Below are 65,178 nucleotides of genomic sequence, written 5' to 3' on the forward strand. Positions count from 1 at the left end.
ACTTAAAATTCAAGGTGGTAAAAAATAACCTGTCATTTGACCTTCCTAAGTTACAACTGAATGAACAAAGAAAAAATATGGAGAGAATCTAGACATCAAAGGCAAATCCTTGTAAGTTTGGATCAATTTTAACGTATTTATTCTTTTATGTTCAAAATTTTTTCCCTTCCAAAGGCATTATGGAACTAAAAAAAGATATATGTATTATATATAAGATAAATGAGTATACAGCTAAAATGGATGAAAATTTTGAGGGCATCATGGATGCATACTTTGAGAAATTTAAGTAAATAATGTAGAGCAAATTCATAATTCCCAAATAACTAGTTGATGATTATGATCACGATATATGTTTCCTTTTAGATTGTGATAAGGTGCACCTATAGGCAGTTAGGCCAACGGTGGCATGGGTGAAACCTCTTGTATATGACATGAATATTGATTATATAAGAGACATAATTGAGGATCTTGTAAATGAGCTAGTATAACCTAAGACACCATACTTTAGTACCTATGAAGAAGCTCAAGCTAGGATTTCTTTGGAAATTAAAGATTCTTTAAGCCTTGAAGAGAACAAGAAAGAAGGTGGAGAAGATTCTAAAGGAGAGCAAGAAATCTAACTTCCCTATTCTGCTATTAGAAGGCAAGGAGATGACTTAGAAGAAGAACAAGGAGAGGATGAACGTGTAAAAGAAGAAGAACTAGAAGAAAAAGAGCCTCTTAAGAAAAAGGGTAAAGTTACAATCTCAAGGGATACAAGGTCCTCTTGTGTAGTATTCACAAGAAGACCTACAAAATATAGAAATAAGTTAAAATTTTAGGATGATGAAGAAGAAGATGAAGAACAACAAGTTACATTCAAAAGGTCTATGCCCACCTTCAAAGAAAGATTGAAAAGACTACAAGATGGTGGAGGTATGTCTAGTTTCATGTTTTTAAAGTATGAATCAAGAACAAAGGAAGAAAAAAGGGAAATTGAAGAAGCCTTAGAGCCTAAAATGGCCAAGTGGAAGTACTCTCTAGAGGAACTAAAAAAGAAAGTTCTTGATATGTCACTAAAGGTTGTTACACATCAATAGGAAAATTCACTAAATGTTGCTAGAGATATCAAAGAAAAGACCTTAAGAAAGACAATGCTGAATCTTTCTAACAAGGAAGTGAAGGAAGCATTGAAAAAGAATGAACATAAACTAATTCCTAAGTTCAATGCATTCCTAATTCTATCAAAAGATATTGGATCAATTTTGAAATCAAATACAACTGCATGGAAAAGAATATATGGATTGCACAATCCTACTAAGTATGTTGTATAAATTGATGATGAGAAAGAGAATGTGGAGAAAGATGGTGAGGAAATAGATAATGTAGAAGGAAATTATGAAAACGATAAGAAGGATCAAGCAGCAAGTGGAGATCTTCCTAAAATATAGAGCACTCAAGACTAAAATCTTGAGAAGATAGAAATGGAGCTAATGGCCTCCCTCCCTCCCTTTCTAAGCAAAGCCTTAGTGCCATCTATCTCAGAGAAGGCTGATACTAAATCAATTGAGGTAAACATTGTTCCACTAAGCATTCAATTGACTATTGGAGATATTCTATTGGGTACAATGATGACTATTGATTCCACAACTTCATCTACCAAGAAGTAGGCTCTTGTCATCTTAGTAACATGCAAGACTGAGTCTCAACAAGGAATTGTAAGTTATCCTTCTATTACAACTATTTCTCCATTTAGATTTTTTTTTCTACTACCATTGTTTCATGTTGGATATAATTGTTCAATTGTGTGTTGTCTTTGATGTTACACAAATGTCATATCAGTTATTAGATAGAGTCTACCGAGCTCAGTTGGTCAGCAAAGAAAATTACAGAGTCTACCAAGCTCAATTGGTTAGCAAAGAAAATTATAGAGTCTACCAAGCATTCCTTAATATACTCTATGGAAATAGTTTCTATTGAGCTCACTTAGGCATTGAAGGATTCTATGGAAAAAGTTAATTTCTACTAAGCTCACAAGGTCAATGAAGGAAAGTTAGTATTTACCGAGTTCACTTAGTCTCTAAAGGATTTTGCAAAGTTTGCAGTGTTTACTGAGCTTCAGTTGGTTAACACTAGAAATCATTTTTGGAGTAGTGTCTACCAAGTAGGGTCGACCAATGAAAGATTTCATTGTTTTGGGAAATAAAGTTTAATTATTTTATGTAATGATTGTAGCCAACTAATGTAGTGATTATTGATAATTGTAACTTGTAAATGAGCTGACTTGACAATTTGTAAGGTATAAATAAAAGGTCAAGTTGTGAATTCTTAATTGTAATGAACGAGCATGCAAATGTGTTGATTATGTGAAGAGGAGAGTGTGAGAAAATTTTGAAGAAGGATCAGATATCCTTGAGGAGAACCAAAGTTGTATTTGATTAGAGAGGATCTAGTAAAGTAGAACAAAGATTTGTATCAGTAATTCAGTTCATCTCATTCAGGTCAAATCATTGTTATTCTCTCACAATTGTAGCAGTGATTTCAAAATCTCTTAACAGAGTTGGTTTAATAGCCATTTTGTAAATCCTCTAACAAGGTGACAGTTCTATTAAATTTTTCTAAAGTCCTCTAGCAAGGCCACTCCTACCAGGGTGATTAAATCTTCTAACAAGGTCACACCTAATAATGTGTTTTGTAACCTTTAACAGGGTTGGCTCCTAATAGGGCTCACTTCAAAAGAGTGAAAGTTAGTAGCTAGTTACTTGGTGCTTTTTCCCATATTGGGTTTCCACGTTAAATTTGGTGTCTCTTGTGTTCATGTTATTTATTTTATGCATGTATGTTAAATCTTTGTGAATTCTTAAAGAATGGTAATAAGTTAACATATAGTACATCTACTAAGTTGCAACATTTTTTTTTGTGTGTCTATTGAGTGATAGCAATAACTAGCTTTACACTATCAATCAATGACATTGCGGAGAAGAAGACTCATAACACAATGATGATAGATATTGCATTTTCCCTAAGCTATGAAGAATTTGATGATATCAAGGACTACAAGACTACCTTTGAAATGTGGAAAAAGTTGAAAGATATATATGGAGGTGATAAAAATGTGAGAAGAGCCAAAGAAGAAAGTCTAAGAGCACAATTTGATCAGATGAGGATGAGAGAGGATGAAAACGTTGCCAAATATGTTGAAAGAGTCAAAGCAAGTGTCAGTGCAATCAAATCTTCTAGAGGAGACATCAAGAGTTCTTGGAACATTGCTTCCCTTTTATGCAATTAAAGTTTCTACAATTCAAGAAAGAAGATCATGTAAAGAAAATCATAACACAAATTTAGAGGCCATAGTAGGAAGATTGACTACATTTGAGCTAGATAACTATGACAACTATGTTCCAGCTTCCAAGAACATTGAATTAGCATTTGAAGCCAAGGTTTCACTCAAAGAAAAGGGAAAGAAGATAAAGGATTATTGGTCAAAAAGTGAAGAAGAATCAAAACATAGTTCTGACAGTGATCTTGAGGTGGTTGAAGCTTTGCTTGCAAGGAAATATTCTAGAGGCAAAGGAAAATACAAAGGTAAAGTTCCTTTAATCTGTTTCTCATATGAGGAAATTAGTCATATTACTACTAGGTTCCCAAACAATAAAAACAAGGATGAGAAGAAAGGTTACAACTGCAATAAAGACTTCAAATCATTCAAGGACAAAGGTAGGAAAACATGTTTCATGGCTAAGGATTCTAAGGATTCTGACAATAGTGAAGATGATATTATTTACATTGTTGTAAAGGATAAATCTAATAATAATGAGGAAGGTAAGATGGAACTTATCTATCATGTGAGAAAAAATGATACATGGATCATAGATAGTGGTTATTCACATCATATGACTAGTGATAAAACAAAATTTGAACATTTTGAAGACTATGATGGTGGTAGTGTGAGGTTTGGTAATAATGAACCTTGTTGCATAAAAGGAAGAGGAAGAATCTCACTAACCAAAGAGCTTGTATGTGATAATGAATATTGGGTTGAAGGACTAAAGCATAATCTATTGAGTGTGGCATAGCTAATCAATATTGGATTCAAGGTGGAATTCATGCATGTAAAAGCAAGATTGCTAGATGAAAAAAGAAAGCTAGTTGGATCAGGCATACAAACACAAGGTAACTTGTTCTATCTTGAACTTGGTGAATGCTCATGTTTTATTGCTCAAGTTGAAGAAAGTTGGCTATGGAATAGAAGGTTATGTCATGTGGATTTTGATAACCTGGTGAAAATAAGAAAATTTAGGAAAGTAAGAGGCATTCCTAGTATAAAGAAACTTAATGTTGGTCTATGCAAGAATTGTCATATTGGTAAGATGGAAAAGACTAGCTTTAAAAGTAAAAACTATCAATCTAAAAAAGTTTTAGAAATTTTGCATACTAATTTGTGTGGACCTATTGGAATTGAGAGCTATACTAGAGAAAATTTCTTCATTCTTTTTGTTGATGATTACTCTAGAATGATGACTGTCATGTATCTAAGAGAGAAATCAGAAGTATTTGAGAAGTTCAAATGGTATCTGGCCAAAGTAGAGAAGGAAATAGGGAAAATACTAAAATTTTTGAGGTCAAATAGAGGTGGTGAATTCATCTCCCATGAATTCAATAACTTTTTCATTGAAAGGGGAATCAAAAGAAAAGTACCAGCCTCTAAAAATCTCAAGAAAAATGGAATAGCTAAAAGGAGGAATAGATCTATCATGGACTTTGCAAGAAATCTAATGATTGAAAAGAACATTGCTATCAAATACGAGAAGGAAGCTATCAACACTACAGTTCATACCTTGAATTGAGTATAGTTGAACGACTCATTCAAAACCCCCTATGAGTTATGGTATGGCTATAAACCCAATGTAAATTACCTAAAAGTATTTGGAAGTAAATGTTATATTTTGAAAGATTCAAGAAAAGACAAATTTGAAGTGAACGATGATGAAGGCATATTTTTGGGATATTCTTGCAAGAGTAAGGCATATAGATGTTTGAATTTATCTACTCACAAAGTCATAGAAAGTGCACATGTGAAAGTTGATGAGTTTGCAGAAGGGACTGAAGAAGAAAGGAAAAAGGAACCAGAAGATTATAGTAGATTTGCTTTCATTGAACCTAATACACTACCAAATACATTTTTCAATTAGGAAACTTCTACTCCTGAGTCTTCAGTCACCAAGTTGCAAGAAGCTCAAACCAAGTTGCAGGAACTTGAGTCACATTCAGATGTCATTGAGCCAATGCCTACCGAGTTTGAAGGACTTGAGCAATAGTCAAATCAACCAGAGCTAGAAGTTGAAACTCAAAACAAAGATAGTAGAACTCAGTAAAAAGGTAAGGAACCTATGTTGGCCAAGTATGTCAGGAGACATCACGCACTAGATCAAATTATTGGAGACAACTATAAAGGTACTATGAAAATAAGTAAGCTAAAAGGTACTTGTTTACTTGCTGATTTTGAACCTAGAAATGTCAAAGATGCATTAGAGAATGAAAGTTGGATTGAGGTTATGAATAAAAAGATGGAGAAAATTGAGAAGAAAAAAATGTGGACTCTTGTACCTAGGCCTAAAGATAAAAATGTGATTGGAACTAAGTGGGTATTCAGAAATAAGTTGAATGAAGATGGTAAGGTATCAAGAAAAAAAGCTAGACTGGTATGTAAAGGCTACTCTCAAGAAGAAGGAATAGACTATGGAGAGACTTTTTCTCCTATTGCAAGACTAGAAGGTGTTAGGACCTTACTTGCATATGCTGCATATAAAGGATTTAAGGTATATCAGATGGATGCCAAATCTACATTTCTCAATGGTGTTCTAGATGAAGAAGTCTACATTGAGAAACTTTAAGGTTTTATTTATCTAGACAAGAAGGAAATGGTCTAAAAATTACACAAAGCATTGAATGGTCTAAAACAAGCCCCTAGAGCATGGTATGAAAGATTGGATAACTATCTTATTCATATTAGTTTTCATAGAACTAATGATAATAGTAGCTTGTATATCAAGGATGGACTAGATAAAAAAATTGTTTTGGTAGAAATATTTGTGGATGATACTTTGTTTATACTAAATGATGATGTATGCAAAGAATTTTCAGAACAAATGAACAAGGAATTTGAGATGTCAATGTTTGGTGAGATTAAATTCTTTGTTGATCTTCAAATTTAGCAAAGAAAGAATGGTATCTACATCACTTAGTCTAAATACATTAAGGAGATACTCAAAAATTTTGAGATAATCATAGTCTAATTGAGTTCATGCTACTCCTAAGTGATCAATGTAGACCATGCACTAGTATCAACCAAATGCGAGAGCTTTTCAAGTTGATAGTGTTACTGAGAGTCAGAATATCACCCGAGTGGTCTTCAAAATTTGAGTTATAGTAGTAAGCCAACTTAGGGAAGATTATTTGAATTTGGTGTTGTAGCCAACTCTAGAAGGTAATTAATTGGATTGGTATATATCTAATACATCTTATCATATCCAAGAATGAGTGAGTAACAAGTAAAAAGAAGAATAAATGTAAATTAGAAGACAGAGGCTACAAGAAAGATAAGGGAAATCAGAGTCTCATCTATCAAGGCAAGGTGATCATTTTACATCAAAGGAATCTCATACAACAAATCAAGTTGCAAATTAGAGATCAACTACTGGTTCATCCTAATAGGTGCATCAATCAAATCCTCTAACAAGGTGGACTTAATAGTTTTATCCTAAATCTCCTAACTGAGTGCATACTTCATTATATTGTATAAATCCTTTCATATGGTGGATCCAACAATCCTTATTGCTCCTAACATGGTACATCACTAGAAGTGATCATTGTAAGTCTTAACATGCCAACTTTATCCTATAGTCATAAAACTTGTGGGTATCATCCCCACCCCAGTTTTACTTTCTATTTAGAAGGCTTCTAGTTTACCAAATATTGTGTCAAGTGTTATGAATGTTTTATTTCTTTCAATTTTTCATGCATGCAATTTGATTAGAATAACTTATGAAGGATTAATTGTTGAATAGAAGTGAAAGTTTTATTAGTTCTTGATTCACCTCCCCCCACCCCTCTTAGTCACCTAGGCCCACATACATTTCAAATAGTTAATTAGTCGTCACTATGACTAAGTCATCCTATATAGACCAATCAATGCAATAAAGGACATGTATATATATTTTAGTTCATATTGAGCAATAGGTGCAGTCAAGTAAGTCTATGGTCGCCAAGTACTTTAGTACTAGCCTAGTTATCAAAGACTAGTATACAAACTGAGTTCATTCTTGTGTCAAGAATAGTAGAGACTGAGTGAAAAATAGTATGCCAAGTTGACTTGAAGACAAGTGAAAACATGTAGATCTAGACATGGTCAAGCGTCAAAAAGTTCAAGTGTCAAGTAAGCCAATTTTGATATGATCATTTGCAATGACACAAACATTGACGTAAACCATTTATGTCATGCTAGAGTTATTTTTATATGACTGAGGAGTTAGTTATGGAGGTGATTATGCATTCTAGTAAGGATTATTAATCCATATGTGAGTAGACTGATTAATTAGAAACTTGCAAGGACTAAGTAGGAAAAAGAATGAATCTAGAGATTCTTGATCTTTATCTAGAAGCTTCACCTAAAAGCTATATAAGAAAGATTTGTGACCTAGTTCACATGTGTAGAGGACATGCGATTAATTTAGGGTCATATATGAAGTATGAAGGAAAATCAGAGAGAGTGGCTGGGCATTACAAAGAAGTAGTGAAGTGTAGAATTAGTAAAAAATCATATCATAGAAGTGACTAGTAACTCTACAGAGGTTATCTTTCATAAACATTATAGTGCAAACTGAAGAATCAAGAGTTGATATATTCTAACAAGTGTTTCAAGGTGTAAATTTCTTAACAAAATGTTTTTAATAGACCATTGTAATTCTCCTAATAGAGTACTCACTTAATTATGAGGTAAAATCCTTTAATCAAGGTAGATTAAATAAGTCTTGTAAGATCTTAATAGGGTAGACTCCTCATAGGGTAGATCATCAAAAGTGATCAAAATTGTAGCCCTAACATAAAAAATTTGTTGATGCAATAAAAAATATGTTGTGGGTGTTATCTCCATTGTAGTTTTACCTTCACCTTGGAGGATTTTTGTGTAACCAAATCTTTATGTCATGTATTATGAGTTTTTTTATGTGTTTTGAGTGTTATTCATGTAATTAGATATTGGATATGATGATATATTGTAGTGAATGTTTGATTTAGCTTATGGCAATCATGAGATAAGGGTTACTGGTGAACTTATTAGATATGGTTAAAGTTTGAAGTGTTAAAGTTTTATTAGATTTAGATTCACCCCCCACCCCTCAGTATCTTACTTTCTCATTAGATTTCCAACAATTGGTATCAGAGTTTTGGTTCTCTTATCATAATCATAAGAACTTGAGAAACAAGATCTTGAAGATGGAAGGCTATACACTAGGAAATATGATTGAGAATAAGAAGATTAACTTAAAGATTGTCTTGGAGAAAGTCAAAGTTCCTAAAGAGGATCTAGGGAAGATCTTATAACAAAGGAATGAGTTGGAAAAAAAATGACATATAATATAAGGAAGAAAATGTTAAGGACATATGCAATGAAGGAACATCAAGTGACATAGATGCATCAATAAAAACTCCACTAGAAAGGAACAACAACGTGAATGAAGAAATAAAAGCATTTAAAGAGAACATAAAATGATGTTAGTAAGATTATGTGAAGTCATTGAACATAAGAAAAAGGTTTGAGAAGACAAAGAAAGGATTGAAGAAGACAAGGGGCAGATGAGTGCAAGGTTGGATAAAAATATTATTGAGGTACAAACTTTGGCACATAATCAATTTGACATGGTCAATCAGTTTTTGGGAGCTACTCAAGAGAACACTAAAAAGGAACTTGAGAACATAAATTTGAAATATGAGAATGATAGATTGAAGAATGAGTTGAAGGATGAGAAGGAGTTCATTGAAATGATGAACAAACCTATATAAGTAATACAAATGCTTGATGAGCAGATGAGAGAATGGAGAAGACCTCATGATACTTTTGGACTAGGCTATACTAAGCAAGTAGAGTCATCTATGCAAAAAGAACAAAGGAATTCAAAGAAAAATAACAAGAAGCCCACATTTTATTACTATGAAAAACTAGGTCACATAGAAAATGTCTACAAGAGAAAATTATCTAAGCTAAATCCCAAGCCCAAATTCAATTGTTATTATTACAATTGTAATAAAAAAGGACATCAAGCACATGAGTGTAGAGAAAAGGCCAGTAAAACACCAACTACTTTTAGATTTGAATGATATTGTTATTGATGTTAGAAATATGGTAATAGAGAACAATATTATAGATCTAATTCTAAGAAAAAATGGAAACTTAAGAATCAAGGAAATGAACATAGGAAAGGTAGCACAATCCATTGGATTAATATTACATGGTACAATTGTTAGTTTTGTAGGGAGCATGGTCATATTGCATAAGTAAACATTTCAAAGGAAAATCCAAAAGCTGGATGAATGGTGTCATAGTATGTCACCATTGTCATAAGGTTAGCCACTTAAGAATAAATTGCATGAACCAATTATAGTAGTATTCAACCATTAACAAGAAAAGGGAAAAGTAAAATTGGAGTTGAACAAGTAAGAAGCTAGATGAATCAAACCTAGAGGAAGAAGGAATTAGAAAGTAGTAGTGAAAATGATGTTGAGATCACCCAATCTAGTGGATCAATTAATCACTCTACTAAAAAAAAAGTAAAGAAGTATGTATGGAAATATGTTACAAATTACTAAATCTTACATTAGTTGCTAAGATTGAACGCATTGAGGTCCATATTTTCATTTTAAAGGATGTAGAAGGACAATTTGATGTTTGAAAAAAGTGATGTATGATGATACCAAGTTGAACTATTAGTATTGAGTGTTAGTACTAAAAGTTGTGTAAGTTCTAGGAGGACAAGATGGAATTGTAGTTCTGATTGACTTATGGCATTGACCAAATTGATAGAGTGTGGAAGTATTTTAACTGACTTATCTTGTGTTGACTGAGATACTTGTATGTCACTCACTACATGTACAAAATATTAATCAAGTCCTAAAATTAGAATTTTGAGCTATATAGAATTTTCTTGGAGTCATTTCAAGCACCAAGAATTTAAGTTTTTATAGAGTAGAGTAAATTCAAGCATTTGGAGATCATTTAGCCAAGATTGCAAGGAGCTTCAAAGTGTGTCATCGACAGTTGCTATGAATTGTGAAGAAATTGTAGTTGTTGAGTTACACAAAAGTTCATGATCAAAACCCTAAGTTGAAGAAATAGAAACCAATTCATCAATAAGTGTGAAGAAGCAAGGACTAGAGGTTAGTAATGATCAATTAGTTATTATGATGCATGTCTCCCACCTCAATATAAGGAAGTCCCTAAAATTGCAATGAAGGGTGATTCCTTAGGTGTCACATTATTGATTCCACCAAGAGTGATTATGATTCATGAAATAAGGTCATGCTATATGTGTAAGGCTAGAGAAGTAGGAGATTATGAGGTAAGATTGGCATATGAGAAGTTGTGTAAGGGAGTGCTAAAGGAACAATGTAAGAATATTGCTGAGAAAGGGTTGACTCATGCCCTAAATTTCCCCAAAATCTTCAAGGTTGAACATGGATTAAAATAGTGCCAAGAAGAATTCATGACATGAAACTATGGATGGAGAATGAACCCACGAAGATTACTAGGTAAATCATTCGTAATGTGACTAGTTACCCTATGATTGATAGGAAGAAGACCATGAAATGCCAAAGTTGAGATGTGATTGAAGTGAATACTCTATTAGTCTGGAATAAGAGGTGATTGAAAATTTCTACAATTATTGATCCAAAAATTGAATTTTGAGTAAGAGTTATTGCACACAAATCTTATCAGTCAAGTTGACCTATTAGTGTCCCATGCATTGCATTTGATCAATCATGAAAGATTGTGAAGAAAGATCATACTTATGATCATGCCAAGCTTCAATGGACCCAATTAGAAGAGAATCTATCAACCATTAGGAAAGCAAAAAGAACAATGTGTAAGCTTGGACTATTAAATGTTTGTATATTTTTCTATTTTTAGAATTCTTTTTCTATAGTTAGAAATGTTGTTTCGAAACAAGGTAAACCCATTGCACAATAGACAAATGATTTTATTTATCAATTAGGATAAAATTTTGATAATGTGATGGATGGATATTTTGAAGAGTTCAAATAGAAGATGAAGAAAAAGACTAGAATTCCTAAATCTTTGGTTGATAAGTATTATGATGATGTTTGGTTTTTGGTAGACACTAAATATGCATATATGTTTAAGCTATGGTTCCTAGGGTAGCTTGGTTAATAACATTACTCTATCAAGTCAACATAGATGAAGTATCTATAATAATTATTGGATTACTAGAGAAGAAGGTTGAAAAGGATGTTGAACCTTTTGGAAAATATGAGGTTGCAAAGTCCAAAATTAAAATTCAGTTGAAAACTACCAAAATGAATAAAAAGAGGAAGATGATGATTTAAAAATTGGAAAAGACACAAGATGAAGAACTTGAACAAGAAATGATTTTACAGATCACACAAGGAAAATAAGAAGATAGGCCTGGTAGTGAAGATGATGATAAGGAAGGAAGTGAAGAGGAGGAGAATGCTAATATAGAAAAGAAAAGTGAAGATATAGTCATGCTCCTAGTCAAACAAGACCAAGAACAAGGGAAGTTACCACTACAGCTAAGACCCAACCACAAAAAAAGGGAGTAACAAGGATTTTTAAACTAGGTGAAGGTTTTAGTTCTATAAAGAGAAAGCCTATTATAACCAAAGAAAAGATGAGTAAACAAGGGAAGAAACCAAGAAGAAGGCACGTAGTTGAAAATGAAGAAGACGATGATGACAAGAATGAGTCTAATGATGTTAGTCATTATAAAGTTGTTGTGCAAAAGCCTCCTAAAAGCATTGACGAGGTATGTGAAAACATAAGAAATAGTGTTTGATTATGAGGTATTCAATTTATTAAGTATGAGAAGTTAAATAAAGCTAATAAAGTTAAGGTAGAAGAAGCCCTAATTGAAATGATGGAAAACTTCAAGACCACACAATTATATAGAGGAAATAATGTCCCAAATGAATTGTATAAAAAATTTGATGCAAAGTGGCAATATGCCATAATGACAGAAAGGCAACTTAGGGAAGCTACATTAGCTCAAATCAAGCCTGAATTTATAAAGAAACAAATCACACAATTTATGGTCAAGTATAGAAATATATTTGTACCTAAATCAAGGGTATTATTAGTTTTGAAGAATAAAATTGAAGAAATTGTCTAGAAAAGTAAGTTAGTATGGAATAGGATTTTTGGATTGATACATGAAGAGGACAAGAAAGATGAAGCTAAGGAGAATGGACCTGAACAAGTTGAGCTAGATAATCACAAGGATTCCTATGATGAGGCTGAGGATCTAGAGGAGGCCATATGAAGAAAGGTTCAAGAAAGTAAATAATAGGAAACTATCAAAATTGAAGATGAACCTGTAGAAAATCCAAAGAATGAGGATGTATTGGTTGAGGGAGAACTAAAGGATGAGAGCCTTGTTCAAATGCCTACCACAAAGTTATTACTCAATCCAAATCTTGTGTTTAAATAAAATAATATCCAAAGAAAAATAAATAGGTATGTGCACAAATTTAAGACATAGCACCAGATACCTCTACACTTCCTACATTTTCATTGGAACAGAAGGATAGTCATGATAATTCACAAGGTGAAAATATTGATAAATAGGCTAAGCTAACCAATACTGTAGAAAATGAGCCACTTGAGCAAGAAAATAAATATGGGGTCACAAAGGGAATTGATAATGTAGAATAAGAGAAAGGAGAGAATATCTCTAAAGATCAAGCATATTAGTCTACTTTAGTTACTAATACAATAGGCTCAAGACCTCATCCAGAGGGAGAAAAAGAGGATGGTAAACAAAGTTCCACAGGTGAACTTCAAATTACTATGAAAGATCAATCAGGTGTATCAACACCATATCCAATTCAAGAGGGAACAACAAAGAAGAAGAAAATAGGAGAAGAGGTGAAGAAAGGTGATGTGACCCAAGAGTCACACAAGTTGAATTTGGTAGTTTAGACCCATGGTATGCAAATGGTTGTGTCAAGCTCAAGAACACTAGATTCTAAGGATAAGAAGTTGAAGAAGAAGCATAGTTACCCACCCAAGGTCATGAAAGGTAATCTAGTTACCTTCGAAGAAGACATTTTCATACCTGACTGGGATAAATCTAATTTGAGTGAAGAGAAAATGAAAATATTGAGTGAATTATATACTAGAAAGGCTAAGAAAGTAGATCTTAGAAGTGAGCACCAACAAAAGAAAGCTTTGTTAGATATTGATGTAGGGAGGGATGAGATAGAAAGGGCCAAAGGAAAACCCAACTATTCCAAACCACCTACGAGAGTAATCATAGTGGAAAAAAACACAATAACAACAAACCTAAGAGATAGAGAAACAAATTCTTTCATAGATTCATCAAAATAGTAGATACATGCCCATTTGTAAGGCCTTTTGGGTTATGACCAACATTACAATTCATATTCAATCCACAATGATCAAACTTCATAATTCATCTTTGCTTCTTCTCTTCCTATACTACATCCTCCTTCCTTGCTAAAACTCTACTCAAGACTCCTTTAAATACATGCATGACTAGAAGTCATCCTATTGAAAATACCAACTGATTAAAACATTAAATTAAATGCTAAAACAAGCCACAAGTTGGCTTTCAACAATTAGCTTTCACAAAATTAAATGTAAAGGTTAGCTCCAACTAGAAACCACACACAGACAACTCGATACATGAAGGACCAAACAAAATGCTACAACTCAGCAAACTTGGCAACCAAAGGAACTCAACAACCACTTCAAAAACTTAAAAACCAAAGAGAAATCAATAACCAAAGGAAATGAACAACCAAAGGAAATTAGAAACCACTATAAACTTGTAAACCAAAGAGAACTTGGTAACCAAAGGAGTTCAACAACTACTTTGACTTGGAAACCAAAGGATAACTTGACAACAACTATGAACTCAACAAACACAGAGAACTTGAGAATGCAAGATATTTCAACTTGGAAGCATTTAAGAAACTCAAAAAACATGCATGATAGAAATGCAACCTAGGATGCTCCTGCATCAGACAATCATGGTTGAAAGAAATGATTCTCTTGAATTATTGAGATGTCACAACTTGAGCTGAATCCAACTCAAATTGGGAAATATGTGTTGCATCTTCAACTGGTCTATTTTTCCACTTTACTGAATACTCATAGTAATATTTTCCTCTTGTGCTCTTACCAAATTGTTGGTCTAGTATCTATTCAACCTCTTCAATCTACTTCTTAGGATAATTATCTAACACAACAACTTCATCATCTAAATCATGATATTTATACAAATAAAAAATATTGAATATAGGAGATATATCCATGTCATTAGGTAACTCAACTTCATAAGCATTTCCATTGTCAAACTGCTTCAAGATTTTACAAGGTCCAATATTATTCATCTTCAACTTACTATATGTTCCAAAAAGAAATCTCCCTATCTTCAAATTAATCATCACCTCATAACCAACCTCAAAAATATGATGTCTTGTAGACTTATCAGCATTCTCCTTATACTTTAGATTACTTTTTTCCAATCTTGACTTTACTTCCTCATGTAAAGACTTCATAAAATCAACAAACTCTTCTCCTACATCACTTCTCTTCTCTTCGCTAGAAACATCCCTTAACTCTAATATCCCTTTAGGTTGTATTCCAATGACAATCTCAAAAGATGTTTTCCTTGTAGTTCTATTCACATTACTATTATATGAAAACTCATCTTGTACTAATACCATCTCCGAATTATGTGGTTTGTCTCCAACTAGAAACATCTCAACAAATTTCCCCAAGCTTTTATTAATAACCTCTATCTGTGGATGGAATGTAGAACTAAAATTTAGCTCATTATTCATTTTCTTCCACAAAGTCTTCCAAAAATAACCAACGAACTTACTATCTCTAGCAGAAATAATACTCTTTGGTAATCCATGTAATCTAACAATCTCTTTAAAAAAAATCTTAGAAACATTCTCAATATCTGATGTCTTCTTACAAGGTATGAAATGAACCATCCTGGAAACTCTATCCACAATAAGAAATATAAAATCATACCCCTTCACTATTTTATGCAATCTAAGAACAAAATCCATACTGACGTCACTCGAAGGTTTCTCAGGAAGAGAAATAGGTGTATACAATCCACTATTTTGACTTACACATTCTACAACTTGACAAACTCCACAACTCTTTACAGACTTCTGAATGACCTTGTATATTTGAGGCCAATAATACTTCTCTTTCAACAAACTTGGTGTCTTATCAATTCCAAAATGTCCAACCAATCCAACACTATGCTTTTCCTTAGTCAAATTCAGTCTCATAGAACTCTTAGGTATATACAACTGAATACCCTTAAACAAAATACCTTCTTGTATTAAATATTCACCAAACTTACTTGGTTGTTCTATCAAACTAGGTGCTTTACACTCTCTCCACATCTCAAAAAAATTAGGATCAGTATCATACAATTCGTTCATCCCATCAAATCCAAGAACTTCAATCTTCATCTCAATTAGCAAAGAAGGTCTTCTACTCAATGCATTAGAAACTCAATTAGTGACTCCTCTCTTATGCTTAATCATAAATGTGAAACTCTACAAGTACTCAACCCACTTCATATGTCTTTGATTCAACTTATGTTGACTCCCTAAGTACTATAAATCTTTATGATCAATACACAACACAAACTCCTTAGGAATCAAATAATGTCACCACTTCTTCAAGGCTTAAACAATAGCATAAAACTCTTGATCATGTATAAAATACTTCTTTTTAGCATCATTCAAGTTTTCACTAAAGAAAGCAATAGGTGTACCTTCTTTGCTTAATACAAATCCTATTGTACTACCACTTGCATCACGTTCAACTTGAAATACCTTATTGAAATCAGGTAATTCTAATATAGGTAACTCAAGAGCCTTTTGTTTCAAAGTCTCAAAATTGTTATCAGCTCCATGTGTCCACTTTAATTCTTTTTTATCTCCTCTCATTGTCTCAGTCATAGCAATGCAAACATAATTGAAATTACTTATAAAAGTCTTGTAAAAACTAGCCAAACCCTAAAATGATCTTACCTCACCCACATTCTTAGGTGTAGGCCATTCAAAATTTCTTTAACCTTCTCAAGATCCATCTTCAAACCATTAACTGAAATAAGAAATCCCAAATACACAATCTCCTCTTGCATAAAAGAACACTTCTGCAGATTAATCATCATCTCCTCTTTTAATCTCTATAATACTTGTCTAACATGATCAAGAAATTCTTCCTTAGTCTTACTAAATATCATTTAATATCATCCAAATAAACAATCAAAAACTTACCCAAGAATCTCTTCAAAACTTCATTCATCAACCTCATGAAAGTAGTAGGTGCATTAGTTAAACCAAAAGGCATAACCAACTATTCATCCAAACCATATTTTGTCTTAAAGAAGTCTTCCATTCATCAGCTTCTTTGATTATGATCTGATGATAACCACTCTTCAAATCAATCTTGGTAAAATAGTTTTCTCTACTCAAATAATCCATTATGTCATCCATCCTCGACATATGAAACCTCTATTTCACTGTGATCTTGTTAATAGCTTTGGAATTGGTACACATTCTCCATTCTCCATTCTTCATAAGTACTAATAGGGCAAGTGCAACACATGGACTCAAAATTTCTCTAATCAAACCTTTTTGCAATAGCTCATGCACTTATCTATTAAGCTCTTCATTTTCAGTAGGTGTCAATCTATATTTTTCTTTATTTGGAAAACTATCTCTAGGAATTAGATCCATGCATTGACTTATAATTCTCATTAGAGGTAAACCATCAAGTATATCCTTTGCAACAATATCTTTATACTCATTTAGCAATTTTGTAATTTCCACTTCAATTCAGTTAGTACTAGTAGCCATTAGCTTCTATTGCTTGGTCACTATTGATTAGCACTTAGTTAACACTAGTTTCTAACACTCAGATGCTACTAGAACAACTAGGTCCCCTTTAAATTATGGCAAAACAGATTTGAGTCTTGTTCATTTCCTTTTCAAATTGCTTTTCATTAACCATTCAAATTTTCACAGTAATACAATTAACCTCATCTAGACTTTCAATCAAAGGCAGCAATATTTTTTTTTCCCATTCACCTAAAGTGTATATTGGGGTAAAAGCACAAAACTATGTCACATTTTATAAAGAAATGAGATATAAAATGTGACAATTCAATATTAATGACAAAAAAGTTGTATGTGTTTAGAATTTGGAGATGATGTAAACTAATGAAATGTGTAGAATTGGATGAATTTTATGCCTATAATTTTAATAATTTTTTTGAATAATAATTTATTTATTTTCTTTTATTTTGAAGCCCCTTTTCTAACTATAAAAAATATAGAGTGTACTTCCCATAAACAAGTATATGCAAGTCATCTTTTTTTGTTCTGATTTGAAAATATCTTATAGATGACATGTATAGCTAGGGAAAAAAAAAAGAAATAATTATTTTTTATGTATATTTTCTTTATTATAAGTACTCAAGCTTGACCTTATTAGAATTCAACAATTTTTTCCTCCTTTTAAAACTTCCCTATAAAATCTACATGTCTTCTAGAAAAAAAACTACATATTCATGAAGAGGACTCTCTCTTCTAGAGATAAATATATTTTAAATTTTTTTTTGAAGGAGCATCTTCTAAAAATTTGAAATATCAACTTATAATATTTTGAAATTACAACATATTATAACTAATCAAAGCACACAAAAATTTATATAATGATGATATTGAATCTGAGATATATAAATGGGTATTTTTAGTTTTTGTAAAAAATTGACTTTTGATAGAGAAATGAGATTTGACTAAATAGGTTTTGGTATCCCAAATGGTGACACATATATTTTCTCTTAGCCATTGATTCAATCTTCCATCATGTATAACATATCTATCATATTGCGAAGGTCTACAAAAAAAAATGGCAACAATCCATAGGCATAATATCACACAAAACTTCATCAAAATAGTGTTCAATCTTGAACTTCACAATGCATTGTTCACTTACCCATATCATATGCTCATCTTTAATACATGAAAAATGATAAGGATTAGGATGATCTAGCCTCTACAACTGCAATTTTGTAACCAATTTTTTTGATGCCAAATTTGTAGAACTTCCACTTTCAATTATCACCTTGCGATATTTTCTAGTTATCTTACATCCGGTCTTGAAAAGACTTCTCCTTACGATAGGTTCCTCATCACTTCCCTTATTACATAAGGCTCTTCTCACCATCATATTTTCTCCAACCTCAAGTCCACTTGGGGAACTCTTAGTGTTTCCTTGAATCACAAAATTTATGTTACCTTGCCCACTTTCAAAGGATTTACACTCAAAAGATCAATGCCCTTCTTTAAAACATCTAAAACAATTACCATGAAAACCACCTCTAGAATAGGAATTATGTATTCCTTGATTAGAACTAGTTCCTCCTCAATAGAATTCACCACCTTTCCACTTGGTGTTTCCTTTATCATCATTCTTCCATTTAGATTCTCCCTTATCTTGTACAAAACTATCAAATACACCACCTTTTCCATAAGATCTAACTCTGGCTCTCTAGAATCTACCACCTCTACCTCTTTGCTTTTGTACATGTTTCTTTGTCAACATCTCCTCAACTTTTAAGGAATATTGATATGCTTCCTCAACAGTTTCCAATTTCAAAAAAATTATCTCATCTTGAATTCTAGATCTTAATCCATTTAGATACCTTACGATTTCTCAACATTATCATCCACATGTCCAGATCCGATGTCCAATCTATAGAATTACTTAGTATATTCCTTCACATTCATGTCTCCTTGTCTAAAATTTTTCATTTTTCTCAACAAGATAACTTGGGAATCAGGAAGGAACTTGTTCTTTACTTTGTTCACCATCTTTGGCCAAGTCACGATCTTCTCCATTCCTCTCCTTTGTATATCAATTTATGAATGTTCCCACCATAGTGACACAAGACATTTCAACCTAGTAACCAAAATCTTCACCTTCCTATTATTAGGAGTGTTTTCATAGTCAAAGAAATTCTCCATTTCAGAGGTCCAAATTCAACACAATATTGGTTTCCAATTTTCCATCATAGGGAACAAATTCTACTATGAGCTTTAAATTTTTGCTAGATAACACTCTTAACAACCTTGCCTCATCTTGATCTTCTTCAAGTTCTTGATTAGGGTTTGATGCTGCTGCTTCATCATCACTCACATCATCAAGATGCACTCCACTTTTGTGGGCTGTCTCTACAACATCTAATCTGGCTATACTTCTTTCTAATGTATCCAATATAACATTGTGAACATTTGCTCTACCTCAAACCATCTTTATAATCATGTTCCTATAAGATCATAACCTTCTACAATTTATAGGTTAAATCCATAGATGTACAACCCTACAACCAGATTCACTTAGGGTTCTACATGATCCAATTTCCATAAGGATGAACCTCTACTCTAATACCACCTAACATAGGGAAGGATGAGATAAAAAGATCTAACGATACACCCAGCTATTCCAAACCTCTTGTGAGAGTAAACATGGCAAAAAACAACACAATAACAACAAAAACAAGACATAGAGGAACAAATGATTTTAGATATTCATCAAAATAGTAGATACATGCCCATCTGTAAGGCCTTTTAGGTTATGGCCGACATTACAATTCATATTTGATCCACAATGATCAAAATTCATAATTCAACTTTGCTTTTTCTCTTCCTACACTACATCCTCCTTCTTCCTTGCTAAAACTCTACTCAAGACTATGTTAAAAACATGCATGGCCACAAGTCACCCTATTACAAATACCAACTAATTAAACCCTTACATTAAATACTAAAACAAACCACAAGTCGGCTCTCAATAATTACCTATCAAAAAATTGAATGCAAAGGTCAGCTCCAACTAGAAAGCACACACATACAACTTGACACACGAAGGACCAAACAAAATGCTGCAACTTAGTGAACTTGGAAATCAAAGGAACTCAAAAACCAAAGGTACTCAACAACCAAAGAGACTTGGAAACCAAAGGAACTCAAAAACCACTCCAAACTCGACAACCAAAGAGAACTTTGTAACCAAAGGAACTTGGCAACCAAAGGAACTCGGTAACCACTCCAAACTTGGACACCAAAGAGAAATTGGTAACCAAAGGACTCGACAACCACTTTGACTTGGAAACCAAAGGATAACTTGAAGCAACTCCAAACTTGACAAACATAGAGAGCTCGACAAAGCATAAAATTGCAACTCAATAGAAACTAAGAAACTTAGAAAACATGCAGGATATAAATGGGATGCTCCTATATTAGATATCAATGAAATTTTATGGAAAGAGTTGAAAGAAAATTTGGCAATAATGCCATGGAGAAAGTGTCAGCTAAGATAGCTATAAAGATGGTTGAACTTTCAAACTAAGATAATGATCCTAAAAAGTTGATGTCTAATATTAATTCATTATCTAGGAAGCTATGTCATGTTCCAAAATTTAAAGAAGAGATAAGAGATCAAATGGACTTGAAATAGATGTTGATTTATAGAGGAGTGTAATTACATTGGCCTTGGATGTAGGTTCAAGTTCAATTCATTTTCCATGTTAAGATTTATGTAGGGGAAGCAATCTGAACTCATGAGAGAATATAGTAAAATAAGAGCTGAGTTATTGACTATTCAAACTTTGTTGACTCCACATTTGACAGACATGTAAAAGCATCTTAATATTTCTAAATATCTAATTGAAGGTAATCAGAAACTCTCTATAGATAATAACATGATAAATCTTGCACCTACATTAGAGATTAAGAGATAATTTCTTGATGGACTAAAGACCAATTGGGACAACACCATGGCAATGATTTTAAGATCCCATAAATCATTTTTGGAGAAGTACAGTATACTTCCTAGCCCGTAGTTTCAAATAAGAACAATCATAGAAAAAACAAGGGGGAATGAATGAATAAGGTATGATCAAAGCTATTTCCAAACATAGCTGATATAATTTTTTTTGTAATTTTATGTATACTAGTTCTAGAATCATTAGGATCTAGTCTAATACTTGGAGGTGTGTATAATAAAAGGTTTTGAAAAAGTTTTTGAAAATTGTAAGCACAAAATTTCATGTGTCAACTAATTATCTTTATGGAGTATATACTAAGGGGGTGTACATATGTTTTAGTTTTTATATGTATAGTTTGATCATAATAGAATTTTTTTTCCACTACTATCAAAGGTGGAGATTTTTGATCCTCAAGACAATCGTGATATTTTCAATTAGTGCCAAAAGCTTAGTCTTTAATTAGGCAAGGTTGATTAGTCATCACTACGACCAAGTCATCCTCTAGATGTTGAGCAATGTGTTGGAATTCTTTAGAATAACAGAGAGGGGGGTAGATCAGTTATCCAAGGTCCAGATGTACAAATAAAACTTTTCACAACTTAGTGAACCCATATCCATAAAACATTTTTATCATGCATGCATCCATTAGATTATGCAATCACTTAAACTTGTAGGTTACTGTCAAATCAATTTGTAAAAATGTAAACATGAAACATAATAGATTCAATAACACATTTTACACAATGATTTAAGATGGAAACCTAATTTGGGAAAAACCACTAGTAACATGCTACTGATTCTCACTCTTCTAAAGCGATGCCCTAAGAAAGGCCAACCCTATTAAAGGTTACAATGCACATTGTTAAATGTGACCCGGTTAAAGGATTTCAATCACCATGTTAGGAGTGATCCTTTTTAGAGGACTTTAGATCATTCACTTGGAATGTCACCCAATTAAAGGATTTATAACTTACTGTTATGTCAATCTTAATCCAAAAAATTTACCCTAGACTGATATAGTGATTAGAGAGTAATAGTAAGGCTTTGATCTGATAACAACTTACAACACACTTGCAAATTATAGATCTCTATTTTAATCCTCCATTATGCTTGGCTTTCATACAGTACAACTCTAATAGCTTATTCACCCTTCAAGCATCCATACCCTTAAGCCTTCTTTCTTTTCTTGCCAATGCAATCTCTTCTCTTAGGTCATTAAATGGTGCAATACACTAGAATCCTTGTCTTCCTTAGGTTCTCACACATGACAACTGTTTCTTCTGACCATCCATTTCTATAAATATAGAATTAAGATATTTTGTCATTCAACCTCCATCATCCATTTTAGGGTTAGGTTAGATTAGGTAGGATTCTATGAATCTACCCCTCATTTGATTTCATTCCCTTCTGGAAACTTCTCCTTCAATCCTCTTTGAATTCGCCTCAAAATAGTTCATCATGAATTCTATGCCACTAGCTAATCAACTTTATCTTCCACATGGTTCACATAATCCAAGAAATCAAATTTATCAACTTAGATTCATCAAATTCTTGATCTTTCTCATAATTTTGACACTTGGCATTAATTGGCTTCTAATGCTTGACACATACTGCACTGCTCAACATCTACTATTAAAACACTTAGCATGAACTAAAGTTTACTAGTGCTTAGCATCAACTAAACTTTAGTTGGCTTACATTTTTTTACTCAACTTACATTGAAATTGACTTTTCTTGGCTCGAACTAGTTTTTTACTTGGCTTGCACTAACTTTTCTTAGCACCTACTGTCCACTTAGCCAAGCTTGGAAAACAAACTTTGTTTATCTTGTTCTTCTAAACTTACTCAGTGTAACCAACCTTTGCAACCTTAAGTAGATTATCTATGAATTATAATATCACTATCTTAACTAATTTTTTTACTCCTTTTTACATCATAACTCAACCTTTCCTCTAGGTCCTATTGTTATCTCATTTGATCAAATCCTCTTCATCAATCAAACAAATGATAGTTATCTTGAAGTGGGGGTTGAGGACATCACACTTCTCAAGGAAGCAACATTAGTGAAGACATTGAACAAAGGTGAGTTGATTTTCCATGACATCATTTGAGAAAAAGGGCAGAGTTTGTCTCAGTCCAGTAGAATAATGAATATGTAGTCCTAGCTTGAAGTTAGGCATGAGGATCAAGTATGCATTTTCATTGGTATAGATTGCTACAAGATTAAAATTATTTTCTACATATCTCTTTAGTTGATTCATTGGAATGTATTTTCCCTTTGCAGAAGCTCAAGCAAATTAAGGGAGTTTGGCTAGGCAAGGAGGAATCTAAATCTTGTAATGAAGTTGATGAGAAGCAACTATATTCACTGAAAAATTCATTGAGAGTCCTAGGTTCAGAAAGCTAGATAAAAGTGTTAGTATCAAGCCAAACATCATCTAAGTTTATGAAACTTATATTTCTCAGATTGGGCAAGGGCATTTTGGCATTATGACCAACGAGCTTAGAGTCGCTTGAGTGATTGGCTGTGTTCCATGGCCCTATCTTTAAACATGGTGTGATATTATATCAGATAAGTACTCCCTACTTTTTTCTCTTTTTTATTTATATCTTTATTATGGGAGAAATTCCTTATAGTCAAATCACAACATGGAATCTGAATGTAGCTATTGAAGAAGTTGCGAGTCATGAGAGCCACTACATAGTCTCAATGTGAGGAATCAAAGCCCACCAAAATTATCCAAAACTCTTCCTTAGAAGAGCTAGATTTAAAAGAATTGAAGAGTCTCTAGAAGTTACTAGAAAAGCTTGATCACTTAAGATCTACATAAGATCTACCTTTTCCTCTCTAGAATCTATCACCTCTACCTCTTTGCTTTTGTTCATGCTTCTTTGTTAATATCTCATCTTTCAAGGAATATTGATACGCTTCCTCCACACTTTCCAATTTCACAAAAATGATCTCATTGTCAATTCTAAATCTTAATCCATTTAGATACCTTGTGATTTTCTCAACATCATCATCCACATGTCCAAATCTAATGTCCAATCTATAGAATTCCTTAGTATGTTCCTTCATTCATGTCTCTTTGTCTCAAATTTTGCATCTTTCTCAACAAGATAACTTGGTAATCAACAAGAAGGAACTTGTTCTTTACTTTGTTCACCATCTTCATCCAAGTCATGATCTTCTCCTTTCCTCTCCGTTGTCTATCAATTTTTGAGAGCTCCCACCACAGTGAGGCAAGACATTTAAACCTAGTAACCACAATCGTCATCTTCCTATTATTAGGAGCATTTTCATAGTCAAAGAAATTCTTCATTTTAGAGATCCAAATCCAACACAACATTGGTATCCAATTTTCCATCATAAGGAACAAATTATATTGTAGGCTTTGAATTTTTTCTAGATAACACTCTCAAAAACCTTGCCTCATCTTGATCTTCTTTAGGTTTTGGATTAGGGTTTGGTGCTTTAGCTTCATCATCACTCACATCATCAAGATGCACTCCACTTCTCTTAGATGTTTGTATAACATCTATTCTAGCTATAATTTTTCTTAATGTATCCAATACAACATTGTCAACATTTCCTCTACCTCAAACCATATTTATAATCATGTTCCTACCAGATCATAACCCTCTACAAGTTATAGGTTAAATTCATAGATCTACAACCCTACAACTAGATTCACTTAGGGTTCTACATGATCCAATTAGCACAAGGATGAACCTCTACTTTGATACCACCTGACATAGGAAGGAATAAGATAAAAAGTTCCAATGATACACCCTACTATTCCAAACCACCTATGAGAGTAAACATAGTGAAAAAAAAAACAAAAAACACAAGAGATAGAGAAATAAATGCTTTCATAGATTCATCAAAATAGTATATACATGCCTAGTTGCAAGGCCTTTTAGGTTATGACCAACATTTCAATTCATATTCGATCCACAATGATTAAAACTTCATAATTCAACTTTGCTTTTTCTCTTCCTACACTACATCCTCCTTCTTCCTTGCTAAAACTCTACTAAGACTCCTTTAAATATATGCACAACAATAATTTGGCCTATTGCAAATACAAACTAATTAAACCCTTACATTAAATGCTAAGACAAACCACAAGTTGGCTCTCAATAATTACCTATCACAAAATCAAATGCAAAGATCAGCTCTAACTAGAAACCACACACATACAACTTGACACACAAAGGAAAAAACAAAATGCTACAACTTAGTAAACTTGGCAACCAAAGGAACTTGGAAACCAAAGGAACTCGAAAACCACTCTGAGCTTGGCAACCAAAGAGAGCTTGGTAACCAAAGGAACTTGGTAACCACTCTAAACTTGGACACTAAAGAGAAATTGGTAACCAAAGGAGCTTGACAACCACTTTGACTCAACAACCAAAGGATAACTTGGCAGCAACTCTAAACTCGACAAACATAGAGAACTTGACAAAGCATAACATTGCAACTTGATAGCAACTAGAAACTTATAAAATATGTAGGATATAAATGTAACCCAAGATGCTCCTACATTAGATATCAATGATATTTTCCTTGACACTGTAGTTATTAATGATTAAATGAGCAAGACCCCATTCTTGAACAACTAGTGAAAATTGTTGATATGATCAATAAGCCTAGCATTGACATTCAACAAAAGTTGATGGAAAGAGTTGAAAGAAAATTTGACAATAATGTCATGGAGAAAGTGTTAGCTGAATACACTAGTACAAAAATAACAATATATTACTAAATAAACTACTAAAAATTGTAGATATGTGACTAATTTTGATCATGTGACCAATGGTAGTTTATTGCTAGACATTTATCTCCTAACCAAATTTATGACAAAGTTATTTTAATCATGAATTAGGTCATTGATTTAGTCATTTATTGTTGTTACTGTATATGAGCAATGTTAGTATGCTAATAGAAACCAAATTTAAATAAAGCTTCTACAAACTAAACAAAATTCATAAACTTCAAGATAGACTAAGATGAGCTCTCAATTGAGAATATGAGCCATTACTGGACTCTCTCAATAAGAAGCTCTCTTGTTGAGTAGCTTTATCTAAATGGATAGGATGTATGCTCGATAAGCTTCCAAAGGCTTCAATGGATGATTGTAGATTTTTGGTGTGGATAGATGGCTTTAGTATGGATTTGGCTCTCAAAATAGCATTATAACTTTACTTCATGGATTGTGTTATTTTGCAAAGGGGAAGGATCCAATTTATAGGCAAGAGGCTTGAGGGATTGAGGGCTAAGATGCAAGGATAGGAAAAAGCTTATGGAGGGCTCAGATTGCATGAGAGGAGAGCATATGGATTGTGCTTCCTTATAGCCAATCAAGGAGTGACACATGTCACATGGTGAGAGGATGGAGGAAAGGGGAAGGATGAGTCAACAAAGGAGGCTCAAGGGATAAAATCTTCATAAAGACCCTCATAATGACTTGTAAGAGCAATAAAAGGGCTTGTAAGAGTCATTTATGACCTAGTGGACTTCATAAAGTTTTATGGTTGAGATATTTTGAGGGTGATGAGAGAAATTTTGACTTGGACTTGATTAGGAAGGTTTTAAGCTTGTTTAGGCTTTTGCAAATGATTAGAGGATGGATTAGGATGGTTTAGGATTAGCTTAGGGATAGGCAAGTGGATGGCATTTAATGAGGGTGGGTGAAGGAGGAGATATTTGTTAACTTTGGCTTGGGTTAGTAAGTTTTAACCCATGTTTAGAGAATGTGACAAGGTTAGGAGGGGATTAGGATTAGGGTTAAAGACATCTTCTAGAAGAGTCTAGGCTTTGGATGAGGATAAAGACTTTCTAGAATAGTCTAGAATTTCCTAGGATGAGGATGAAGACTTTCTAGAAGAGTCTAGAACTTCTTAGGATGAGGATAAATTAGATTTTAGGAAATAAATAAAGTTTTATTTATTTCAAGGGTTTGGGTTGAGGAGATATTTATTAAAACTTTTTTAATAAACATGAGGATTAATATTTAATCTTAATTAAATATTTTGAGTTGGGATTAGGGGTAGGAAATGATGGGATTAGCCTTTAATCAAAATTAAAGGAGGATTAGAAGATTTTGGAAGATGTTAGTGGTCATAAAGAAATTGGCCAAGTTTTGGGCAAAAAATAAATTTTTTATTTATTTTAGGATTTTTGGTCAATTTATTAATTAAATAATTAATAAATAAGGAAATAATGTTTAAATAAGATTTAAACATTTTTGGGAGGGATTCCTTAATTAAATATTTTTAATTAAGATAAAGGGATTTAATGGCATAAAAATAAATAAATAAATTAATTAAATAATTAATTAATAAATGATGATGTCATTAGAGATTTTTTTCAGAAAATAAAAATATTATTTTCTAAAGGATTTTTGGTCAATTTATTAATTAAATAATTAATAAATAAAGAAATAATGTTTAAATAAGATTTAAACATTTTTGGGAGGGATTCCTTAATTAAATATTTTTAATTAAGATAAAGGGATTTAATGGCATAAAAATTAATTAATTAATTAAATAATTAATTAATTAATAAATGATGATGTCATCAGGACTTTTTCAGAAAATAAAAATTCTTTATTTTCTAAAGGATTTTTAGGTGTCTACATTTTGCCCCTCTTTGATGTGATGCCGCAAGTGGCATGGCATCAAAGATAAGAAAATAAGATGCCCAAGGCTAGAGCAGAAGAGGAGAGAATGGACTATGAGATGCCCCCTCAAGAAGGCGGTGGGGAGAGAAAGCGAGGCTCGACGACTTCTTGAAAAGTACAAGAATCCGAGATGAGCAAGAAGACTCAGATTTGCTTAAGAGAAGAGGTTTGGTTAGCTCAAACTCTCACTACAGGAGAATGATAAAGGGAGAATCAGAGGCACAAGAGGAAGCAAGCTTAAGATCTCAGGGATTGCAGAGGATGAAGGAGCAAAGTGCTATAAAAAGGAATCCAGGATAGGGAGGTGGATGAGGGGATTATAAAGCTGATCCAACAGGATTTCAAAGAGTCAGATTAGTGGAAGATGGGTTTTGGAGATCCCTAGGACTAGGATTGTGGATCTTGAAAGATGAGGCTTGGTGGGTTGATTTGGATTGGTGGATCCCTAAGACTAGGATTGTGGATCCCTAAAGCTAAAGGTGAGGAGTGATTCAAAGAGATACTGATGCATAAGCTGGGGTAGGAGAGACGGATGCTGGATATGGATGGGGGATAATGGAGATGAAGGAAAACCATTGAAGCTTTTTGAGCGGGGGGATACTTCAAAGAGAAGTACCACCATGTAGTTGAGCACTAGATTTGCTATAGGACTATTGGTTAATTGCCAAGGTTACCAAGAACATCAAGGCCTTTTCACCAACTGTCCAGAGGATTGACAAACTACCTCAAAACAAACACGCAAGGATTGCCCCAACATCACACATGAATCCCAGAGGAAGCAGCGTGGAAACGACATTGGAGAACCCACAAGCAGAAAAGAAAAACAAATGAAAGACCTGATCAAGACCTTACGCTCTAATTGCCCCATTCGCAGCATACCATGATATGGAAGATCGTGGCAACCTTGAGGAGGGAACAAGGAGATTTCTTGGAAAAGATACTTCAAGACCCAAAAGGGAAGATCCCAAATCAAAAGAAAGTGAAAATTCAAAAGAGAACCGTTTGCCAATGAGATGGGTAGGACGAGGTACTAACGGACCAAGATCAGACATGAGGAAAGCTATATCCTGCAAGGACCTATCGGAGAGCACCGAAGCTGGTGGATTTGGATGAGTGATGCGTCTGGCAAGCTGAACTAAGAAAGATAACACTTTGGTGACAGGACATCTAGCTAAAGGATACGTTGGAATAGCTAACCAAGATGTGTGATGGGTGCAAGATGCTGATCAAGGAGGAACTGACACAAAAGCTGGATAGATACAATGGTACTAAGCTAAAGAGGATGTACAAGCTGACGAACCAAGATATTTACAAGCGGGCTAATCAAGATATGGTACAAGCTAACAGACTAATGATATGTATGATACAGATGGATAAAAGCTTAGGATGAGAGGATAGCAGGATGGTTCGATGTTGTGCAAGATGCGAAAGCTAAGGGTGGGGTGATAGCGAAAGATATGGATTTGGCAGGATGCATCTAATGATGATGAGAGATTTTGTGACCAAGGATAGCTAGAGGAGCAAGATGAGATGGCTGGATAGGATGGTAGATAGCTAGGATTATGATGGATATAAAGAGATGACATTGGGTTTGCATGAGGATAGCCTAGAGCTAGATACCAATGACAAGGGAGGATGGACAAGACAAGATCTCCAAGGAATATAGTGCCCCCAATCAGAAGATAAGATGCAGAAGGAGGTCTTATGATGGATGTGATAGGATTGAAGCTAGGATGGAAAAAGCTGAAGGGGCTAGGGAGATGGATGATAGTTGAGATGATTGGCTGAAGCTGCATAAGATTAGTGGATGGTGTGAGATGGAAGCTAGAGGATGGAGGATAGGTGGATAGATTGGAAGATGGAGTTGGATGTCAAGAGATGACCAAAAGCATGAGGGTGATAGGCTAAGCTGGGGATGGCGGGATTATGCATGATGCTTGTTTGCCAAGTTTTCATCATGGTACTTGTCCAAGGCACTTGAATTGCCAAGTTTTCACTAGTGGACGCTTTATTTTTCTTTTCTTTTTTGACTTTTTGACTTTGGACTTAGCTGGAATGATTTTGGCTTTCTTTAGCTATTTTGGCTTTTTTGGGATTTTTCACTGGCTGTTGCAATGTTCAATTTTGTTGCTAGCTGTTGGTATACCGGATGTGTGATTTATGAAATAGATCGGATTAGATGGGATTGATGGTAGGAGATGGAGGGATAAAAATGTTGGAAAGGAGCATGAGATGGGGATGCTTGCAAGAGCACCATTGGAACATGTTGGAACGGGTGTGAAAAGAGCATATGGGGGATAGATGGTAGATGCGGGCGTGATGGAGGATTTGTGGAAGCGTTCTTGGGGATATAGGCACCCAAGATGGAGTTAGGAGATGGGGGACATGAGTCACTAGATGGGGGATTAGCAATGGTGGATGCCATTATGCATTGGGTTTCAAATTTTTTCTTGGGGATCCACATGGTTTTGGATTTTCTTTTCATAGGCTTTTGCATTGTTTTGCATTCTTTGATTGGATTTTTCCTTTTTGGAGTATGTCTTTTAGAATAGACATATGATTGCCTAGGATGTGGATTTTTAGCTTTATGCATTTTGAAGTTGGCATTCACATTGCTGTGGTAAGCTTTGGGAAGATGGTTAGGAGAAGCTTTGTGAGATAGAGAGGATATGAAAGAGCATGTAGGGGGATGATGATGGATGATGTGCCCTGATATGTGACTTTGTTGATCTTGTATAGAAATGGATGGAATAGGATTTTTATGATGGCTGATAGGAGGATGGAGGATGGTAGATTTTGGGACATAGGGACCCAAAATGGATTTAGCGGATGAAGGGGGGATATGGTAGGTTGTTTTGGGTTGCAAAGATGGTGGAGGGGGGATGACATAAGATTTCTTGAAGGAGTGATGGGAGGCTGACATGGTGGGCTTGGAGATAGGCTTGGTTTGTGGGTGTGGTGTACCAACACCTTTAGATGGTGAGCCTTTGGATACATATCCAAGACCATGAAATCCTAGATTTTTTTGTGCAATAATAGGCTCTCTGATTCCTTGCTCTTGTGGTCCTAAACCTTGACCTTGATAATGCCATCGATTGAGCATTTGAACAAGCTGAGGAAATTGTTTGCTTGCAGAAAATGGTAGAAGTGATTTATTAGGTGTATTGCAATGGGGAGATATTGTTCTTAATTCTTCTGCTAAGAGAGGGCCACCGTGGATGAATGTAAGTGAACCAAGAGGGTAGATTATAGATGGTGGAATATCTTGGATAGGTGGTAAGATGGAAGCATGGAGTGGGGGAGATGGAAGGATAGGATCTTGATGTAGCTAGTGGGATGACAAGATATCTTGTAGTGGAGGAGATATGGCTCGAGGTTTTGGAGATGGAGGAGATGGTGGCTGCACTATGGATGGAAGACATGGTACGATGATATCTTCATTTATGCTTTGGGGGATGTCAACATGCTTTTGGGTAGGATCTTTATAGGATTGGTTTGGAGTGGATGGTGCGATAGGAGGTGAAGGGATGGATTCTTCAAAGGCAGTGGATGGATAGATGGGAGATTCAGTAGTGGAGATGGGTGAGTAGAAGATGGATGCGTAAGGGTCATTATGAGAGATTTGGGAAATGCTTGGAGGCGATGTGGATAGGATTTGGAGGGATTTGATAGGTGGTGGGATTTTGATGCTTGCAGGAAGTGGAAGGATTTTAAGCAATTTGATGGATGGTATGGGGATGATAGCTATGGGAGATGGAGGTGATATTATAGATGGGGAAGCTTCATTACTGACTACTTCACATGGTTGGATTAGATGAAATGGCTTATCGACTGTTGGAGGTGAATTTTCTTGTATTTCCTCTAGGAGATTCCTTGGAGACTCGTGTGTCGAAGGTGGAGGTGGATTGACAGGAATAACTAGTTTGATGGGGGTAGAAGATTGGAAGCTTGGTTGATGGAGTGATGGAGGGGAAGCTGGAATATCAGATGGCATGACTAGATAGTTTGGAATAACTCTTGGATTTTGGGGGATGCTTGGGGGAATGTTTCTAAGGCTTTCAATATACTCATCATAGTCAACAAGATTTTCATCATCATTAGAATAGGAGGTGGCGGGAGCAAGGACAATGCGACCAAACACATCATGATAGGATTGGTACTTCATACTTTGATGATGAGTTTGATGGGGATGAGGTCTTGCATATGGATGAACATGGAAGCTCATGGTTGGATTTGGATTAAGCACAGATTTTGGATTGGCTGATGAAAGATTTCCTAGGGAGAGTCAAAGTTGCATGAAAGACCTAAGGAGGATTGGCTAGAGATTTTTGGCTGCCCTGTGGATGGAAGACTTCAAGGGCATGCTGTCAAAAAGTGAGTTTTTTGCTTTCCTATGTGCTAGATTTGGTGGTGGCTGTGTCAACTTGAGGATAGACTAATGATCCTATGGGCATGACACGAGATTGACCACTTGTGGATCCCAACCTTTAGCTCAAGGTGATGAGGGATGCAAGTGACAAAGCTAGATTATCCTAGACAATGCTCTGTCAGAGGGATAACCTTGGTGAGATTGGTTGATTGGTAGGATTGATTGGATAGCAAATTCTAGCAGAATGACAACAACTCTCTAAAGGCTTGGGTGTGATTTTGGATTGGGTTTCTAGCTGGCTAGGGGGGGATGATTTGAAGACTTTGGATTTGGGATTGTTCTAAAGCAAGGAACTAGATAGATTTGGTTGCAGCGGGGGAGCTTGGATGATTTTCTGATGAGGCAGTGACTACGCTAAGTATGCCTTGAGCTGGGAGATTTCTTTTTTTTTGGGATTTTGACCAAAGTTGGCAAACATTCATTCAAAATCTATGAACAAACAAGCAGACAAAAGTTTTCAGCAAGCATGTCAAACACACCAACATCCTAGGAAGCTTTCTACAAGGATGAAATTTGTTATAGCTAGGGAGTCCTCGATATACACAAGGTACGTGAGGCCCAAATCCGTAGATGAAATCAAAAAGATGTCACACAGCCAAGAGGAGCGGTAACCCACTTCTCCTCTTTCACTTCTCAAGGGTATAAAGTTCCTTGAGGCTTAGCCCGAGTGACAAAATTTTGATCCCAAGAGAGGTGTCTTTGGATTCACCTCTCGATCATTATACTCCGCCGGAACGCTGGAGTTGAGGTCATCCCAAGGGGTGATGAAATCCCCAAGCAGGCCTCCTAAAAAGTGTAAAACAAGACCACATACATGATCTTGGGCTTTAAAAGACACGCGTTCATTCCAATTGATGATTTAAATTTTGTAAGCTATGTTTGAAGACACTTGTGATTATGGCATACAATGTTCATTCCAATTTGACAGCGTCATTAACATAATGAAAGTCGAGAGATCGTCAACATAAAAAATGCAAGCGCCATTGAAAATGCGTCAAAACCATGCGATGTTCATTGATTTTTAGGCATTCAAGATTGAGTGTGAGTTTATTTTAAGCCCAAAACAAAGATGTGTGAAACTCGATTGCCAAGCGCGCGCCCGGAGGCCCTCCACGTCAATAGTTGTTCAATTTTAGTGCCCAAATGAAGTGTTTGATATTGCAATGGTTAATTGATCCTTAGAATTCAAGATTGGATTTGTTGTTTTAATCATGCATTCAAGGAAAATTTTATTTTAATCCATGGCATTCAAGAGTGATTTTAGCAACATGCATTCAAAGACAAGTGGTTAAACATTCAAGTGTTTTCTTTTGAGCATTCAAGATTGAGATTTTGTGTGTTGTTTTAAGAACTTTGAAGTGATTTGTTTTAACCTTAGATCATTCAAGATTGTTTTGGACTCAAAAGTGAAAATGACTCTTTGGACTTTGTTTTTCATTCAAGATTTTGTGTTCTAGTTTGCATATTTTAAGCCCAAAAATGATATTCCTAGATTGTTTTGATGCATGAAAAACCTAAGAAACATTCAAGATTTTGCAATAAGACATTTGTTTGAAACAAATAACAAAGCTTTTAGGACAATTTTTGGCAACCATTTAGGACTCTTAGTTTTGATGAGATTTTTTAAAAAGAACTTTAGTGTGCACTTAGTGTTGATTTTGAACCTTTTGAAATGGAAACTTGAAGTTCTTTTTAAATTCTCAAAAATGAAGTGTTCCTAATTTTGCATGAATGCATCTAAAACCTTGATGTTGCAAGGATGCAAATGATTAGATTGGTTTAGTTTCACTTGTTAAAAGATTTTTTCTTTTTTGCAAATTTTTAATTTTTCAATGGATTTAAGTATGATTTGGGGGTTCATTTTAAGCACTAAAAAGAAGTGTGTATGATTTTGCTTCCTTAAAAAAAAAATAGCCAAGATCTCCCACAAGAAGAAGAAGAAGAAGTAGATGGAATAAGAAGAATATAGACAAGAAGAGGAAGAATAATTTCAAGTTCTTTGTCCACCTATAAGCTTGAAAAATCTGCAAACACTATGAGATAGATTATGAGTTCCTTTGTCTTCATAGATTATGAGTTCCTTTGTCTTCTTCATGCTCATGTGGACCTACAAAACCAATTTATACAATCCTACCAATCACAAAAACAAGTAAAATTAGCCAAAATCAGCAAATAACATACAAAACTTGACTAAAAAAGCTAATGAAGATGACCCATGCGGGGTCCCACCGGGCGTGCCAAAATGTATATGAGCAATGTTAGTATGCTAATAGAAATCAAATTTAAATAAAGCTTCTACAAACTAAACAAAATTCATAAACTTCAAGATAGACTAAGATGAGCTCTCAATTGAGAATATAAGCCATTAATGGACTCTCTCAATAAGAAGCTCTCTTGTTGAGTAGCTTTATCTAAATGGATAGGATGTATGCTCAATATGCTTCCAAAGGCTTCAATGGATGATTGTGGATTTTTGGTGTGGATAGATGGATTTAGTATGGATTTGGCTCTCAAAATAGCATTATAACTTTACTTCATGGATTGTGTTATTTTGCAAAGGGGAAGGATCCAATTTATAGGCAAGAGGCTTGAGGGATTGAGGGCTAAGATGCAAGGATAGGAAAAAGCTTATGGAGGGCTCAGATTGCATGAGAGGAGAGCATATGGATTGTGCTTCCTTATAGCCAATCAAGGAATGCCACATGTCACATGGTGAGAGGATGGAGGAAAGAGGAAGGATGAGTCAACAAAGGAGGCTCAAGGGATAAAATCTTCATAAAGACCCTCATAATGACTTGTAAGAGCAATAAAAGGGCTTGTAAGAGTCATTTATGGCCTAGTGGACTTCATAAAGTTTTATGGTTGAGATATTTTGAGGGTGATGAGAGCAATTTCGACTTGGACTTGATTAGGAAGGTTTTAAGCTTGTTTAGGCTTTTGCAAATGATTAGAGGATGGATTAGGATGGTTTAGGATTAGCTTAGGGATAGGCAAGTAGATGGCATTTAATGAGGGTGGGTGAAGGAGGAGATATTTGTTAACTTTGGCTTGGGTTAGTAAGTTTTAACCCATGTTTAGGGAATGTGACAAGGTTAGGAGGGGATTAAGATTAGGGTTAAAGACATCTTCTAGAAGAGTCTAGGCTTTGGATGAGGATAAAGACTTTCTAGAATAGTTTAGAATTTCCTAAGATGAGGATAAAGACTTTCTAGAAGAGTCTAGAACTTCTTAGGATGAGGATAAATTAGATTTTAGGAAATAAATAAAGTTTTATTTATTTCAAGGGTTTGGGTTGAGGAGATATTTATTAAAACTTTTTTAATAAACACGAGGATTAATATTTAATCTTAATTAAATATTTTGAGTTGGGATTAGGGGTAGGAAATGATGGGATTAGCCTTTAATCAAAATTAAAGGAGGATTAGAAGATTTTGGAAGAGGTTAGTGGTCATAAGGAAATTGGCCAAGTTTTGGGCAAAAAATAAATTTTTATTTATTTTAGGATTTTTGGTCAATTTATTAATTAAATAATTAATAAATAAGGAAATAATGTTTAAATAAGATTTAAACATTTTTGGGAGGGATTCATTAATTAAATATTTTTAATTAAGATAAAGGGATTTAATGGCATAAAAATAAATAAATAAATTAATTAAATAATTAATTAATAAATGATGATGTCATCAAGGATTTTTTTCAGAAAATAAAAATATTATTTTCTAAAGGATTTTTGTTCAATTTATTAATTAAATAATTAATAAATAAAGAAATAATGTTTAAATAAGATTTAAACATTTTTGGGAGGGATTCCTTAATTAAATATTTTTAATTAAGATAAAGGGATTTAATGGCATAAAAATTAATTAATTAATTAATAAATGATGATGTCATCAAGACTTTTTCAGAAAATAAAAATTCTTTATTTTTTAAAAGATTTTTAGGTGTCTACAGTTACTTGGCAGTTTATATGGTAGTTTATTTGGTAATTTTGGTAATTTATTTGGTAGTGTACTTGGTATTTTTTGGGTAGTATATTTGGTAGTTGATTTGGTAGTTACTTTGATAGTATATTTGGTAGTTTTTTGGGTAGTATATTTGGTAATTTATTGGTAATATATTTGGTAGTATATATGGTAGTATATTTGGTAATATATTTAGTAGTTTATTTAATCATTAATTTAGTCATATTAGGGCACAATGGAATTGAACCACCATCCTCCTACTTATAATGCAGACGCTCTTCCATTGAGCTAGTACCCTTTAAAGAATAATGCAAAAAATTGACAAAGTTGTTTTCCCAACATTATAGCTACCATGATCATGGTCACTATAACATGATATTTATTTCTTGTGCTAACTTCTCAGAAAAAGTTACAAATGATTATGCAATTTATGTGAAGAAAATAGACCTTTGCATTTAATAAAAATATCAAACCCCATTAAAAAATCACATCTATTAAAAACTATGAAACATGATCAATTGAAACACTCACTTTTTTACATATGGAGGTGCCAAAGGATCAAATATTTCCTCTTTCTTATGCCTAGGTGGGTGCTAAAAGTGTTCATTACACTTGATGTTGACATTTATTGAACCTTAGTCTACAAACAACATAAAAGTAGGAATTTGATAAAAATAAGGCACATGAAAAGAAAGGTTCTTTTAATCAATCATCTATAATTAAATTATTCCTAGTAATAGGGAAAGTGGTGCCAATTCATAAATGTAACAAAAAACTAAATAATATATTTACAATAAATTTCTTAAAAAAACCTATAATAAAAGGAAATTTTGGACTAGTAAAGCCTGGTAAGCAATGACTATGCTTCACTTGTTGATAACCCTAATTATAGAATAAGCCCCAAAACCATACATTGATGGATCCTGAGGTGGTTGATCATAACCAATAACTTCATATCCTTGACCATAATGTAATTTCCCCTTTTCAGAGCTAGATTTGAATGATAATAGAGCCTAAATACAAAGTTAAACAAAAAAATTAATTAAATATAATCATGATCATAATAATATTCATGTTAATCAAATAAATAATCATACACTATAAAAAATTATTATTCAAATTATTATAATAAAGAAATAAAATATTGTTAATAATATTACACAATATAATTTATTATTCCAAATATGCTTAAGAAGGAACATATAAGATAATATTATGAATCATCTATTTTAAGATGATGAATAGTTCATTAAAATCAAATATTAAATTATGATTATAATCTTATCTCAAGTCAATAATTTAATATTATAAATATTAAAAAAAATAAATAAATAAAAAAAAATACTATATCATTTTAAATAAAATAATAACAAACATCAAATATGATAGAGCTATATGTAATTAGTCACGACGCTTCAGAGGGATATATATAGAAATGTGATAAGTAGCTTACATTGCTATCACAATTAGGCACTTCCCAATAGTCATATGCATCCACAAAAAATAATAATATCTATTGGATCCAAAATCTAACTATTTTGGGGGAAAAACTAAGGTTTTCAAAGAATTTCCAACTGTATTTCTATATCTATATCCCATTCAAGATAACCCACTTAACATAAATTGATCAACTACATAAACAAAAAGAAAAATGATGTACAAAATATTCAAAGTGTAAATCAAATAACCCCTTCCATCTAGAATGAAATGTCAATGTGGTAGGGTGACATCCATATTATAATATGAGGTGTGTTTTTTGATTTCTTTGGTATGTTCTAGCTAATCCCTTTATTAGTTGGAACAACTGCATTAGTCTGTGGAGGAGATGATGTGGATTAATGCATCATCTATTCTTCCAATGTCATATGTTTTTGATTTGTGCATAAGGAATGTGGAGGATAGTTTCATTCTAGAGACCTTGCAAAAAGTTGATATTCACTCTACTCTAGTACAATCCAATGCCATTTTTGATCAATACTCGCTCAACCAAATACAAGGGAACTAAAATCCTTACTTGGCAGATAAAATTAGGCATATAAACTCTAGATCTATAACAAGTTTGAGTTAATTAGCATGATAGCACTATAGATTATTGTGATGTTAAGGATGCAAAATTGTAAGCTATTATTTACAACTGAGACAAGGAATGAAATGATCATAAAATGGAACAACTACTTCATAACACTATTGTATTGGCAAGTTTCTTGATCTCCTTTTTGGCAGAACTAGAGATAGTAACATCAGTTTTAAGTACTTTATATATAGGCTTAATGTTTGTTCTTTTCTTAAACTTCAGAGGCACAACAATGTCATTAGATTGTATTATAATTCAACACAAAAAGAGTTGCATTTGTGACATCAAGGTTATATTCTAATATTATTTCCTACAAATTCTCAATGCTGATAAGAACACTAATGTTTTCTTGTTTTGTGAATTTATGAAAATTAATCAATGTCATGCATTTCCCAACATTAGCTTTTGTTGGATTTTGACAAAGCTAATAATCTTTCTCATATTTACTAGGTATGTTCATTGTCAAGCTTTGAATTTCCTTCTAGATGAGATCAATTGTTCATTCATTACAATTATTTATCAAATCATTTATGGGTCTCAAAATGCTTAATGAATGAATGTGAATTACATACTAATTCTAAAACTATAGTAGATAAATCATATTCCCTTAATAGAACTTAATTGTTTAAGTTATTAGTGTAAGAGTGAAAAAAAATGCAGCAATATGGTGACCTCTTACATTTTAAACAATATTAGAAAATGACTACTGCTTCTTGAAGAATAAAATATGATAGACAATTTGTTGATTGAACATCTGATTTAGAAAACAAAAAATAGTGTAATCTTTCACATAAAATATACCCTATGGAAACTTTGCTTAAAATTCCACAATAGCTATAAATACTTTCTAGACTGTATGTATATCATTTCAAAGATTGAATATTAAATCACTTATAATTACTGAAGTAAATATCTCAAAAAAATCCTTGAAAATAATGTTTGAAAGTGGACTTTGAAATTCTAATTTATGTCTCAATTGTCTAATTTTATTCTCATCATTTACAATATTGTAAAACATTATTTGGGAAAAGTGGTAGATGATTTAAGAGATTCACTGTGCAATATTAGTACATTTGATTTGAAACATTGTATGATTATAAAATATTTTCAGAAGAGTTCTCATGGGAAATGTTATACTTTGCATTGGGCATCCTTAATCAACGTTACAAACAACATATTGTTAGTTTCAGGTGTTTATACATAAAGAAAAATAAATTTTAAAAAGGAACACTAGCTATTAAGTCAACCATCTACAGAAAAAAAAATTCAAGTTTTTGCAAGAACAAGTCATGTACCAAGATAGGGGAATTCCTTCGAAGACAATGACAGAGAAAGTGATGGCCCTCTCATCAGAAAGTAGGTTGAGCTCATGCTTCAAACCTTTATCCAAAAATAGCTTTCTACCAAAAACATATTGGAGCAGGTTGTATTTGAGGAGCCCACACACAACATGCGTTGTATAGGCCATGGATTTTCTAGAATAGGTTGCACAATTTCAAGATAATGAAATTCAATAGAAAGAAGGAAGCAATTGTCAATAGTCTAGTATTAGTTTAGTACCCTCATGCATGCTTGTTAATGATGCAAATAAGCAAAAGTGATATAGTCCAGATCCAGCCTTTTTCCAGTGTGCACTTGAAAAGGAGCATGGGAAACAATATGCAAATTGCTCAAATCAAGTCACACAGGTTTGTGGCGGGCATCATAATTATAGCAGGCACACAGAAGAGATGTAGGCATCTCTAATGGGAGGGAAAGAGAAATTGAAAGTAATTTCCCATCTTTCTTTTAGAGAGAGTGCATGCCATAAGCCTTTATTAAATATAGTTGAGCTGAGTGAGCTATGCAAGGAAATACACCTTAGGAACATGCTAGTGATGGAGCTCCTTATCAATTTAACCATCCTGTAACAGATGTATTTTCTAGACCTGCTCTTGATGTACTTTATTTATATATGTATTTGGAGGAAAAACAAGCGTTGTGCAAAGACAAATCAGAGAGATACAAAGATCCAATTCTAATTGGAAACTCAGAAGGAAAGGGAGTATAATATCAAGTACAAGTGGAAGTGCCAAACAAAAAATAGTCTCACTGGTGACTTAATTTTAGAGAAAACAAATTTGTCGAACAAGCTTTCAAAAGATAAAATTCGTGAGATACCTGGTGGCAAGTTATCAAATTATATTCCTGGTCACCCTTCTCAAATACTTGGCATCAAGAATTTTTCCTCTGATGTAAAGGAAACAGATCTTGTTTCTTTGTTTGTTCAATTCCAACATCCTAGATAGAAATTACTTTTCTGCCTTATGCAGCATGGGCAAATGAAAGATCAGGCTTTTGTTACATTTCCAGATACTGATACAGTGGCACAAGCTCTACAATTGGTAAATGGTTTCCAATTAAAAGGGAAAGTGAATGATTATTCAATATGGTCATAAAGAAGCAGGAAATGACAAATGTACAAATTAGACATGTTTAGGATGGATTTATGTCTACAATAGAAAAATCCTGTTAGATGGAATCATTTGATGGCCTATAAACATTTTAAAAGATTCAAGCAGAATAGTCATATAAAGAAATGTGAAAAAATGGTGGGGAAAGCTACATTTTGAACATGAGCCACACTACTTGGGAATTGAAGGACAAGGACTATCAGTCATTAATTGATGTTTCATGATTCACAAAACACATGACAGTGGGGATAGAGGAAACTATATCTTGATTGATATGTTAATACAGTTGTAGGATAAGCAAGCATATAATTCTTTTTACAGTAGAATGTGTATATTTAAAGGAAAATTTTTATGCAGCCTAGGCCTAAGCACATAGTGGGAAAGGAAGAAACAAAATCTTGATTGAATATATCCATACTTATTCTAGCATGTTTGAGAACTTCTAAAGTTAAAAATAGAAGGCAAAAACTTTATGTTATACACAAGATTGTATCCATTAAGCAAGTACATGAGAAGTATTCAAAAACTCAAATAATCAAATTTGTGGGGATATGTTAGCACATGATTCCTTTCATCTGCAGCTATCTATATTCGAAGACTTCCTATGATTTTGTGTTAACTTATAGGTACAATTTTTTTTTGAGTTTCTGAGTTTTCCTTATCATATCCAAAAAATGCTTGGTGTAATGTGCTAAGTGTCTTATGGTAGCATGTCCAATTTAATGGACTTTTCTTTTACATTCCAAAAGTGGGCATTGTAAAATATCTGAAAAAAGTTCTTCATATGATAGTCGCCAGAAAGATTCTCCTTAAACATGCTAAACATGCCTAAACATGCCTCTCTAGCAGATTTTAACATTCATAAAATTCAATTGCTGTAATTATAATTTCTCTTGGTTCCAAATATAATCAAATAATATGATTGCTTGTTTAAAAAAAAAAACAAAAAATCATGTACCAAGATAAATAAGGAAAGAGAAATGGATAGAGAATATTAGAAGTGTAGAAAACCCTTCTTGCTCCAATTTTGAAAGAAACATATTCAATATCAAATGTAAAAAAATATGACATTTCTTTCATGAATCTAGATTAATTTAAAACTAGGGCTTGAAGTTAAATGTTCAAGACAAGAGCAGCATCTAGAAAATATGTAAATCATAATAGATCAAATGCCAATGAGCCATCCCTTGAAAGCTACAACTTTGCGATTGTTCTAACAACATTCGGCTATAGATGAATGTGATGCATTATCTTTCAGGGCACTGACACTTTGGGACTATCTATAGGGGGACATTATCATGAACCAATTGAAAGATCTATTTAAGAAAGAAAAGAAGAGAACCTGACCTAGCAATAAAGCCAATTAAACAAACCCCACACGTTTCTAACTTGAGCCACACCATCTCCAACTAATGCTGATAGAGAAAAATAGAGAAGGTAAAGCCATGGCGGCTCTTGAGATCTAGTCTAGCGGTGCCTGAGATCAAGTCATAGAAACTAAATAAGAAAAGCTATTTGCATACTTTAGGGTTTCAGATGAGGTTGTTTTAGGTTTAGTTTTTTATCAAATAAAAATTTGTATAGCCTATGCATGTACCGTCTCTGATCATTTTCAATTTTAAAGACTTTTTTATAATTATATTTTATATTTAACTAATGATTTTTTTAAAAATTGTATTATTCTATTTAATAATCTAAATTATATTTTTAAATATAATATTTTAAAAATAATAATAATATTATTATTAGTATTACATAATTTAAATCATGTTTAGTATTTAATTAAATAGTATATTCTATAATATTTAATAATATATATATTATATGAAGTGTAAATTTAATTTAAAATAATTAGTGTGAACTAGTTATCTTCACTTAGATTCTTTACTATTTATCTCTTTAGTATATAAGCATATATATTCTATATAAGAAAACAAATGCATATATTATATTTTTATCATCTTATTCTATGTGTGATGTAGTTTGTTATAAATGTGTTGATATTCAATTTGTCTTATTTTGTACATCACTTGATATAATCTTGTAAAATTATTTAATTAGATTGTGAGCATTTTTTTTCAATAGAACCATACACTATGGAATGACCTAGAAAAATAATACATTATGGATGAAATTCATTATTAATCTTATCATAATCATCATATACTATAAAATCTACTCCACTAGTACAAATAAAATCATCAGCAAAACTTCAAAGAAGCCCTACTTGGAACCTCTTAGATGCTAAGCATAAAAAATTTCACATTAAATATTTTCAAACAAAATTTAAAAACTATAAAAAATTTAAGATGAAAAAGAATTATAATACTATAGAAAGAAATCTCATTTGAATTTTAGTGCTATGTTTTTAAATAATAATAAAATATTTAAAGGATGATGGAGTCTCTGAGAAGCGTTGGCTGCCGGCTGGGCTAGGGTTTTTCCCCTAGCCTGTTCTTTGTGTTTGATCTTTACTATTTTTCTGTTCTGTTTGGATTGTTAGCTACTGGACATAATTTGTGTTGGTGTTTTTGGAGATCTTCTGCAGTCAATTTTGGATTGGGGGTTTTATTTTTTGCATGGCAGGGCCTGGGATTTCTTCTCCGTTGGTGAGAACAAATGGTTCTTCTCCAACTATGCATGCAATGCGATCTGAATCGTTTTATTCAGGGGAGAGCTCCAAGCTGAAAAAAGTTAATGGTTGTCTTCCGCGTAGCCATTATCGCCCTGTTCTGGTTATTCCTCCAACGGCTATAATGGAGGACATTGATTATTGGACCAAGCATGCTTTGATATGCAAATTTCTTGGAATTCAGATTTCCCTATCCGCTCTTGAGGCATGGATCCATCGCTCTTGGAAGGTGGAAGGCGATATGGAGATTATGTTGGCAGGGAATAGTTATTTTTTTGTTGTATTCTCTTGCATGTCTGATCGTGATCGTGTTTTTGAAGGAGGCCCTTATTTCTACAACAATGTGGGGTTATTTGTCAAACCTTGGCATTCAGGTTTTAATTCTACTGAGGATCTCCCTTCAACAGTGCTAGTTTGGGTTCACTTGCCTCGTCTTCCCTTGGAATTTTGGCGTGAAGACATCCTTTGACAAATTGCTGCTTTGTTGGGGAAGCCAACTACGATCGCACATCAAACCCTCGATAAAAAGGTTATTTCTTTTGCTAGAATTTGTGTTGAAATTAATTTGATTAACCCATTACCAGATTCTTTGGAAATTTGTCTAGGGGATTCTTCTTGGGTGCAGAAGTTAGATTATGAATCCCTCCCTTTCCGTTGCCAGATTTGTCATGAGTATGATCATTTACTACGGCAGTGCCCCCGTAACTCGAGTTTCAAAGGAGTGGATCGGTCTACAGCAAGAAATGCTAGTGGTTTGGCAAATACTACAGGGAAAGGACAATCTCAAATGGTTAATGCTACCAAGGGGATGACTCCACAAGATGCTACAGGTAAGGGTAAGGCTCCAATGCAGGATAAGGATGGATTTACCCCTATTCGTCCTCGAGCTAAGGGACGTGGTCAAAAGAGGCCTTTGAAAGAAAGATTATCTGATTTAGGTTTTAACCGTTTTGAGGTACTGGATAGTATGGTTCTAGAGGAGGGTATTCCTCCTCCTATCTCTTCTGATCCAGCTTGCCCAGATGAGAGATCTGTTCCTAATGATGCTTGTGGGGCATCTCAAGTTGTAGTATATCAGAATTGTGAGGTTCCTGTAGCTCCTGTGACAGCGGCTCTGGTGACTCCTGCAGTGTTGGAAGATGATGATGTTGTTTTGGCTGACTTGGTTAAGGATGTGCTACCATCAGGTAAGGGCAAGGGATCTCCTCTCCCCTTGGGGTTGCTGCCTCGACCCTTTAAGAGGGCTTCTTCTTCTCCCCCTCTAAGGAGTGGGTGCAAAATAGACCAAGAGAAGATTAAACTCACAGGAGATATATTGATTGAGTTTGGTTCAGTGAAACCTTTGGATTCTCATTTTCCCAAATCTACCCAATGATGATTATTCTCTCATGGAATGTAAGGGGGTTGAATAGCATCCCTAGACAAAAGGCTATTCATAACTTGGTGGTTGATCATAGTCCTGATGTTTTTTGTATCCAAGAGACTAAGCTCTCTGTGGAGTCTATGGTCCAACATGCCTCTAGTATTTGGTCTCGTGGCCAATGCCAGTGTGTTGGGGCAACAGGCAGTGCTGGTGGTTTAGCTATATTTTGGGATCCTCAAAAAATTTCTCCTCTTGGCTGGATGTCTTCTTGGTCAGCTCTCTCTATGGTAGCTTCTGCTCTAGACTCAGGAGAGGTAATCATGGTTACTAATGTGTATGCACCTGTTGATCTTGTGGGAAAGGAGGAACTTTGGGAACATATTCAATATGTTAGAAATTGTCATCCTTATCATCCTTGGGTGTTAGCAGGGGACTTCAATTCAGTTTTAAGTCTGGAAGAGAAGCATGGTGGTTTGGCTAGATTGGGGCCTTCTTCTACTCTTCTTCGGCAACACATATCTCTTTTGCATCTCTCTGATGTTAAGCCTTCTAATGGCCTCTATACCTAGAATAATCGTAGGACTAGTGCTGCTACTATCTCAGAACGCCTGGATAGATTTCTTGTTTCTTGCTTCTGGCTTAGTGGCACCCTTACTATCTCTTCAGAAATCCTTGATTGGAGGGGTTCAGATCATTGGCCAATCAATTTTTTTGCTATAGGGGCTTATGTTCCGAAGCATCCTCCTTTTAAGTTCCAGTTGATGTGGCTTCGTGACTCCTCTCTTCATGATTTTGTTTTTTGTTGGTGGAAAGATGGTGCCCCTACATATGGTACTGCAATGTTCTCATTTTCTAAAAGGCTTCAAAATGTTAAAAGGTAGCTCAAGATATGGAATAGGGAATTCTTTGGGAATCTTCACTTTATGAAGAGGCTTGCTCAAGAAAATCTTGATGTCATCACAAGGGAGATTAGAGATCGAGGTTTCTTGGAGGATCTTGGCCAGGCTGAATCCCTTGCTTCTAGAGCTCCAGAAGAATGGGAACTTCGAGAGGAAATTTTTTGGAAGCAAAAGGCTCAAGTTGATTGGCTCCAGGAAGGTGATCGAAACACTGCCTTTTTCCATAAAACAATGCAATCTCGCCGGAATCAAAGCACTATCTCTTCTTTGGTTAATTCTCAAAGTATCCAACTGAATTCCTTGCCAGCTTTGTTCCAGGAGGCTATTTCATACTTCTCTACCCTCTTCTCTAAGGACTCTCCTCCTGCTGATAATGAAGAAAATATTATTTTGTCCTGTATTCCTTCCCTTATCACTCAGGAAATGAATGATTATCTCATGCATCCTATCTCTTTGGAAGAGCTGGAGGCGGTGGTCTTTGGCATGCCTAAGGGGAAGGCTCCTGGTCCTGATGGTTTTCTAGTTGACTTCTTTCAGGAATTTTGGGACATCATTAATCATGATTTGTTGGAGGTGGTTAAAGAATCCTATGCTAGCAAGCAGATGCTTCAAGCTTTGAACTCTACATTCTTGACTCTTATTCCTAAGAGAGAGGGTGCTAATCAATTGGAGTTTTTTAGACCAATTGACTTATGTAATGTGGTCTACAAAGTTATTACTAAGCTAATTGCTGAGAGACTAAAAAGGTGGCTTCCCATTATTATCTCAGAAGAACAAGGTGGTTTTTTTGCTGGAAGACAAATTTTGGATGGGGTGGTTATTGCTACTGAGGCTATTCACTCTATGGCTACTTCAAGGGAGAGAGCCATGTTTGTTAAGCTGGATATGGCTAAGGCCTACGATAGAGTTAAATGGAGCTTCCTAAGGAGTATTCTTCTTTCTTTTGGAGTTAGCTCTGACTGGGTGAGTTGGATTATGAGTTGCATTACTTCTGCCTCTTTTTCTATTCTTATTAATGGTCAACCTTCACAACTATTTGGTGCTTCTAGAGGCCTCCGCTAGGGTGACCCTCTCTCCCCATATCTATTCATCATCATGGCTGAAGGCTTGGGCAGATTCATTAAGCATCAGGTGTCCCAGAATTCTATTCAAGGCTGGCGGTGGGGTAATGGCTTACCTTCTCTTTCCCATCTTCAATTTGTTGATGATTCTACTCTTGCCGGTCTTGCTAGGATCAAGGAAACTGAAGCCTTTCGACATGATTTGGACGTTTATTTGGCAGCTTCAGGCCAGAAAGTTAATGAGCACAAACCTTTCATTTACTTTTTTAACACTCCTGATTCTATTCAGCACATGATTGTTGGTATTCTACAGTTTCAGATAGGTTCACTTCCTCTGACTTATCTTGGCATTCCTATTGCTGTTTCCAGGAAGCCACATCTCTTCTGGCAAAATTTGATTACCAAGCTTCAGGATAAGGTAAATCATTGGACTCATAGATGGCTTTCTACTGCTGCCCAGGTTACTCTTCTTCAAGCTGTTATCCAAGCTCTTCCTACTTATAGAAGCATGGTTCATGCTGCACCTATTTACTTTCTCAAGGAGTTTGATGCTCTTTCTCGACAATTCCTTTGGAGTGGTAATTTGCGTAGTACTAAATGGAGCTTGGTTAATTGGGCAACTGTTTGTAGGCCTAAAAAGGAGGGTGGTCTTGGTGTTTGTTCTGCTCTATTGAGTAGACAAGCTTTGGCTGCTAAACTTTATTGGCGATGGTGCTTTGGACAGCATCAACTTTGGGCTCGTATTATCACTCATAAATATTTTCATGGTGCTGATCCTTGCTCTGTTTCTGCACTTCCTCTTGAAGGTCGTGGCTCAATGGTTTGGCATACTTTGAAGACAGGTGCGATGTTGGTGAAGAGGGGTCTTTTTTGGATATGTAAAGGAGGTCTCAGGCTTTGTTTTGGTCTGATGCTTGGGATGGATTCCCTTCCATTTTATCCATATACCCTCATCTTCAGCCTCTTTGTGACTCTTTTCTTGTCGCTGGATGGGATAAAGTCGCTCATTACAAGACTCCTTATCAATTGGGACCTATTGTTTGTTATAGATGGAAGCATTCCTCTGATTGGCCTCCTGGAGGTACAGACATGGATCGTCAGGAGCTTTCTCAAATTCTGGCCTCTAGAGAGTGTTCCTCTTTGCTTGGTCCAGATGTATTGGCTTGGGGCGGTACCTTGTCTGGTAAATATCATGTCTCTGCTGGGTATCAGGAGGTAACTAGACAATTATTTGGGGATGCTGAGGTCCCTTGGTGGAAGCAAGTCTAGAATAAAGTTTCTTGGTCCAAGTGCAATTTTTTCATGTGGCTAGTGGCTCACAACTGTTGTCTTACCTGGGATAATCTTTGTAAACGTGGATTTCAAGGCCCCTCTTATTGTGTTTTGTGTGGTAATGGAGAGGAGTCTGTCTCCCATCTGTTCTTCCATTGCTCCTATTCTACTCAGATATGGAACCTTTGGTGGAGCGCTTGGGGTTGCTCTTGTCGGCTGCTTCCTCTTTGCCTGAGTTCTGGGATCGCTTGGGTAGTGCTCCCTCCAAGTCTTCTCCTCTCCATGCTGCTTGGATTCCTAGACCATCTTTCATGCTTTGGCATATCTGGTTGGAGAGGAATCGTTGCATATTCCAAGATGTTCGGCTTGGTGTTTTGCATCTTTGGTGGAAAATATCACATTCTCTCCAGGAAACTATTGTTGTGAAGTGTGAGCTTGATGGGGGAATGGATCCGGTTGATCTTGCTATCTGTAATCGCCTCAATTTTCATCTGCAGGATGGGGTTGCGGTTCATAGGTTTCCTTCTATGTCCAGGTAGCTTCACCATCAGAGGAAGGGTCGGGTTAACCGGGATGGGCACTGGACTCCTCCTCCCTGTGGAGTTCTAAAAATTAACACTGATGGTTCTTCTTGTGGGAATCCTGGTCTGGCTGGTATTGGTGGAGTGGCTCGTTGTAGTTCTAGGAATGTTAAATTTTTCTTCTCAATTCATAAGGGTGATTATACTAAAAATCTCATGGAAGCTCAGGTTATTTTATATACTGTGGAACAGTGTTGCTTGTGGGGATGGAGTAAGATTATTTGTGAGTCTGATTCCCAGGTGGTGGTGAACATACTATCTTCGCAAGAGCTTGAGGATGTTAGTTGGCAGCTGGCCACTGTTGTTAAGAAAATTCTTTTCTTCTCTTCCTCTTTTCAGTTCATTAGGTTCAAGTATATTCCGCGAGAATGGAATAGACCTGCTGATTGTTTAGCCAAATGGGCTTCTAGTCATGATCTGGGTTGAAATGTTAGGGATAGGGGGCAACTGTCCTTTGAGATGGTGCAAGAATTTGATGCTCTTGTTGCTTAGGATCGAGCTCCTTGTTGAGCTCTCCTTGTTGTATTCCTTTCTGTCTTAATAAATTTTTACCCCTCTTTTTGCAAAAAAAAAAAAAAAAAAAAAATATTTAAACTAATTTACATTAATATATAAAATTTAAAATAAATTTTAATAACAAAAGTAAAACTATATTATCAAATAATTTCTAAAATAAAGAAAATTTATAAAAAAAATACACATTAGAAAGTTTCTAAATTACATTTGATTTGTTTTTAAGGATTCTTAGTTAGATTTGATTTGTTTAAAATTAGAAGTTACTAAACTTTATCAATAGAAACACATAATTGATTGATTTTGAATTGATTTTTGAATGAATTATCCAATATACTAGAATATTTTTATGCAAATCCTAACTGTACAAGTCTATAATTGTATCAATAAATATGTGCTCATTAATCTAAACACCAACACTACTATGCATCATTACTTTTAAAGGTTTAAACAACTAATAATTAAAAATTGACCTACAACTTCATATTTATAGTGTGCAAAAAGTTTATGTTATTTGATGTGTTTTTAGATTTAGTAGATTCATAGAGGAAGTTGGCAATGGATTTGTGAGATCTCCATGAATTTTATCAATGTATGCAAGTAAAAAATGATGAAAAATAGCAAAATGTAAGATTGGACTAGAAATTATGAAGTATTATAACCATCCTAGTTTTAATGGATTGTTTAAGCTATCATGCAAGATAAAACAAGTTAAATGATAAAAAATATTCTAAAATGCTTAATGAAAATCAAATGTTAAACTAGTAGCATAACAATAGCATGAATGTGAGATCCTTTGAAAACTCCTTTTATATATTGTAGAAATGATTGAATGGATGAGATGCAATAATAAGCAATGGCGGAGATTTAATTGTTTGTGATCCATGTGCTCAATATTTTAGAAGTTTCCCAAAATTGTCTAGTGAAGTGGTGTTATTTTCTTTTCTTTTCTTTTCTTCTAGAAATTGAATTTAAAGTACATATAAGGAATGGAATTTTGATTATTTAATGAAATGGGGTGATGGTTCTTCTAAAAAAAAAACTTAGCATATAATGATGAAACCTTAATATAATATCAAATAATACCTATTTGATGAAATGATTAAAGATTTAGTAATTATTTTAATTAGACAAAATGGAATTAATGCATAATAGAGTCTAATATTTAAATTAATTTAATTATTCAGATTGGAGGCAGATCATTTGCTAGACCAAAATAGGTGATTAAAATAATATTATCAAATATTAGTATAAAAAATTAATAATAATTCATTTAGTCATTTTTATTAGGGTGACTAATTATTTGATCATTTATTTAGTCATATTTATTTTTCTACCTAATTATTTAGTTATAATTTTATCCAATGATCAAATTAGTCACTTATTTAGTCATTTATAATTGTGAATAGAGAAAATTAGTAGAATTTGATTAACTTTAGTCACATGACTAAACATTTTAGTCATGTGACTAAAATTTTAGTCATGTGACTAAAATTTTTAGTCACATAGTCATTTATTTGTCAAATTTCTACTAGTGATAGCTGTAAAGATGGTTGAACTTTTAAACTAAGATAATGATGTTGAAAAGTTGTTCTCTGATATTAATTCATTATTTGAGAAGCTATGTCATGTTCCAAAACTTGACAAGGAGATAAGAGATCAAATGGACTTGAAATAGATGTTGGCCTTGGATGCATGTTCAAGTTCAATTCGTTTTCCAAGCTAAGATTTCTACAAGGAAGCAATTTGAACTCATGCAAGAATAAAGTAAAGTAAGAGACGAGCTACTAACTATTCATGCTTTTTTTACTCCACATTTGACAGACATGTAAAAGTATCTCAATATTTCTAAAGATCTAATTGAAGGTAATCAACAACTCTCTATAGCTGATAACATGATAAATCGTGTAGCTATATTAGAGACTCAGAGATAATTTCTTGATGGACTAAAGACCAATTGGGACAACACCATGGCAATGATTTTAACATCTCATTAATCATTTTTGGATAAGTATGGTATAATTCCTATCCTTTAGTTGCAAATAAGAACAATCATAAAAAAAAGGGGGGGAATGAATGAATAAGGTATGATCAAAGGTATTTCCAAGCATAGTAGATATGAAAATTTTGGAATTTCATTATGTATACTAGTTCTAGACTCATGAGGATCTAGTATGATACTTAGAGGTGTGTATAATAAAAGGTTTTGAAAAAGTGTTTCAAAATTTAAGAACAAAATTTCATGTGTCAACCGAGTTATCATTATAGAGTATATCCTAAGGGGAAGTAAATATGTTTTGGTTTATATATGTATAGTTTGACCATGACATTTTTTTTTTCCACTAATGTCAAAGGTGGATATGGTTGATCGTCAAGGCAATCATGGTATTTTCAATTAGTGCCAAAAACTTAGTCATTCATTAGGCAAGGTTGATCAGTCATCACTATGACCAAGTCATCCTCTACATGCTAAACAATGTGTTGGAATTCTTTAGAATAACTGAGAGTGGGGTGGATCAGTTATGCAAGGTCCAAACATGCAAAGAAAACTTTTTACAGCTTAGTGAACCCATATCCATAAAACACTTTTTATCATGAATGTATCCATTAGATTATGCAATCACTTAACATGTAGGTTACTATCAAATCAATTTGCAGAATATAAACATGAAACATAATAGATTCAATAACACATTTGACATGATGTTTCAACATGGAAAACCAATTTGGGAAAAACCATTAGTAACATGCTACTGATTCTCACTCTTCTAAAGCGATGCCCTATGAGAGGCCAACCCTATTAAAGATCACAATGCAAAATTTTTAATGTGATCTGTTTAAAGGAATTCAATCACCATGTTAGGAGTGAGCTTTGTTAAAGTACTTTAGATCATTCACTTGGAATGTCACCCAATTAAATGATTTACAAATGATTGTTAGGTCAACCTTAATCCAAAGGATTTACCCTAGACTAATATAGTGATTAGAGAGTAATAGTAAGGCTTGATCTGATAATAACTTACAACACACTTGTAGATTATAGATCTATGTTTTAGTCCTCCATTCTTCTTGGCTTTCATTCACTACAACTCTAATAGTTTATTCACCCTTCAAGCATCCATACCCTTAAGCCTTCTTTTTTTGCTTTCCAATGCAGTCTCTTCTCTTAGGTCACTGAATGAAGCTGTACCCTAGACTCCTTGTCTTCCGTAGGTTCTTGTACATGACAACCTTTGCTTCTTACTATCCATTTCTATAAATAGAGGATTAAGATATTTTGTCATTCAACCTCCATTGTCCATTTTAGGGTTAGGTTAGATTAGGTAGGATTCTGTGAATCTACCCCTCATTTGATTTCATTCCCTTCTAGAAAATTTTCCTTCAATTCTCTTTGAATTCCCCTCAAAATGATTCACTATGAATTTTGTGCCACCAGCTCATCAACCTTATCTTCCACATGGTTCACACAATCCAAAAAATTGAACTTGTCAACTTAGATTCATTAAATTCTCAATCTTTCTCATAATGTTCAAACTCAACTTTAACTGGCTTCTAATGCTCAACACATAATACATTACTCAACATCTACTATTAAAATACTTGGCACGAAGTAAAGTTTACTAGTGCTCGGCATCAACTAAAATTTAGTTGGCTTACACTGTTTCACTCAACTCACATTGAAATTGACTTTGCTTGACTCGATCTATTTTTTTTCTTATACTTTTCTTGACACCTACTATCCACTCAGTCAAGCTTGGTAGACAAAGTTTGTTTATCTTGTTCTTCTAAACTTACTCAATGCAACCAACCTTTGTGACCTTAAGTAAATTATCAATGCACTATAATATAACTATTTAACTAATTCTTGTACTCCTTTTCATATCATAACCCAACCTTTCCTCTAGGTGCTATTGTTACCTCATTTGATCAAATCATCTTCATCAATCAAACAAATGATAGTAATTAAATCATATAAGCAATTATCTTATCAACAAGTAGCAAGTTTGACATCAGTGAAAAAACAATGATTAAGACACATTTAGCATACTTATATCAATCTATTTTCAACACAATATAATAGATGAATTGTATATATATTTTATTTTATGTCAAGCAGTAGTTACTACTGAGTAAGTATATGGTCATTGAGTACTCCAGTATTACCCAAGTTATCAAAGAGTAGTATATAGGCCAAGTTCATACTTGTGCCAAGCATAGCAAAGACCGAGTAAAATAAAGTATGCCAAGAAGAGTTGAAGCCAAGTGACAACATGTAGATTTAGACATGCATGTGCATCAACAAGTTCAAGTACCGAATAATCTAGTTTTGATATGATTGTTTGTTATAGCACAAACATTGACGTAAACCATTTTTTTTTTGTATTGAAGATGTTTTTATATAATTGAGGAGTTAGTTATGGAGGTGATTATGTGTTCTAGTAAGGATCATTAATTCCTATGTGAGAAGACTAGCCAATAAAAAAATTGCAAGGACTAAGCAGAAAAATGAATGAATCTAGGTCATTGATCATGATCTAAAAGCTTCACCTAGCAACTACTTAAGAAGGGTTTATGACCTAGTTCACATGTATGGAGCATATGTGGTTATGTTATGGTCATATGTGAAGTATGAAGGTGAATCACAAAGAGTGATTGAGAATTATAGAGAAGAAGTAAAGTGTAGAGTTAGTGATGAATCATATCTGAGAAGTAACCAATATCTGTACAAAGGAGATATGTCATCAACATTGTAGTGCAAATTGAAGGATCATGTATTGATACATTATAACAAGTCTTTTAGGGTGTAAACCTCATAACATAGTGGTTTAATAGACTTTTGGAAATATCCTAACATAGTTATCACTTAATTGTGAGATAAAATCCTTTAATCAAGGTAGAATGAATAAATCTTGTAATCTCTTAATAAGGTAGGCCCCTTGTAGGGTAGATCATCAAAAGTGATCAAAATTGTAGCCCTAATTGGAGAACTTTGTTGCTGCAATAGTAAAGACTTTTTGGGTGTCATCCCCACCGCAATTTTACCTTCACCTTGGAGGACTTTTGTGTAACCAAATATTTGTGGCATGTGTTATGAGTTTTTTATGTGTTGTAAGTGTTATTCATTCAATTAGATATTAGATTTGAAAATATATTGCAGCAAATATTTGATTTAGTTTATGGCGATGTTGAGATAAGGGTTAATGGTGAAGTTATCAGATATGGTTAATGTTTGAAGTGTTAAAGTTTTATTATATTCTAATTCTACCCCCCTCTCAACATCTTACTTTCCCAATAGATTTCCAATAGAAGGTGGATGTGATGGTTGGCTCATAGAAGATCAAATTCCACATAAAAAAATAAGAAAGTGGATAATACTTTGTAAAAAATAAACTAGCAAGATAAAACACATGGAAAATTAATAGGGAAGTTATTTTTGCTTAGAGTTGGAAGAAGAGAAAAAGGTGTTGTGAGGTAGTTACTTCCATATTTTTGTTCTATACATGTTTCCTGATACATGAGTGGGGATGGCAATAGTAATATGCCTCAATTTTTCTCTCACTTTGTTTAGTCTAAGGCAATGGGTGATAGGACAAAAAGTTGATAATCTTTAACAAAATGATGAACAAAAAGAAAAATCTCCATCTTTGAAAACTCCCAACCTGGACATACGCGCAAGCCTCCTCCAAATGGTATGAATGTGTAAGGAGCCACATTTCCCTCTTCCTTGTTGAATCTTGAAGGCCTGAATATCTTCGGCTTATGAAAATATTCTTCTTTTAGGTGGGTAGGAAAAGGTGTCCATAGAAGCTGTTCAAATCAGAATCATGGATTGGATTAAGAATTATAAAATTAAAAAAAAAATGATGGATTTTAAATAGGCAGCTTAGCTTATTCTCCACCCTTTGGGAATTGTATAGCCATTGTAATGAATGTCTATGATGGCCTTGCGAAATGCTCCAGAAATGGGAGGGAACATTCTCAGTGTTTCCTAAACAACTTGCCATGTATATTTCAATTTTTTTCAAATCATTCCAACTGACTTCTCCTCCATCCTTTTTATTGGAAGTGATTGTCAACTGCTCTGTTATACATAGAAAACACCTTTTTAGGTTTTTGTTTTAATAGTCAACTCTAAACGTGGATAAGTTTGAATGGTTTAAATGGTTCAAAACACAAATCTAAAGTGTTGGTTCATGGAATTTAAAAAGTCAGGATTTCTATAAATCTTGGTTTAGTCAAATGAAGGTTTTGTATATCTTCATTTTGATTTTTGAAATTTTACTGAAATGTTTGTTTCACTCGGAAGATGCATGTGAAGACACATTTTTATGTGTAAGCTTGGAGTTGAAGGCAAATTTCACAAAGTAGTCCAATCTATTGTTTTTACACTCCTTAAAAAACAAAACCAAGTTCTGATTTTCAATTCTTACTTCTAGTAGGAAGTTGAAAAATCTAGTTTTGAGGCAAAATTGGAAGTCCCGTATGCTAATTCCATTTTGCAAATTTTGAAACAAACGCACAAATTTTCAAATCTAGATTTTGAAAAAGCTAATTCCTGTAATCTTCCAAAAACCAAACGGACCCTAAATTATTTTAGTTCTGACAAATTTAGAGGTACTTTCATGGATTCAAGTCAATGACAAATTATGATCACATTGAATTGAAAAATTCATTGAAGCAAATTTTGGCAAGATAAATACCATATAAACTTTAGCGTAGATGACTTTGATGATGGATCATTTTTTATTGGTTCTTAAATACATACAAAATATATTGATTAGAAGAGGTGAATTTGTAGCGAATTAATGCAAATTATAGTTAATAAATGGACAAGAATATCTCAAATTTAGGAAGAGTTCCAAATCGTAGACCTATACTTAAACACCTGCATTGAGAATCTGAATGTAGGGGTATTCTTTACCCTTTGGTTTGGGAGATTAATAGATGAAAGCCTATTTATTTCTTTAAAGTATGGGAGATCAATATGTTTTGAGTTCTCGTGGACAACTTCATCTAATTGCTAAATATATAATTTTAAAAAAATGATAACTTTTTCATACTATATGTCAGGAGTTAGATCTAAATTGAAAATTCTAAAATTAGATTGAACTTTTTAACTATACATCTATTTCTTCGATTTTTATGAAGCTTTTAATATGTCAAAAGACCAGAATTATTCGTCCTTATTACTAGATCAATTAATCCTTGATAAATATTAGAAAAATTTGTGCATTTTATTTTCTCCAATTCATGATATATATTGTACAAAGCAAGACATAATCATTTTAATTTTTTATTCAATGATTTCAGTCCGTCTATTTCAGAATTCATAGATTTAATATAATGTGAGAGCTGTAAGTATTTCAGATTTAAATAATTATGTAAATATAAATTGTGGGTATAAGAAAAAAGTTTTAAAACAAAAATTCATACCTTGAACCACTCTTTCATAACACTCTGGATTAGACGCCAAGAGTTTTAACATGACGGTAAACGGGGAATTGGTGTTGTCATACGATCCCTGAAGCAGCATAGAAAAGTTATCAACCATCTCCCTGTAGCTGAACGGATTCCCCTTTTCATCTCTGAACCTGAGCAACACAGAAAGCAAATCCTGATCAGTTGACGCCAATCCAGAACACAGATCTCTCTTTCTCTTTTCCAACAAAGAAATGAGTATTCTGTCCATCTCCAACCTCGCCTGAACCGCCTTGTGAAAGCGAGATCCAGGAACATTCACCGGAACAGAAACAAGTCCAGCAAGAACAGTTTCCAGCAGCTCATGTAACCGTTCCTGCTGGTGCCTATCATCTATGCCGAAGAATAAGCTGGCTGAAAGACCTGCAACAAGTTCCTTCACCAAAGGAAGCATTTTTACTTGGTCTTTTCCCTTCCATTTTTCATTGATGTGCTCTTTGATCTCCGCGTTCATCTTAGCCAAATAGTTTTGCAGTGCTTGGGGCCCCAAAAAACGAGCAAAGGCAGAACGTACGGTCCGATGCTGTTCTCCGGATTTGCCCAAAAGGCAATCTTGGCCGACCAGTTTCATGAAAGTTTTGGTCCACGACATGACGACCAGTTTGTTCTCGTTTGTGAGGAGAAAGCGGTTCCCCTCTGCCCCACATACCACCACCGTGGTGTTAATTATTATTAGTTCGACAGCTGTTATTTCTGACCCGGAAATAGCAGTAGTATTTATGGGTAGCTTGGACAGCTGTTCGTTCTTATCTATGTATAGCAGCATTAGTTATGAGTGGTTTGGACAGCTGTTTGTCCACTTGTTAAGAATTAGTAAATAGTTATTGCAAGGATAATTATTTACTAATTTTAGTGATTCCCTTTTGGACACCTTGCAACCAATTCTATTATTGGTTGTTGAGTTGTCTTAATCTCAGCCGTTGGTTTGATTTAATCTCGGTTGTTGTTTTTTTCAATAGGGTAGTATAAAAAGGGGTCATTGGGTCATTTGGAGACATAAGTTTTGGAGAAACATTTTGCAGTGATAGCAAATTGTTTTGCAGTGTTAGCAAGGGCAAAGTGTTAGCGTGGGGATAGCAGTGGAGAATATTAGCGGAAGAAATTAGGAGGTTGTCGGAGTTCTGCCAGTGAGAGGCAAAGAATTTTGTATCTCTTGATTTGCTGAAGTTTAATATAATTCCTCATCTGTAGAACTGGTTTTCCCTTAGGAGTTTTTCCAAGGACAATTTGTCCGAAAATATTGTGTTCATTGTGTTGTTTATTTTTTTCCATATTATATAAGTGAAGTTGCAGTTGTGTTATTTTTCAATATTCACTGAAAATTTGTTTTCAGCAGTTTAATAATCATTTACGATAGGAGATTAATAATCAGTGACTGCAATAGTTGATTTTTCACATGTGGGATGCCTAATAAGAGAAGTCTTGAAAACATGGCCATATTTGTTCAGTCTCTCATCGAAAAACTTCTAAGGTTTTTCTGACTAAACTGACCGGAGAAATTGTAAGGTTTCACCTATCAATAGGAGCCCTAAACTTCTAGGGGGGAGTTTAGAAGAGTGCAACTTGTCTTTGAAAGGGCAGAAAAGGGCAAGGGTGAGGAGAATAATGGTGGCAATTGCTGTGAGAACAATGGGAAAATTGTGATAAGGAGAAGAACTCGTTTGCATCCCTGCGATGACTTTTGTGGTAGCGTTTGTCATAGCATCCATTGTTGTCATGAAAAGAAGAAATGGGAGGGATGGGAAGGATAGAAATTGGGCTTTGAGGAAAAGACTTGTTGAAAAGCTCAGATTGTTGGCGTTATCTTGTTTATTTACGTCTGTGGCTATTATTTGTTTTTTCAGCGTGGATGACAAAACAAAATAATAGCCACTAGCTTTCTATTCCATTTTATTTATTTTTCAAGCATATCTAAGAACCCATAACATTCAAAGTAACATACAATAGGATAACTAGTAAATTAATATGTTAATTTGAAGTTAGTAGCATCTCATCTATCATGTTTGGTGATGATAGGACTGGTTAGTGGGTAAATTTGTGAGTCTTGAAGTTTGTTTAATTGCCTAAATTTGTGTACTTAATATTGTATGATTTTATTGGTCTATTTTTTGAATATGTGGTAGTGGTGTCTCTTAGACTCTTGTATCTCTTTGGTGCACACACTTGTAGGTGAATTTGAGATTTCAACAATTTTGTATTGGTTAATCAAGTTCCAAGTTCATCCAAAATATTGACCCTTGCACCAAGCTATGCAATCTATTTTGTCATGTTTTCTTGGGTGTTGGATTTTAAAATGGACTTTGGACCTAGGGACTAATCTAGTTTAGTTGCATATCATTTATCATGATCAATTAGTTTCATGATGATAGCACTTGTTAGTGGATAAATTTGTGTAGTTAATGTTGTATGATTTTATTAGCCTATTTATTGAATATGTAGCAATGGTGTATCTTGAACTCTTTTATCTCCTTAGTGTACACACTTGTAGGTGAATTTGAGATTTCAACAATTTTGCATTGGCTCACTGTGTTCTAAGTTCACCCACAATATTTACCCTTGTACCGAACTATATTATCTATTTTGTCATGTTTCCATGGGCCTTGGGTTTTAAAATGGATTTTGGACCTAGGGAATATGTTTCTAGTTATAGTTTCAATGAAGCATCATTTCCTATCTCTCATTTTGTCCCTTGATCCCCAATTACCATGTTGCCATCAAGATATTCAAACTCTATGAGACCATTAAAACCTTTTCTCTAAGATCTTTGTGTCGAGTCCATCTTAAGCTCCACATTTTAACCTCCTTCCTTTTCTATCTTTCTTATTATGCCATAATTTTATTTAGTGAACTTTAAACCTTGCTCCTTGATCCTAAATATCAAGACCTTTATTCGTAATATATAGGTGAGGTGTTAAGGGGAGGGGGCATGGGTGAATCAATACCAAATACTTGTCTAAGTTCAAACCCTTTTCTTCACATAAACCTATAGTCTATCAAACACATTAACCGATAATTCTTCAATGCAATTGATAATGCTACTAATAGTAAATGCATTCATATGATTTTTAGTAATGTAAAGTAATCAAACAAACCATAAACCCATAAACACATAACACAATATTTTTGATATCGTGAAAAATCCTTGGTTAGAGGGAAAAAATTCAGCGAGGATGATACCCACAACTCATCACTCTAGTAACAAGGTACCTTGCTAAGAGATTACAATAATTCCATCTTTTGAATGAATACACTCTATTAAAAGCGTCCAATACACTACTAAGAGTATCAAAAATCCTCCAGATCTATGAGATTTCCACAATCCATGAATATGAGTTTTAGTTTCTGGATTCGATTGTGTGTAGTTTTTTATCATCAACGTTTCAAATCATACTGCATGATCCATCATTAGGATGCAAGATCCATCATCAGGATGCATGATCCATCATCAACGTTTCGAATCATACTGCATGATCCATCCATCATACAATGTTCACCCTATTAAAGGATTTACAATAAGTTCCAAATAAGAACTAAGTTGTGTTAAATACCACCTTGTCAAAGGATTTTACAATCTTGTTGAAAACCTTGTGAGGTAAAAACAACAAGAAGTTGACCTATAATTTTCCTTTTCTTTTTTCTTGATAGTTCCACTCTACTCTTCACTATCTCACTATTCTAATATCTTGTTGCATTGCACATTTTTTTGATACTCAATTCACTAATGTTGAACACAACTTCTCAATGCATGACTTTCTTTCCTAGCTTCTCACTATTACTATCTCTTTTTTCACTAACTACATGTTGCCTTAATTAATGACTTTATTAGGGTTTCTAGACCCTTCGATAAACTATTTTTGACTTTTCTTATTTTCTATGCTAATAAGTCTTATCATCTTTGATAAGCTAAGCTAATAGTGGAACTTAGTCATTTTCCTTAACCTTCTACTTATACGTGTCTTCTTTAATCTTTTTCTAGAAATGACAACCTCAAAAAAAATCACTACAAGGGTCTAGGATTTTGTCAAGGTAATAATCTCCCCCTTTGCTATTGATGGAAAAACATGACCATTACTTAGCATAGTATTCCTCCTTAGATCTACCTTTATCATAAGATCTCCTCGATACATTTCTCTCCTATATATACATCTCTCCCATATACACATCTCTCCCTCTTTGACAACATTGCTAAAGGAAAGAAAGAGAATATATCACTGGCTTTATATAACTAGCTATATATACTTCATCTTCTAGTGATGTCCATCAAAACTTTATTCCAATTTTTTTGAAAACTTGTAATACTTGAAATATGTCCTTTTACCTATATTATTTGATGGATGATTTCCTCATTTGTTACAATAGATAGAGTACTCAGTAGAGCATATGTCTCCTTCATTTGTTGCTTCATGAGATTCATATATAGTAATAGTTGATAAGAGTCTTTGTTGTAGTATCATTCACCGTGAGAATAAAATTCATAGCCTCTAAACCTTCCTTTATTGCATCTTTAATTTTTCTATGTTTCTCTGACAATACTACTATAACTTCATCTAGTCTATCCTTTTTGTAGCTTTCTAGACGATTCCCTAATCATCAACAATTTCTTCCAAATATGTTTACATTTGTTTTGCACTAGGTTGTTCCTTGTAAATATCTATTTCTAGTAATAAACGTGAGAATGCCCTTATTGTTCTTTTAACTATCTTTGTTCTCTACTTGTCTTCCAACGTACTTAATAAATATGTTATCTCTTGTAACCTCTTTGCATATAGTTTTTTTATCCACATAGATTAGTTTAGCATAGTTTCTCCATAGTACTTGGAATTCAACTCTATTATTAATTTCCTCTTCCTCATTGTGATTCTCTCTCTTTTGTTCCTTTTTAATTACTTTTTCCTATGTTATATCTTGCAATGTTCTCACAACAAGTACTTCTAAATATTCTCCTTTATCCTCTACAACTTTGATTTCATCTTCTGGTTTCTCTCTTGTGCCTATATTCATCCTTTCTTTGACAACAATAATCTTATCAAAGAATGCCATTTCCTTCTCAATTTCTTCCATATTGTGCATAATTTTTTTTTCATCTCCTTGTTCCTCCTTATTTTATTTTTAATTTTCATCTTCTTTGGTTTCTTCCTTGAGTTTAGCTTCTAAATTTGTATCACTTCCATATTCACTCTAGGTGCTTGTTGGGCTTTCATCACCAGTGAAGTCTATATGTTTAGTCCTCTTCAATTATTCATTCAAATCATATCTTGCCCCTATAGATGAAGATTAATCTATAAGAGATCTCTTTATATTATTAGGGTTAATTAGTAATCATTATGACCAAGTAATCCTATACATGTCGAGCAATGCAATAAAGGACTTGTATATATATTTTATTTTTTATCGAGCAGTAGTTAATGCTCAATAAATATATGGTCACTGAGTAGTTCAGTACTACCCAAGTTATCAAAGAGCAATATATAGATCATGTTCATACTTGTGCCATGCATAGTAGAGACTGAGTAAAATAGAGTATGTTGAGAGGAGTTGAAGCTAAGTGACAACACATAGATTTAGACATGCCTATGCATCAACAAGTTCAATTGTTGAGTAAGCTAGTTTTGATACGATTATTTGTAATGACAAAAACATTGAGGTAAACCATTTTTTCCATGTTGGAGATTTTTTTACATGATCAAGGAGTTCATTATGGAGGTAATTATGCATTCTAGTAAGGATCGTTAATCCCTATGTGAGCAGACTAACCAACAAAAAAAAATTAAGGGCTAAGTAGAAAAAAGAATGATTCTAGATCGTTGATCATGATCTAGAAGCTTCACCTAACAACTATTTAAGAAGGGTTTATGACCTAGTTCACATGTGTGGAGTGTATGTGATTAACTTATAATCATATGCAAAGTATGAAGGTGAATCACGAAGAGTTACTGAGAATTACCAAGAAGTAGTAAAGTGTAGAGTTAGTGAGGTATGCCTCCTTTGTAGTTTGTGGTAAATTAGGTAAATATGTAATTATAGATATATATTTTATTTGACCTCATTTATTTGTGTGATTATAATATATATTAAATATTAAGTGGCTACTTCTAATGAATTTGAAAGCTATTGTAATGTTCATCCCTTTATTATATATAATTTGTTGTAGTTCTAAGACAAATTATTAAGGATGTGAGTTCTATACATATGTAATATTTGATTTGTGTGCAAAATACATCTCTAGTTCTATTTATACTTCATTATATTTATACCCTTTATTTTTTTGGTCATGAATGTATTTTCCAAGGCAGTAGGCACTATATATTTGTGGAAATTACTGGTAAATAGTAGGAAAATAAACTAGTTATAATGAAAAACTCTTCAATTTTAAAAATAAAATAAAATTTGGAAAGGTAGGGGCCTAAGGATGGAATTTATCAGTGAGTTTAAGCGATAGAATACATAATAACTAGTTTCTTGATGAAGGGCCACACCACCCTGCCAACTCATAACCAAGAATGCAACAATATGGAGACAAGAGAGATAAAATGCTTCCCAAGAAATTTTATTATACTTGAAAATCCTTAAAAAATCCACAAGATGATATCATAGATATGACTTCTTCAAAAAGAAGTTTACAAATTCTTCAACATAAGATAAATCCCAAATAAGAGTCTTCACACCAAGAGCTTCACTAAGAAGAACTTCCCAACTAAGAGCCTTCACCTCCAAAGCTTCCACCCAAGAACTTCTACTTGACTAGCTACACCTTAAGAGCTTTCACACCTTGAAGCTTGACCTTCCAAAGCTTGATTAGAAATGCTCATATGCCTTGCTTACACAGGCACTTACCACCCAATGCATGATTTATCCACAACCTTCTAGAATTCCACCTACACAATATCCACAACCTTCTAGGATTCCACCTACACAATATCTACAACCTTCTAGAATTCCACCTACACACCTCGATAAATGGAATGAAAACCATTTTTTTTTTCTATTTACACCACCTATGCACCTTGAAAATAAAAATTTTGCTTTTCTCCTTTTTTCCCATTTTTTATTTTTTTCTCTAATTTTCGTCACTTTCTCTCTCCTCTACAATTTTTTTTTGCTTTTATAATTTTTTTTTTGACACCCTCGGTAGATAAAAAAGTGTGTCCCACACTTTGACACCAAAAAAAAATCTACAACCATCTTCATCTTCACAAAAGGTTTCCACGTCAATAGGGACAAGAAAACCAACATGCAAATCTTCCACATCTGCATCACTCTGTCAAACACTAGAATATCAACCATCCAATCATCACGCTCACACCCAAGAACAAACTAAACATAATACTTCATCAACAAACCCTTATCCACATTAGGAACTAGTGAATCCATACCAACAACATCAAACTCCACATCAACAACAAAAAACTCTACATCAGCAACAATATATAGATTTCCATCAACACATACCAAACTCCCAACACCAGTAGTCTCATTGCTCACAACAAGATGCTTTACAACATACAAATCACCAACAACAACAACTAGATCATCCATGATCGAGTGCTCCACAATCTCCATGTCAGACTCAACTAACTAATCATGAAAATCAATCTCCATCCTAACATCAACAAGGTTAGGAATATCCTCAGCAACAACCTCTATTTGCTCTGTAGGTTCTATATTAGACTCCATAAATTGATAAAAAAAACCAACGTCTTCCACCTCAACCTTGTGATGCCATCTTCTCTCTCAAACAAGTCTCTTAACTGGCCAAACAACTCTCTTCCGGATTGGTAGAGTCCAGCTCCACAAAAATTCACAGAATTCTTTCCTCACCCCATCCCTAACTCGATTAGCCAAGCTAGCTTCAAGCCGAGCAGTCATCTCAGAAAACCTCCTCTCCACCACATCACAAAGATTTACAATCACCTTAGGGTCCAATCCTCTTGGAGCCATCTCAAAAGATCTTCATAAACCCTCTGCAACAAATCCTTCACACGCTCCTTGTGACAACCTCGAATTGTTTGCAAGTTAGATTGCAACCTGCCACCTCACATGAACAATCAGGAACCACATCACAAGTCTAAGACCATGGATCTGTAATCCACAAGATCTCTACAATCATGCCTCAACAAGTTCAATCTTCCATCTCTACATCCATCAATCCATCTGCAAGCCCTCTGCAATTGCAAGTCAAAACCATGATCTAACACCTCGCAACCAAGAGATCTAGTACTCCAGAAAGAAAATCCACCACTAGGCCAAGACCAACTCATATCTACTTCTCCAACCCAAGTCCTGGTACAAATTGCCTCAACTTCGGTGATTTTTCTACATGCTCAAGAACTCCCGCTCTGATACCACTTGATGAAGGGCCACACCACCCTACCAATTCATAATCAAGAATGCAACAATATGGAGACAAGAGAGATAAAATGCTTCCCTAGAAATTTTTTTATACTTGAAAATCATTACAACATCCACAAGATGATATCATAGATATGACTTCTTCAAAAAGAAGTTTACAAATTCTTCAACGTAAGAGAAATCCCAAATACACCAAGAGCTTCACCAAAAAGAACATCCCAACTAAGAGCCTTCACCTCCAAAGCTTCCACCCAAGAACTTCTACTTGAAGAGCTACACCTTAAGAGCTTTCACACCTTG

The 65,178-nt window shown here is 34.0% G+C and overlaps 2 pseudogenes; one reads left to right on the plus strand and one right to left on the minus strand.

Annotated features, from left to right (window-relative positions):
* Positions 1–11,903: 11,903 nt before the first annotated feature.
* Positions 11,904–40,745, plus strand: LOC149537609 (uncharacterized; annotated as a pseudogene).
* A 13,870-nt stretch (positions 40,746–54,615) lies between these two features.
* On the minus strand, positions 54,616–58,238 carry LOC149537610 (taxane 13-alpha-hydroxylase-like; annotated as a pseudogene).
* Positions 58,239–65,178: the final 6,940 nt, after the last annotated feature.

This window comes from Cupressus sempervirens, chromosome 9 (assembly GCF_028749045.1).
Source record: "Cupressus sempervirens isolate cs-2001-9-10 chromosome 9, ASM2874904v1, whole genome shotgun sequence".
Classification (NCBI taxonomy): Eukaryota; Viridiplantae; Streptophyta; class Pinopsida; order Cupressales; family Cupressaceae; genus Cupressus; species Cupressus sempervirens.